Below are 60,948 nucleotides of genomic sequence, written 5' to 3'. Positions count from 1 at the left end.
GTATGGGCACTAACAACGGGCCTGCCCGACAGACATCTGACCTGAAATCGGCCAGATATCGAACGGGCAGGTTAAAAAAATTTTTGTCGGATCGGGGACCTCATTGGCTCGTTGATGAGGTCCCCGAACCGACCGCCTATAATTTGATGGTTTGGCCCCAGGGCCAAATGACAAAAATAACCTGAATTCGCCCGATATCGCCCACCCATAGGTGGGGATATCGGGAGAAGATTCTATCTTAACGTGTATGGCCACTTCTACACTGAACAGGGATTTACACATTTGGCCATGCCTCATATTATCACCCTGGGGCTGCTGATGTTCTGTAGCTCAGAGAAGCGCAGTGGCAAAATAACCCCCCCCCCAGATTATCATCCAACCCCTCAGCTACCTTGTAAAGTAATAGATTCTGGGACTTGAAGTACCTCCCATCTATGGTGGGTGGTGCCCAATTCTGTGGAAAGTAAAAGGGCTTTAAAAAGAATTCCCTTTATTATGGGGAGAGGGGGGGGGTAGTTAGAAATACCCTGCCAGCCTGTGGATGGGAGAGTCAAAGGTTCATGGAATCATCTATAGAATAAAATACATATATTTAGGTTTTTTTAAGCCCAACTGAATGAGCTTATGTCAAAAAGTGTTTTGTTTGCCTTTAAAAGAAAAGGAAGGGAGCCAGAATGTTACAGACATTGGGCAGTAAATAAAATCGCTAGGTTTATATGGCCTTCAAAGGCAATGTCCAGCTTTTTGTTAAACAAGTGCCTATGGGCCAAGTAAGTAATGGGCTTAACAACATTCCAACATTCCCAACCCTGGCTTAAGGGGGCCATACACAGGCAGATATCAGCTGCAGATCTGAGTCCTTTAGACCGATTGGGCAGCTTATCTGCCTGTGTATGGGGCCCACCGGCAGGCCTCCCCGATCCATATCTGGTCAAAAATTGGACATGTTTGATTTTCCCTTATCGGCTCACTGATGCAGTCCCTAGTCCGATGGCTCCTATACCTGTCTGGGCCCTAGAGCCAAACGATTGGATTAGCCCAATATCAACCACCTTAGGTGGACATATCAGGATAAGATCCACTCGTTTGGCAAGTATCTAAGTGTGTATGGCCACCAACTTCTTATAAATAAAATGACCAATTCCAGTTAGTCCCTATTGTCAAGATACTTTACTCCGTCATTAGGGAATTGTTGAACATGCGTTAAAAAAAGGTGAATTTCCCATTTAAGCAGTGATTGGCTACGCAGGGAAGCCATATTAAACCTATTTCCAGGGCAATCTAAATGAGCTGCGGCAACCAGTTACATAAGACCCAAAGTTCAGCAACAGAAAACCAGCCAATCCGGCGCCACCACTTACCAGAAATGAGCAGAAACAGAACTTTTTTTGTTTTTCTTTTTTTTATGTGAAGTGTCAAACGGATCGCTCAATTAGGAGCAACTGGTCGTTAGGAACAGACCGCCGATGAGTTGTACCGAGGGGGGGTAACACTGAGATGGGAGTCCAGACACAAGCCATAATGGGGAGTGAATTTTGCTTCCACACGGTTTCTTTACGATTTTTTTTTTTTTTATTTTTGTGGGTTTTTTTGTTTATGTGTATTTTTTTTTCTTGACGTCCGGATTTTTTTTTTTTTGTTTCCTTTCTAAGTGGGATCTTAAACAGAGTCTTCTGCCATTTAAACATACACAATATTAAGCGAGTTTCTTTGCTTTTAGAAGAAGGGGGGCTCGGGGGGGGGGGGGGGAGCAGGACGGGAGGCACAGAGAACAGAAGAAGGGACAATGATAAGTGCAGCTCTGATCCAAAAAAAAAAAAAAAAAAATCATAGCGGTTTGTTTACAATTTGTTAAATGTCTTTTATAATTTTTTTTTTTCTTTTTCTTTTCTTCTTCCCAAAAAATCTGTTACATGCATGCCCAAAAAAAAAAAAAAGAAGCCTCTGACCACCACACATGGTTAGAAAATTTTTGGATTATGTTTATCAGTCTAAAACATGGGAAAGGGGGCAGGGAGAAGGGGTTGGGGGCGGGACACAAAACAAAAAAAAAAACAAAAAAAAAGGTCAAAACATTTGCAAAGTGTGTCATTAAATGTTACCCCGGACAGATAAAATAGCGAAAAAAAAAAAAAAAAGAAGCACTCCTTGGGTTAAAAAAAAAAAAAGAAAATTGCGGTTTGTGTTGCACGCCGGTGGCGGAGTGGCTGGAAACTCTGAAATGTACGACCCTTTAGCCCAATGGTTTTGAAGGGTGAACGAATAAAAATAAAGGGCAGGTCCATTAGGGAACAGCAAAATACTGGGGGGAAAAAAAACAACCCAATGCGATAGGTAGGTAGGTCCCCCCTCTCGTAGCAACGCCTGGTTCTGAAGGGGGCCGCGGACGCTTAGCTGCCGTAAGATGTCGCTTTAGCTTCTCCCAATGAAGGGAAATACAATCTGTTCTTTCGGAACCAAGCGCTGACCATGATGGCCACCACCGCCGCAATCATGTGCTCAGTACTCGTCAAAGAATAATAAAGTTGAAAAGCTGTGACCTTCCGTCTGCCAGTCTGTCCCAGTGTGCGCTGTGCCAACGAGGAAGGGCCGGGCAGCTTAAGATGAACCGGAAAAATGGAGGAGCTGGGGGGGGGGGGGGCGAGGACGGAGGGGAAAGGGAAACAACAACAAAACAAAAAAAAAAATCAAATTTGTGTCGTCGATATTCTTTTCTTAGGACTTGTTAAGTGAAGAAGTTTCTAAGGCCACCTGTGTAATTCAGTGCTGATCTAGTAAAAGTCTCTTTCCACAGGGCCCGATCCAGGAGACAAAGTGTCTGCGTTTGGCACCTTTATGCTGCTGTTTTCTTTTAAACGTGTGTAACTTTCGAGAAACAGGAAAAAAAGAAACCAACGAAGAAGAGAAAAGAAAAAGAAATGTCGCCTCGGATCCTATTTTTGGTTTTCTTGTTCATTCGGCGCTGCCGTCGCCGCCTCCGCTTGGGTGTCGAGGCCGCCGGTCATCGCCAATACCTCCCGCTCGTCCGTCTTCCCCCTCTTTATATCCGGCTGCTCGCTCTGGTCTCCATTTTGTCTCTTGGTGGGGAGAGAGGCAGACGCAGACGCGTGAGTGGCCAGCATATGGAGGGGACTGGCGGCTGCTGTGGGACAGAGGACACAGGGAGGAGAGGTCAGTTACCCATACAGTTCAGCGCTAAGGCCTCCATACTATTATAAAATATATATATATACACATACATAAAGGACAGATAGAGGAAAGTAGCCCACAGTCTTTGCTAAATGCAGTTTTGGCACAGCAGGAACCACAGCAGATACAAAAAAAGGCCTACAAGGGCCAATAGCTGCCCCTCTAGACCAATCAGTAGCTGTGCATGACCTGCCCAATTTCCAGCCTATGGAGACCCATCCCAAGAGCAGTGCAACCAACATGCCGACAGGTCCCGGCCGTGGGATGGGTCTCCATAGGTTGGAAACCTGTGTTCAACTCAAGGGATAATTTGAGGAGCAAGGGAAGTATAGGATTCTGATTATTGCATTAAAGGGATTGTTCACCTTTGAGTCTCTGATGTAGAGTAATAATCCTCAATTTGCAACTGCTCTTCATTAATTATTTGTAGTTTTTTAGTTATTTCACTTTTTGTTCAGCAGCTCTGCAGTTTGGTGTTTTTAGTAGCTATGTGGTTGCTAGGGTCCCAATTACCTTAGCAACCAGGGAGTGGCAGCCAATAAATCTACTGCTCTGTGAGGCTCCAGTTTTATTGTTGTTGTTACTTTTTATTCCTTATCTTTCTATTCAGCCCCTCCCCTATTCATATACCAGTCTTTCATGCAAACCACTCACTGGTTGCTACAGTAATTTGGATTCTAGCAACCAAACAGCCGATAAAACTCCAAGCTGGGGGGGCCGCCCAACCAGTGGCTCTGGGGCAACATGTTGCTCCCCAACCCCTTGGGTGTTGCTCTCAGTGCCCCCAAACCAGGGAGTTATTTTTGAATTCCTGACTTAGGGGCAAGTTTTGGTTGAATAAAAACAAGATTTCCTACCAAATAAAGCCCCTGTAAGCTGATAGGGTGCATAGAGGCCCCTAATAGCCAATCACAGCCCTTATTTGGCTCCTCCATGAACTTTTATGGTGCTTGCTAGCAGAGAGTCACTGCGGGCTCAGCACACATGCAATGGGGCGGCCGAGTGTCTCTGGGAAGTGCCTTTTACTGACATTTAGCAATGACCGGACAGGAGAAGGCTTAGTACCCCCCCCCATCCCCCCATTGACAGAAGTAGAATAAGAAGCAGTCAGTATAGAGGTGCCTCAGTGGGACCACTAATGGGAAAGTATCACGGGCAGCCACGGCACAACCCTGATGCCATAAGGAGCCAACGCAGTGCGGCACAGAGAGCGCTAGTCACACCAGGAAATCAGTGGGGTGAGAGTGCACTGTAGCCCCCAGCAGGGGAATAGTAGCCCGTATCTATAACTGAAAGGCTACACCAGCACTAGCCCAGTAAGCTGGAATTGTGAGTTCTTTGGGCCAGCGTGGCATTACCAGGCTACACAGTGGCCTTACAGCATGGCTACATTCAGTAGGAGTCGTGTTTATTTGTCACCATTTAAAAAGGGGTGGTTCACCTTTAAAGTTTACTTTTAGATGTTGTAAAATGGCCATTTCTAAGCATCTTTTCAATTGGTCTTCATTATTTTTATAGTATAATTTGCAGCCTTTTCTATTGCTTTGCAGCTTTCACTGACTCCGGCAGCCAAAAACTATTTCTCCGAGGCTACAGTTTTATTGCTTATATTTCTATTCAAGTCCTCTCCTAGTCATATGCCAGAATCTCGTCCAAATCACTCTCGTTGCTAATGTAACGTGGACCCTAGCAACCAGATAGCTGCTGAGACACAAAACTGGAGAGCTGCTGAACAAAAAATAAAAACTACAAATCTACAAATAATAAAAAACGAAGACCAATTGCAAATTCTCAGAATATCACTCTCCACATCATACTAAAAGTTAACTCAAAGATGAACAACCCCATTAAGGAAGGCTTTGGAGCTGGTGCCAATTTAGCCCAATGCTGGGGCAATCTGATGGGGCAAGTTCAGATCCCGGAGGGTTTCATACTGCGCTGGCCCCCCACGGCACCGTCATGGCCACTCAGTGATACTTTCCCTGCCAACAGGAGTGCAGAAAGGTGCAGATTTGTACCTGGAAATATAAAGGAGTGGAGCAATTACAGCAGCTGATAATAAAATCATTAATTCAAGTGCATACGTTGTAGCCAAATCCCAAAATTCTGTCTTAAACTGCTTTGTGTATAATCACGTGAGTTCTGCGCGGGACCCATATTTATTCTGTGAATCCACTTTAGAACTGACATAGGGGGCTAAGGAAGCGATCAGGACGGATTTTGATTGGACTAACAGAAAAAAGGGATGTGGCTACAGGTCACACAATTAACAGTAAGCCCCCCACACACACAAGCAGAATCAAAGGCAACACACATCTGTCCCACCCACTATCCGGGTTCCATAACGGTGCCCATTAGAAGAAGGCGGCAGCAGAATGACAGAGGCCTATCAGTATCTATTGGGCTGGCCACAAACGGGCAGTCGCACAGAGAGGGGTTTATACAGTAACAAGGGGGCAAGATGCCTGAAGGGGACAGACCAGAGAGAAACAAAACAAGACAAAGATGTACAAGTCCTACCTCGGGTTCCATTTCCTCTCCACTGCCATGGGCTCTCAATCAGGGAGTAGCTGGAGTTAGCTGAAAAACATATTCAGCTGAAGATCTGGACAGAACTCTTTATTAAGGGGGCACGTTACTGCCCCAGGATACAGATTTTAAAGGAGCGTGGGGGGAGAAAGGGAAGGATAAATTTGATTGGATAGTAACGGTCTTACCATTGACTTACCGTCATGGATAACAACTTAAAATTTACACTACATCTTTTGGGGGTAGGGGCGGTCATATATATCGGGGGTCCGGGGGAGCAGAATATTAATACTCCAGACACAATTCTTACCAGTAAGTTCTGCAACTAGAATCTCCCTAAGGGACAGGGAGGAGCTGCCATGTTGTTTCTCTTGGAGAAATATTTGCCAATTACAGCACTTTCTCTGTATATTTGTATTTCTGCGTGTGTGGGAGCTGCCGTACTATTTCCCTTAGCCAGTACAGTGTTAAAGGAACTGTAACACCAAAAAATTAAATTGTATCACAGTACAAGTATAGGACCCATTATCCAGAATGCTCGGGACCAAGGGTATTCTGGATAAGGGCTCTTTCCGTAATTTGGATCTACTTAAGTCTACTATAAAATCAATAAAACCTTCGTTAAGCCCAATAGGATTGTTTTGCATCCAATAAGGATTATTTATATTTTAGTTGGGATCAAGTACAGGTACTGTTTTATTATTACAGAGAAAAGGGAATCATTTAACCATGAAATAAACCCAATAGGGCTGTTCTGCCCCAATAAGGGGTAATTATATCTTAGTTGGGATCAAGTACAGGTACTGTTTTATTATTACAGAGAAAAGGGAATCATTTAACCATTAAATAAACCCAATAGGGCTGTTCTGCCCCCAATAAGGGGTAATTATATCTTAGTTGGGATCAAGTACAGGTACTGTTTTATTATTACAGAGAAAAGGGAATCATTTAACCATTAAATAAACCCAATAGGGCTGTTCTGCCCCAATAAGGGGTAATTATATCTTAGTTGGGATCAAGTACAGGTACTGTTTTATTATTACAGAGAAAAGGGAATCATTTAACCATGAAATAAACCCAATAGGGCTGTTCTGCCCCAATAAGGGGTAATTATATCTTAGTTGGGATCAAGTACAGGTACTGTTTTATTATTACAGAGAAAAGGGAATCATTTAACCATGAAATAAACCCAATAGGGCTGTTCTGCCCCCAATAAGGGGTAATTATATCTTAGTTGGGATCAAGTACAGGTACTGTTTTATTTCTAAAGAGAAAAAGGAAATCAGTTTTAAAATTCTGAATTATTTGATTAAAATGGAGTCTATGGGAGACAGGCTTTCCATAATTCGGAGCTTTCTGGATAATGGGTTTCCGGATAAGGGATCCTATACCTGTAGTAAATATATTAAGTACTGACTTGTGTACTATTGCCCTGCACTGGTAAAAGTTGTGTATTTGCATCAGGAAGACTACTGTAGTAAATATAAATAAGCTGCTGTGTAGCCCCAGGGGCAGCCATTCAAGGAGAAAAGGCCCAGGTTATATAGCAGATAAACTCCGAAGAATACAATGGGAATCCCCACAGCTTATCTGTTATCTGCTGTGCCTTTTCTCTTTATTCCAGCTTTTCCCAGTGCAGGACAATAGTACATAACATTGATATTCTTTCATTTTTGGTGTTATTGTTCCTTAACCATTCCTCGCAGCATATTTGTCCCTATACAGAAAGGGTGTATTATTCAGGACTGGGAGCTGCCATATTGTTTAGCTCTTGCCATGGTCTCAAGTCAGCGCAAGCAACAGAGCAGCTCCTATATTTATAGGGATACTAATATACAGGAATGTTCTAGGCAGTTGAACGCAAACTCTCCTCCCCCTACGGAACCATTTTGGATCTCCCTAGCATTATGCACTTATGAAATAATGTGACGCTGAGTGGATGGGCTGTATATGAGGGTTAGTGGCAAGCTGGCACTGCCATACGCCTGACCAGCAGCTCTCTGGTCTTACCTGTGGTGACCTGCCCTTGGATGGCAGTGGTGATGGGTACAACGTGTGTCCCGTTCTGTGTTACTGCTTTGATTGGAAGCTGGTGTTGACCTAAAGGTGTCTGCTGGACTATAGTAACCGTCTGGAGGGGTGCCGACGATGAGGTCTGTATGATACGGCTGGCCGTGGTAAGTGCGGGGTGACCGATAGCAGGGATAGCTTCTACTTTCACTGTGAAATAAAACCAAGAAAGTAAGTGAGGCTGCAGCACATTGTATGGAACCCCTGCAAAAGTGTCATCTGGGGGGGGGGGTTGGCAACTGCCATCTCTGGCCACTTGACTTCCTCTCGGAGCTGGTCCTGATGCTAACAGTGCCGGAGATGGTAGCCGCCGACCCCACTGATCTACTCAGCATTTTATTGACAGGTAAAGGCAAAATGGGGCAGTACTGGAGGTTGTGGTTCTGTTATTTATCGCTGGGGAAGGATATGGAAGTGGGGGTGTTGTTGAATGCTCTGCCCGCCTACCTTTGACCTCTTTGTGGTCTCCGTTCTCTTGAGGCTCTAACTTTGGTTGGGCCATTACAGCAGCCTGAGCGACCATCGCTTGCCCTCCGACAGTGTAGGTGTTGATAGGGGTCAGGCCTGTGACATTTGTGACAGAGACGGCCGGAATCTGATGCACGACGTGTACAGTCTGCATGAGTGCCTGCTGCGACGTGGCAGTGGTCACTGGGGTGGCCACTGTGTAGGTGACGGGTTTAATGGTTTGGGGGAGCTGCCTTTGCACAGCAATGAGGACCTGTTGACTGGAAAGAGGGGACCCTGCAGCAAAGGAGAAATTGCAATCAGAAGTCCGTAGGGTACTGCAGTACAAGCACCGGCAAGCTATTCATGTATCCGACTCCTCACCTGGAGCGCTCTGTGCAAAGCGTGCCTCCTGGATCACTGCTAGCTTTGGCTGGATGGCGCTAGGCTCCGGCTCCATAGGGATAGGGGATCCTTCCCTGGACAAACTTTCTGGCGTCTGTAAACCACTGGAGTGAGCGGACAGAACTCCAGCATGATTTGGAGATGCTGGTGCGCTCCTGTGGCCAAAGCGGCAGATTGGAGAAAGTGCAACATTAAACCAAATGCATTCTTACCCGACAGCACAAGAACTCGCTCCCTGTGCTACCAACAGAGGGCAGCAGGGGGCGCTAAGCGCTTTCCTTACTGCTTACTCCTCACCGTGGCTGCCATCTCCCACACAGAGCTGTGTTGCCTTGGGAAGGCCATTACACGCAGGGTAACAGCTCTACAGCATAATATGTAACACAACCTTCTGCTGCCAGATCGGCTGTGCCATGAAACTTAGTGACTTCATGTGCGTGGGAGATTCAGCGAGACAGAACAGACTAAGCAGGGAGCTGCCAGACTATAGCAAAAAGCTTAATAATGTCCCATTCCATACATTAGTTTCACACATACAGTGGCTAACATCCAGGGCAATTGAGAGAGATTTATATACAAAAACACATTGCTTAAAGGCTGAGCAGCAACCCTTCCTAATAATATAAATGGCCCAGTTGGGAGGCTTAATCTCTTCCTTCTAACCCACAGCCCCAGTCCCTTCCCAGAGGCTATTATCCCCCCACTGCTACTATAGGCACCATCTCTCCCTACTATACCTGCTATCCCACAGCCCCAGTCCCTTCCCAGAGGCTATTATCCCCCCACTGCTACTATAGGCACCATCTCTCCCTACTATACCTGCTGTCCCACAGCCCCAGTCCCTTCCCAGAGGCTATTATCCCCCCCACTGCTACTATAGGCACCATCTCTCCCTACTATACCTGCTATCCCACAGCCCCAGTCCCTTCCCAGAGGCTATTATCCCCCACTGCTACTATAGGCACCATCTCTCCCTACTATACCTGCTATCCCACAGCCCCAGTCCCTTCCCAGAGGCTATTATCCCCCCACTGCTACTATAGGCACCATCTCTCCCTACTATACCTGCTATCCCACAGCCCCAGTCCCTTCCCAGAGGCTATTATCCCCCCCACTGCTACTATAGGCACCATCTCTCCCTACTATACCCGCTATCCCACAGCCCCAGTCCCTTCCCAGAGGCTATTATCCCCCCACTGCTACTATAGGCACCATCTCTCCCTACTATACCTGCTATCCCACAGCCCCAGTCCCTCCCAGAGGCTATTATCCCCCCACTGCTACTATAGGCACCATCTCTCCCTACTATACCTGCTATCCCACAGCCCCAGTCCCTTCCCAGAGGCTATTATCCCCCCCACTGCTAATATAGGCACCATCTCTCCCTACTATACCTGCTATCCCACAGCCCCAGTCCCTTCCCAGAGGCTATTATCCCCCCACTGCTACTATAGGCACCATCTCTCCCTACTATACCTGCTATCCCACAGCCCCAGTCCCTCCCAGGCTATCCCCCCCACTGCTACTAGCACCATCTCCCTTACCTGCTTCCCACAGCCCAGCCCTCCATGGCTATTATTGTAGAGCACTATGATCGGTTGTGGAATAACTACCAAGTTTAGAACCTTTCCGGAAGCTTATCTGCACTGCGTACAAAAACCAAACTCTCACATGCAATTGCTCCCAATTAGGAGCTGACAGATGATTACGAGTAACCATGGCTTCTCTATTACACGGCTGCTGTACTTTGCATTAATGAATATAGAATAAAGCGTGTCCCTTGACGTGTGCAGAGATGGGTTTAGCAGCACTGTAACCCGGCAGTAAGTATCGAGCACACAAATATGCAGGTTAATCACATAAAACTATAACTGCTGGCTGCTTACCTGGAGGAGAGCGGCCCAAGGGGAGTCCTGAAACAGGGCACGCCTCGAGGCCTTCTTTTCCTAAATGCCTGCTCTACGAGCTTGCTTTCTGAGGCTGGGTCTATCCTCCAGAACGAACCCTTGCCGGGCTCCTCTTGGGATCGTGGGACTTTGATAAAGTATCGGTTTAGAGAAAGATTGTGTCGGATGGAATTCTATGGGACAGAGAGAGGAAAGGTTCACACTGTGTTGTTACAGCCAACTGATGCCAAGCTATAATGCCTCCGTAGCATAACATGCACACATGGGGAGAGGAGACTCCAGGATAAGGGCAAACACATCCAGAGCTGAACGTAATCAGGGTCAATTATTAAGCCAGAGAGCTCAGCAAACAGAGATTTCCACCTTCCCGAGAGCAGCAGGCCGGTTCCCTTCATCCGGCTGAACATGAGCCCCACACTTACCTGCCAGCCTTTATCTGCTGTTCTGTAGTAGGGGTAGTTTTTTGTGATGTGAGTGTAGATCCCGTTTAATGTGAGCTGCTTGTCAGGAGCCATGGTAATTGCTTGGACTATTAACTGTGCATAGGAGTAAGGAGGTTTCGAATCGTCCTGTGGGAGACAAAAGAACCGGCAGTGGGCATTCAGTAAGCGGCACTTTGATTGCAAGTCATTTTTACATTTACTCTGGGCAGGGCAATGTGGGCAGCTGTGTCAGGCAACACTCTCACTAGGTCCGAGTAGGTTCTACAGCCTTGCCCAGTCAGGCCTATGGGAGAGGAGTGTCAGGCAACACCTTCTCACTAGGTCCCGAGGCCTATGGGAGAGGAGTTTCAGGCAACTCTCTCACTGGGTCCTAAGTAGGTTCTACAGCCTTGCCCAGTGAGGCCTATGGGACAGGAGTGTCAGGCAACTCTCTCACTGGGTCCGAGTAGGTTCTACAGCCTTGCCCAGTGAGGCCTATGGGACAGGAGTGTCAGGCAACTCTCTCACTGGGTCCGAGTAGGTTCTACAGCCTTGCCCAGTCAGGCCTATGGGACAGGAGTGTCAGGCAACTCTCTCACTGGGTCCGAGTAGGTTCTACAGCCTTGCCCAGTCAGGCCTATGGGACAGGAGTGTCAGGCAACTCTATCAAGAGGTCTGAGTAGGTTCTACAGCCTTGCCTAGTAAGGCCTATGGGACAGGAGTGTCAGGCAACTCTCACTGGGTCTGAGTAGGTTCTACAGCCTTGCCTAGTAAGGCCTATGGGACAGGAGTGTCAGGCAACTCTCTCACTGGGTCCGAGTAGGTTCTACAGCCTTGCCCAGTGAGGCCTATGGGACAGGAGTGTCAGGCAACTCTCTCACTGGGTCTGAGTAGGTTCTACAGCCTTGCCCAGTCAGGCCTATGGGACAGGAGTGTCAGGCAACTCTCTCACTGGGTCCGAGTAGGATCTACAGCCTTGCCCAGTCAGGCCTATAGGACAAGAGAGCGGTTTTATTCTGTTTACAGCAATGGGGATGCACAAACACAGGAGCCTGGTGGGACTGGTTACTTGCAAGGTGAATCACAAGAAGCCAATCTTCAAATCTTTCCTGCACCACATAGACCTGGCTATGTCCTCCAAAGCTACAGCCCACTCTCTCACCCCATGTCCTTACCCAATGGGGACTATGGCTGGACTAATACAATTTCTGTTTGAAGTTCACCAATAAACTTTTGCCATTTTCTCCTCTTCCTCAGTCTTCCTCTTTACTTGTGCCATCTCCACCCTTTTCTCCTTCTAAGAATGCCATATTGATTTGATTCATTCATCTCCCACGTGCCATTCTCCCTTCTGCTTTAGCTGCCACTCTCACCTCTGCACCCCATTCTCCCATGTTCTCCTTAAGTGGGACATATTAGCAAAACAACAAAAAAACACTGCTAACATTTTTAGGAGCGAAGGCACAAAGGACGTGTAGTTGCCCCAGATGAAGCAGCCAAAGCTAATCGTAGACTATTTGACTGCTGAGAGCTACAGCACTGTTATGGGTGCACTGCTCACAAATAAGCTGTACCCCAGAAATGCAGTCCCATATTGTGCCCACGGCTTACAAAGATAGGAGGGAGAGAGACGGAGCGAAAGAAGAGGGGGAGAGACGGAGCGAAAGAAGAGGGAGAGAGACGGAGCGAAAGAAGAGGGAGAGAGACGGAGCGAAAGAAGAGGGAGAGAGACGGAGCGAAAGAAGAGGGAGAGAGACGGAGCGAAAGAAGAGGGAGAGAGACGGAGCGAAAGAAGAGGGAGAGAATGAAGAAAGTGAGTGAGGAGAGAGACTGCAAGTAGAGAGAGAAAGGAAGCGCGAGAGAGAGAGAGAGAAAGGAAGAGAGAGAGAGAGGTCACATTACCTTGGGGCTGTCTCCCCCTGAAGCATCTTTGTCATTTTCCGACTGGGCAGCCTCTGCTATAAGGTCAGGGGGGATAACACGGCCCAGTTTGAACCCAGATGAGCCTGCTCCGCGTGGGCTGGAGGGGCATGAGTTTGCAGCACTGTATGGGGAAAGAACGAGACGTGTGAGTGTGTGAATTCTCTCTCTGGGCAGAGAGAAGTCGTGACACCCACAAAATTCCTTCCATCCAGGGGGCCCAGCTACTACAGAGAGGGTCCCCCCGCCCCTGCTCCATACCTTATGGTTCCTGTGGGAGAGGGCAATGGGCTGATCAGGTGCGCCATGTTGTCTGGAATGTTTATGGTCAGGGGAGAGATCTGCGGCTGCACAGGTTTCACAGGGGATTCTGGGGCCTCCAGCTTCTGCTTCTTGTCACTGGCCAGAGCAGTAAATGTGATTTTGATGTTTGTGCTGGGAAAGCGGAAGGTGCACCTGTGAGAGAGAAAGAGACAGTCAGAGTGGGGTACAGAATTGCTGTAGGTTACACCCCCACCCCCCCGGCAGGCAATATAAGCGAAAGCTCTGTGTACCAGCAGCAGTACCCTGCCTTCCTCAAATGGGGGTCACTGACCCCGGCAGCCAAACCCTATTGCTCTGTGAGGCTCCAGTTTTATTGTTATTGTTACTTTTTATTCCTTATCTTTCTATTCAGCCCCTCCCCTATTCATATACCAGTTCCCATCCAAACCACTCCCTGGTTACTAAGGTAATTTGGACCCTAGCAACCAGATAGCTGTTACAACTCTGCCAAAACTGGAGTGTGGCAGCTGGAAGATGCTCTAATAGGGCTATCATGCCTTTCCCATTGTAGGGGGAGGAAGTGGCGAGGGCAAGGTGCCAGCAGAGATGTTGTACCATGTGCCTAAATCTTTGGCTCAGCTGTCGGCCGCCATCACAGCAGGGGAAGTGAGAGTGGAACATCCCAGAAGCTGTGGAATCATCACAACCTACAATGATCCGGATTAGGATGTGGGGGTGCCCATCAAATGATCCTATATATGAGCCGTGACACTTTCCTAGCAGGGGTGCTCCTCAAGGTGCCAGTGACTACACCACCCCCATATTACACCCTGTACCAACCCAGCCTTCAGCAGCCTGACAGACCTGACTCGCAGGAGGAGACTGACTCCTGAAACAATATAAACACAAAGCAGCAGAGTGACAGACCTGTCTAGCTGGAGGAGACGGACTCCTGAAATAATGTAACACAAGGCAGCAGAGTGACAGACCTGTCTAGCTGGAGGAGACTGACTCCTGAAATAATGTAACACAAGGCAGCAGAGTGACAGACCTGTCTAGCTGGAGGAGACTGACTCCTGAAATAATGTAACACAAGGCAGCAGAGTGACAGACCTGTCTAGCTGGAGGAGACGGACTCCTGAAACAATGTAACACAAAGCAGCAGAGTGACAGACCTGTCTAGCTGGAGGAGACGGACTCCTGAAATAATGTAACACAAGGCAGCAGAGTGACAGACCTGTCTAGCTGGAGGAGACGGACTCCTGAAACAATGTAACACAAGGCAGCAGAGTGACAGACCCGTCTAGCTGGAGGAGACGGACTCCTGAAATAATGTAACACAAGGCAGCAGAGTGACAGACCCGTCTAGCTGGAGGAGACGGACTCCTGAAATAATGTAACACAAGGCAGCAGAGTGACAGACCTGTCTAGCTGGAGGAGACTGACTCCTGAAACAATATAACACAAGGCAGCAGAGTGACAGACCTGTCTAGCTGGAGGAGACTGACCCCTGAAACAATGTAACACAAGGCAGCAGAGTGACAGACCTGTCTAGCTGGAGGAGACTGACTCCTGAAATAATGTAACACAAGGCAGCAGAGTGACAGACCTGTCTAGCTGGAGGAGACCGACTCCTGAAATAATGTAACACAAGGCAGCAGAGTGACAGACCTGTCTAGCTGGAGGAGACTGACCCTGAAACAATGTAACACAAGGCAGCAGAGTGACAGACCTGTCTAGCTGGAGGAGACTGACTCCTGAAATAATGTAACACAAGGCAGCAGAGTGACAGACCTGTCTAGCTGGAGGAGACTGACTCCTGAAATAATGTAACACAAGGCAGCAGAGTGACAGACCTGTCTAGCTGGAGGAGACTGACCCCTGAAACAATGTAACACAAGGCAGCAGAGTGACAGACCTGTCTAGCTGGAGGAGACTGACTCCTGAAATTATGTAACACAAGGCAGCAGAGTGACAGACCAGACTCGCTGGAGGAGACTGACTCCTGAAACAATGTAACACAAAGCAGCAGAGTGACAGACCTGTCTAGCTGGAGGAGACTGACTCCTGAAATAATGTAACACAAGGCAGCAGAGTGACAGACCAGACTCGCTGGAGGAGACTGACTCCTGAAACAATGTAACACAAAGCAGCAGAGTGACAGACCAGACTCGCTGGAGGAGACTGACCCCTGAAACAATGTAACACAAGGCAGCAGAGTGACAGACCTGTCTAGCTGGAGGAGACTGACCCCTGAAACAATGTAACACAAAGCAGCAGAGTGACAGACCAGACTCTCTGGAGGAGAACAACCTTTGCAACACTGTTTAAAGAGTAACAACCAGGGGTTCAGCAAAGGCTGCTTTCAATAGCAATTACACTTACATTTACAACCTTTGAAGCAATAAACATTTTCAATAAATTCCCATTGGAAAGTTGCTAGGAATTGTGTTTTCATTTATTAGGCAAAAACTTATTTTTGGAGTTGACAAGTTTTGTTTTGTTACCCCCTGGAAACCCAGCGATGGAGGATCTGCGGGGAAAATGAAACAAACCCAGCTCTCTCTATACCATCCCCTCCCCACTATTTGCTGGGCCCCCACCCCAGTGTAACCCGGTGCCTAGGGTGCAGGCAGCTTTGTTGTGTGCACTGCTCTTGTCCCAATAAGGCTGCTGAGCTATTTTAGCTGGTAGATAAGATATCCCCGGCCAGCTCCCCTCTGCCCGTGTTGGTCCAGTGCCCCCGGCTATTTTCATATCTGGGAGCGGCTTGCTGCCAGGGCGGAGGAGGCACTGACAGTATAAAACTGCTATAATCTCGGCTTCCCTGCTATAACCCCACACAGGGAGCAGCTGGGGGGTTACGTGAGGACCCGCCTGGGACACACCTGGGTACCTAGGGGTTCATAGGCCCCTGCCATTGGTACAGCCACACTGGCACAGGCTGGGGGGGGGGCACAGTGCTGCTGCCTGTTATGTGTGTCTATAATATGATGTAATGAGGACAGGAAGGTTATTACATCACAGTTGTGACATCACAAAAACAGGGGCAATTCGGAGCCACTGTTGCACCACTCTTTAGAAGTCATCTGATTGGCCAGTTGACCAGATGGACAGGGTTCTACTGGACTTGGATTATTAGCCCAAACCAGAGCCACTATCAGGAACCATAAGGCCCAATACTATTTAGTACTGGTTACTTATTAACATTAACTATTGGTCACCTGGGGCCCACAGGCAAAAAGCCCTGGCAAGAAGTAAAATGGGGCCCCAATGAAAATAAAAAGTTCCCTGTGAACCCCCGTACTGCGTGGCACCACCCCATTATGGCCTTAATCTGTCCAAACCCCGCCTACTCCCAGTAAGGAACCCCCTACCTTTAAAATAAAAAAAAATAAGCAAATAAGCCATAAGGCTGTAGCTCCCCCAGTTATGAACAATAAGGCTGTAGCTCCCCCAGCAGAAAACTGTAAGGCTATAGATTCCCCAGTTATGAACAATAAGGCTGTAGCTCCCCCAGGTATAGATGATAGAGCTGTAGCTCCCCCATCAATAAACTATAAAGCTGTAGCTCCCCCAGCAATAAACTATAAGGCTGTAGCTCCCCCAGCAATAAACTATAAAGCTGTAGCTCCCCCAGCAATAAACTATAAGGCTGTAGCTCCCCCAGGTATAGATGATAAAGCTGTAGCTCCCCCAGCAATAAACTATAAGGCTGTAGCTCCCCCATCAATAAACTATAAAGCTGTAGCTCCCCCAGCAATAAACTATAAGGCTGTAGCACCCCCAGGTATAGATGATAAAGCTGTAGCTCCCCCATCAATAAACAATAAGGCTGTAGCTCCCCCAGTTATGAACAATAAGGCTGTAGCTCCCCCAGCAGATAACTGTAAGGCTGTAGCTCCCCCAGCAGATAACTGTAAGGCTGTAGCTCCCCCAGCAGAAAACTGTAAGGCTGTAGCTCCCCCAGCAGATAACTGTAAGGCTGTAGCTCCCCCAGCAGATAACTGTAAGGCTGTAGCTCCCCCAGCAGATAACTGTAAGGCTGTAGCTCCCCCAGCAGAAAACTGTAAGGCTGTAGCTCCCCCAGCAGAAAACTGTAAGGCTGTAGCTCCCCCAGCAGATAACGTGAGCACGTGTATAATAAATCGTACTTATTTTAGCGGGGCAGAGGGATTGCTGTGAGTGCCGGATCCTCGCTGTGGCTGGGCCCTGGGACTACTTTACATGCAAGCGGCATGGTGGCAAAGCTACAGAATGCTGCGAGGCGAGGGCAAGCGGCACACAGAACCTTCCTGCCAGGGAAATCTCTCTGTGGGGAATCGGCACAGATTTATCTGTCTCTAAAACCTTCTGCTGCTGCTGCACGGCCGCCTTAATCCCACCGTGGAAAAAACCAGCCGCGAACCCGGGTCCTGCGACACGGCCTCCATATTTAACCCTTCTGCCTAAGCACTAAGGCTTACACTGTGCCCTATCCCCGTGCACTGATCCCAGGGGATCCACCACTAAACATTTGTAAATACAACAATCTATTATTGCTCTGCCCCTTCCTGCACTGCTGGTTCTGACTACCATACATAGTGTGGCAGCAACTGATAAACTGACAGCTAAAGCCTGCAAGCCTGATCTCTGCTACATTGTTTCATGAGTCTGAATCAAACGTACACCAAGGGTCAGTTATCCAGCCCAGACATAGCCCTTAGACTGGGGGTGAATGGGGTGCAGGCCCTTACTGGAACATGCACTGGAGTTCTACTTCTACTCTGTGTTTGTTTAGGTTCAGCACCATAAACTCCGCCTCAAGCAGTGGGTGGGGCTAGAACACATTTGGTTGGGTTCAGCACCATAAACTCCGCCTCAATCAATGGGTGGGGCTAGAACACATTTGATTAGGTTTAACACCATAAACTCCGCCTCCAGCAGTGGGTGGGGCTAGAACACATTTGCTTAGGTTTAACACCATAAACTCCGCCTCAAGTAGTGGGTGGGGCTAGAACACATTTGCTTAGGTTTAACGCCATAAACTCCGCCTCAAGCAGTGGGTGGGGCTAGAACACATTGGGTTAGGTTTAGCGCCATAAACTCCGCCTCAAGCAGTGGGTGGGGCTAGAACACATTGGGTTAGGTTTAACACCATAGACTCCGCCTCAAGCAGTGGGTGGGGCTAGAACACATTGGGTTAGGTTTAACACCATAGACTCCGCCTCAAGCAGTGGGTGGGGCTAGAACACATTGGGTTAGGTTTAACACCATAAACTCCGCCTCAAGCAGTGGGTGGAGCTAGAACACATTGGGTTAGGTTTAGCGCCATAAACTCCGCCTCAAGCAGTGGGTGGGGCTAGAAAACATCTGATTAGGTTTAACACCATAGACTCCGCCTCAAGCCGTGGGTGGGGCTAGAACACATTTGCTTAGGTTTAGCACCATAAACTCCGCCTCAAGCAGTGGGTGGGGCTAGAACACATTTGCTTAGGTTTAGCACCATAAACTCCGCCTCAAGCAGTGGGTGGGGCTAGAACACATTTGATTAGGGTTTAACACCATAAACTCTGCCTCAAGCAGTGGGTGGGGCTAGAAGGTAGGTGAGGGCCTCAATAGCAAGGTAAGCAGATACACAGTGCCTCAAGAAACCAGATAATATCAGGGCTCATAAAAGACCAACTGAAAATCTGCTTAGAATAGGGCCAGAAACACCATAATAACAGTTTATGTAAAAGGCGTGCCCCTGCTTTAGCCTCCCCCCAGGTACCAGTGCCAGAAAGGGAAAGTTCCGCATTATCTAACATACTGCAATAATTCCTCCCCAAATGGAGCTTTCTAAGAACAGCCAAGATAATCCTGAGAGAGGGAGCTTGGCAGCCGGAGAATTCTATGGCTGAATGGGCCGAGGGCAGGACACAAGCACCGCTGCCCGGGCGGGGAGACAGAGGGGGGAAGAATAATTAAAGGGGGAGAGAGAATGTGATTCCCCCCGCATTGCCTGGTTACTGCCCCTGGGAAAGGAGAAGGGGCTCCCGGCTCACACAATGCCAGTTATGTTTCCCCAGACTGGAATCTGCCGCTGGAATGTGCCGGAATATAAATAAGGGGGATTAGGAAAGGCTCCCACACTCACCCCGGCACCCTAACCAGCACCCACTGGGCTCTCACTGCAACTTATGTTTAGCTGCAAGGATATTAAAGGGGAAATAGAATAGCTATCAAATGCAATAAATATTAGTTTGTGCTTAGTAAAGCTATTGTCCATTAGAGGCCACAGTACATTCATTTGCCTGTACTAAGAACAATTAAGCAGGAACAGCCTGAGTTAGCCATAGCTTTATGGTATCTCTCTGTACAGGCTATGTCTGCACAGGTATTCCCCTATACTAAATACAGGCTATGAGCAAACTCAGGGGGCCGTTCCTGCTGAATTGTTCTTTAGTATAGGGGAATCCCTGTGCAGACATAGCCTGTACAGAGAGATACCATAAAACTATGGCAGCATAGGGATCCCCCTGTACTAAGCACAATTCAGCAGGAACAGCCCCCTAAGTTTGCCCATAGCCTGTACTGAGAGATACCATAAAACTAAGGCACATAGGGATTCCCCTGTACTAAGCACAATTCAGCAGGAACAGCCCCCTAAGTTTGCTCATAGCCTGTACAGAGAGATACCATAAAACTATGGCACATAGGGATTCCCCTGTACTAAGCACAATTCAGCAGGAACAGCCCCCTAAGTTTGCTCATAGTCTGTACAGAGAGATACCATAAAACTATGGCACATATGGATTCCCCTGTACTAAGCACAATTCAGCAGGAACAGCCCCCTAAGTTTGCTCATAGCCTGTACAGAGAGATACCATAAAACTAAAGCACATAGGGATTCCCCTGTACTAAGCACAATTCAGCAGGAACAGCCCCCTAAGTTTGCTCATAGCCTGTACAGAGAGATACCATAAAACTATGGCACATAGGGATTCCCCTGTACTAAGCACAATTCAGCAGGAACAGCCCCCTAAGTTTGCTCATAGCCTGTACAGAGAGATCCACCACAATGGATTTTCCTATACTAAGCACAATTCAGCAGGAACAGCCTGCCAAGTCTGCATCTAATGCAACATACACGATGATCAAGTAAAACCTTTAAGGCTTAGTCAATGTAAATGTAGGAAACAACAAATACTCCCCTAATATCAGAGGAATCAGTGGGTTTTGCTGCTCAGAACAAACCAAGGGCCTTTGCCAGGATTAATCAGAGGAAATAGGCAATTAAACACTTCCTCTGATGCCGGATTAAACCACGAGTTGCTCATGTTAATCCCATGCCGCTCATTACATATTTCTCGGCTCCTCCCCCGAATGGCTCCGTCCCACAATATCACATATAAACATATAAATCAGGGTGTATTTCACGGCTTGTGGGATGAGCAGGAAGTAGGGGCTCTCCCCCTGACACCCCCGTGGGTAAGGCCTCAGGAAGTGCCTGTGGGGCTGCTGCACACTGTGCAACATACAGGAATAGCCCTACACTAACAGGGCAATGCCTTTGCTTTATATTCCCAGGGCCGGAAATGTTTACTTCCTCCCAAACCACATAACAGTGAGTAGGCGGTTACTGCACCAACAGGAAGTGCTTAGTGGTCACACAGCCCCCCCCCCCATTCCCCTATAACTCACACTATAAACATCATCCCAGAGACTTCTGTAAACACCTCAGCATCCAGTATTGCTATGTTTAAAGGGCAACTAAAGCCTAAGCCTGCATCCAGCCAATTACATCCTGATGAATCTCAGTGGCCATAGAAATGAGTGGGACCCCTCAGCTGAGCTGATTTCATAGGGGGAAAACTGGGTGGTGACTACTGGCACAGAAACAAGGACTACCCCATAGTGCCACCATACCTACTATATCCCCACTGCTACTATAGGCACCATCTCTCCCTACTATACCTGCTATCCCACAGCCCCAGTCCCTTCCCAGAGGCTATTATCCCCCCTCTGCTACTATAGGCACCATCTCTCCCTACTATACCTGCTATCCCACAGCCCCAGTCCCTTCCCAGAGGCTATTATCCCCCACTGCTACTATAGGCACCATCTCTCCCTACTATACCTGTTATCCCACAGCCCCAGTCCCTTCCCAGAGGCTATTATCCCCCCACTGCTACTATAGGCACCATCTCTCCCTACTATACCTGCTATCCCTCAGCCCCAGTCCCTTCCCAGAGGCTATTATCCCCCCACTGCTACTATAGGCACCATCTCTCCCTACTATACCTGCTATCCCACAGCCCCAGTCCCTTCCCAGAGGCTATTATCCCCCCACTGCTACTATAGGCACCATCTCTCCCTACTATACCTGCTATCCCTCAGCCCCAGTCCGCTTCCCAGAGGCTATTATCCCCACTGCTACTATAGGCACCATCTCTCCCTACTATACCTGCTATCCCACAGCCCCAGTCCCTTCCCAGAGGCTATTATCCCCCACTGCTACTATAGGCACCATCTCTCCCTACTATACCTGCTAACCCACAGCCCCAGTCCCTTCCCAGAGGCTATTATCCCCCCACTGCTACTATTAGGCACCATCTCTCCCTACTATACCTGCTATCCCACAGCCCCAGTCCCTTCCCAGAGGCTATTATCCCTCCACTGCTACTATAGGCACCATCTCTCCCTACTATACCTGCTATCCCACAGCCCAGTCCCTTCCCAGAGGCTATTATCCCCCCACTGCTACTATAGGCACCATCTCTCCCTACTATACCTGCTGTCCCACAGCCCCAGTCCCTTCCCAGAGGCTATTATCCTCCCACTGCTACTATAGGCACCATCTCTCCCTACTATACCTGCTATCCCACAGCCCCAGTCCCTTCCCAGAGGCTATTATCCCCCCCACTGCTACTATAGGCACCATCTCTCCCTACTATACCTGCTATCCCACAGCCCCAGTCCCTTCCCAGAGGCTATTATCCCCCCACTGCTACTATAGGCACCATCTCTCCCTACTATACCTGCTATCCCACAGCCCCAGTCCCTTCCCAGAGGCTATTATCCCACTGCTACTATAGGCACCATCTCTCCCTACTATACCTGCTATCCCACAGCCCCAGTCCCTTCCCAGAGGCTATTATCCCCCCACTGCTACTATAGGCACCATCTCTCCCTACTATACCTGCTATCCCACAGCCCCAGTCCCTTCCCAGAGGCTATTATCCCCCCACTGCTACTATAGGCACCATCTCTCCCTACTATACCTGCTATCCCACAGCCCCAGTCCCTTCCCAGAGGCTATTATCCCCCCACTGCTACTATAGGCACCATCTCTCCCTACTATACCTGCTATCCCACAGCCCCAGTCCCTTCCCAGAGGCTATTATCCCTACCCTGGGCAGAAGCCATTAGCACAGGGGCAGTTCATATCAGTACATAAGGGGCACTGAGTTGCCAGAGAAAGGGAAGGCGAGTGTGAAGGCAACACAAACATTTCAGGCAGGGAGTCTTTGCACATCTGTTGCTTTTATTGACCTTGCTTATTTCAGCTAAAAAAAGAGTAATCTTATCTAATTATCTGTAACGCATGGCAAACTGATCTGCTCCCCCCCCCAAGCGATGACGCCAAACCCTTCCTCCAATCAAAGCACTTGGTACAACAGATGATCGGGTAGGACAGACCCCCAATGTTAACTCAGCACACACAGGGGCAAGCAAAGCACGGGCCATAACTGGATCCAATGAGAGAAGCCGCACACCCCCCCACAGCAGTAGAACATTCCAACATGGAGAGATGTGTAAACAAACAAGTCTCTGGCACTAAATGGGGTGAAACTATGTGAGTTATGTGGCCAAACCTGAGCCCAGACTCACAGTGAGCAGCCCCATGGCAGCTGTTGCCCAATTTATACACATCCCATATTTACAGAAGCTTTAAGGGAATCAAAGGGAATATAAACCCAAATACACAATTTTCGCCTAATGATAAAAGCTGGGAGTTTTTACTAAAAAAAAAAAAAATCAGCGTCCGTCCCTTTCTGTTCTCTAGATCTGAATCATGAAATGACTTAACATGAAGTCAGGTCTCCTTTAGGATTGTCATTTTTCTGCTACATTGTTTCCAAAGTCAGAACCGCCAGTGCAGAGAACACAAAGAGGCACTTTAATAGCAGTTGCATTTATTAAAGCAGAGTAAAGGTGGCCATACACGTTATGATCCGCTCGCATGGCGATGTTGCCAAGCGAGCGGATCTTCCCCCGATATTCCCACCTACGGGTGGACGATATCAGGCAAATTTAGGCTAATTCGGTAGTTTGGCCCTGGGGCCAAACGATCAAATTATCATGACGGCAATGGGGCAGTCAGTTCGGGGACTGCATCAATAAGCCGATGCGGTCCCCGACCCAACTAAAGGTTCCCTTGGACCGATTATCGTCCCATGTAGGGGCAGAAATGAGGGGCCTGGCCGATCGATATCTGGCCTGAAATTGGGCAGATATCGATCGGCCAGGTTAAAAATTCAGTCAGTTCAGTCCCCGAACCAACCACCCCATTGCCGCCATTAGAATTCGATCGTTTGGCCCCAGAGACAAACGATCGAATTCGCCTACATGTTACTCGATATCGCCCACCCGTAGCTGGGGATATTGGGTGAAAATCTGCTCGCTTGGCAACATTGCCAAGCGAGCGGATCTGCCCGTGTATGCGCAGCTTAAATGTTTTAACCTGTCCGAACAATATCTGGTCAATTTCAGGCCAGATATGGGTCGGGCAGGCCCGTCGTTAGTGCCCATACACGGGCCGATAAGTTGCCGAATCTGTCTAAGGGGCCGATATCGGCAGCTAGAATCGCTCGTGTATGGGCACCTTAAGTATGGAATGACTCTATATGGGAGAGTTGCTTAGAATGGCATTATCTTTCACAAGGAAATAATAGTTTTAGGGTTCAGATCCGCCTTGGGGTGGCGCACAGCAGCGGTGACAAAGCAGCTGGATACCCAGGCGGCACTAAGGAGAGAAAATGAGGAGGATGAGGGGCTGTAGCAAAGAGAAAAGGAAGGAGTCGGCGTGCCACAAAGCAATCTGCCCGTTACTGTAGAAACCAGGCTGGGGGCAATTCATAGCAGCACCCTCTCTGCTCCCTATGGGAGGGTGAACAGCGCAAGCACAAAGAGAGCTGGGAAACGGAAAAGCACAAGAATGAGAGGGGGGGGGGGGGGAGAGAAAGTGTAGTCATACAGAACCCCCGCCACATCTGCTGCTGCTGCAGGCTGAGACGGTACGAAAGCACATCGTGTAATGCTTGTGGAATTCCAAGCTCCCCCAGCCGTCTCAGCACAAAGCTGGCAAGGGGGAGACTGCCCGCAATGCAACCGCTACTAAGGGGGTGAGTGCCGGGCAACTATATATTGAAGTACAGGAGCCTGCCCAGGGCATCCCATACACCCCTATAGAAGCCAAAGGTGAGACCTCAGCAGTCTGGAAGCCTTGCAGGGGCTCCAGGTAGTGTTCTCTTTATGCAACCGCAACTTACTGTGCCCGCCACTAAGGGGGTAAGTGCCGGGAAACTATATACTAAAGTACAGGAGCCTGCCCAGGGCATCCCATATACCCCTATAGAACCCAAAGTTGAGACTGCAGCAGTCTTGAAGCCTTGCAGGGGCATCAGGTTAGTGTTCTCTTTATGTCTGGCACATACGGACTCAGGGTTCCTCCATTCTTTGAAATTTACCTCGTCTGAGCAATCATGGCGGCTCCCACTGATCAATAAAGTGTAGATTCGAGCTCCCTGAGCAAGTGAATCTCAGTGTGGCCAATCATAAAGGGAAGAGATATCTGTGTGCTGATGAACTCCTCTATACCAAGCACCATCTAGGGGCCAGCAATATTGCCCCGTGCATGGCCAGCAGGTCGACAATTTCAGCTAGTGCTTTACATACAGGAATCCCATTCCATGTTCTGAATATTAGAGCAAGAACTTTAGGTGCCCATACACGGGCCAATAGTAGCTGCCAATATGGGTCCCTTAGACAGATTCGGCAGCTAATCGGCCCGTGTAGGGGAACTACCGACGGGCCTGCCCGACCCATATCCGGCCTGAAATCGGGCAGACCTCGATCGGCCAGGTTAGAAAATCTAGTCAGATCAGGGACCGCATTGGCTCGTTGATGCGAGACCGACTTTGCCTATAGCTGTCATTATAATTCGATCGTTTGGCCCAAGAGCAAAACGATCTAATTACCCTGGAATCTCCCGATATCGCCCACCCGTGGGTGGGGGATATCGGGAGAGGATCCGTTCGCTTGGCGCCAAGCGAGCAGATCTGCCAGTGTATGGGAACCTTTTCGCCCCCTTTACGGGTGCAATGACAGTGCGCCCCCCCGTGATCATTCTGCACAGCAGCCCCTCTCACTCAAGTCCATGGGGAGATGTTCCCTTTCCTGGTTTGTACCACTGAGCTAATTCCATTTCCATTAATTGAACAAATTGGGTCAGGGAAAGATATAATTGGGCCGCTAATGCAGTCAGAGCTGAAATAGCAAAAGGCACATTATCACCAAAAAAAATTGGGATTTGTGGGATTCTGCCAATGTGCCAAGGTCAAAAGCAGATCATAATACTGCTGGGCTAGTAAGAACTGAGAGAGGGCTACTGTCCAATGAGTTAAAAAATAGTATGGGACATGTTATCCAGAATGCTCAAGGGACCTAGGGTTTTTAAAGGGAACCTGTCAGTGATTCCCTTTTCTCTGTAATAATAAAACAGTACCTGTACTTGATCCCAACTAAGATATAATTACCCCTTATTGGGGGCAGAACAGCCCTATTGGGTTTATTTAATGGTTAAATGATTCCCTTTTCTCTGTAATAATAAAACAGTACCTGTACTTGATCCCAACTAAGATATAATTACCCCTTATTGGGGCAGAACAGCCCTATTGGGTTTATTTCATGGTTAAATGATTCCCTTTTCTCTGTAATAATAAAACAGTACCTGTACTTGATCCCAACTAAGATATAATTACCCCTTATTGGGGGCAGAACAGCCCTATTGGGTTTATTTCATGGTTAAATGATTCCCTTTTCTCTGTAATAATAAAGCAGTACCTGTACTTGATCCCAACTAAGATATAATTACCCCTTATTGGGGGCAGAACAGCCCTATTGGGTTTATTTCATGGTTAAATGATTCCCTTTTCTATGTAATAATAAAACAGTACCTGTACTTGATCCCAACTAAGATATAATTACCCCTTATTGGGGGCAGAACAGCCCTATTGGGTTTATTTCATGGTTAAATGATTCCCTTTTCTCTGTAATAATAAAACAGTACCTGTACTTGATCCCAACTAAGATATAATTACCCCTTATTGGGGGCAGAACAGCCCTATTGGGATAAACCCCAGGTCCACAGCATTCTGGATAACAGGTCCCCTACCTGTATTTCTACCTACTCCGATCAGAATGTTCTAGAACTAGACACTTCAGGGTGCATATATATGCATAATAATATATGTACACAAACACACACATTCATAACACGCAGCTATAAAAGCACAAACCCTGTTAAACAAGATTAATGGCCCTGTCTGTAACAGATTAAATACCATTTGCAGCCTTGTACAGTCCCTGATGTGGTCAATTTGTCATTTTAACTTACAGTAGCGCTGCAGGGGGCTTATGTTTAACATAAACAGCTCTTATGTCTCCCAGTCTGTCGTCATCCCTTCACTTTATCTTACATTACTCTGGGTTTCAACTTATTTAACTAATCAATGTCACTAAACTACTGCTTGTTTTTGTTTCTCTGTTTTTCAATTTAAAGAACTGTAACCAAATGTTCTGTTATACAGATAGCTAGAATCTCAGCCATAAAGCAGGGCAGGACTGCTGCTTACAATGGGGGGATCAGATAGGATCTGTGCCACTGTGACAGAATGCTCTGTTATACAGATAGCTAGAATCTCAGCCATAAAGCAGGGCAGGACTGCTGCTTACAATGGGGGGGATCAGATAGGATCTGTGCCACTGTGACAGAATGCTCTGTTATACAGATAGCTAGAATCTCAGCCATAAAGCAGGACAGGACTGCTGCTTACAATGGGGGGATCAGATAGGATCTGTGCCACTGTGACAGAATGCTCTGTTATACAGATAGCTAGAATCTCAGCCATAAAGCAGGGCAGGACTGCTGCTTACAATGGGGGGATCAGATAGGATCTGTGCCACTGTGACAGAATGCTCTGTTATACAGATAGCTAGAATCTCAGCCATAAAGCAGGACAGGACTGCTGCTTTTTGAGAAAACTGAAGGCCACCAAGTTTGATATCTGGGAGAGGAAAGTGAAAGCAGACTTACATCACAAGGCAAATATAATTAACCTCCTTTTCTTGTGTGAAAAGTTTTGAGCCCCATACAAGTGTGGGGGCAGCTAGGTGGCAGTTGCACAGAAGCCCCTGTACACACAGCCCATACCCAGATGGCACCTTGAGATGTTTGCAGATAAGGAGCAACTCATTAAACAGGTGGATCTGCACTTCACGTTGCAGTTCAACATTTGCTGTACCCAGGCAATACCCCGGCACTGACCGTGCCCGCACTATAAAGAACCTTATTTAGTAGGAATGGGCGTGATTTCACTTACTGCAGCGTGGGAATAAAAACACAAACAGAGCAGTAACCAGCGAGGAGAATAAACAGGGAAGTGCCCGGAGCTTTATGTCTGGCTCCGCCCCCCGGAGAGGCAAGAAGGAACCTGCGCGGCAAGTACCCCTCATAAACACCCGGCCGTGCCAGGGAGCATTCCTGCCCAGGGTGCCCTTGCCTGCACTTGCCCAGCATGGAACCTGCCTACCCGGAATAATATCTACACTGCACAATGGGCTACTATAGCGAGATGGGCACGGGAACTGGGGCCAAAGCTCCCCAGCATATCAATATATAACAGCCACTACCCCAGTGAGCTTACAATCTAAGGTCCCTATCCCATTCCCATCAGTCCCTGCCCCAGTGAGCTTACAATCTAAGGTCCCTATCACATTCCCATCAGTCCCTGCCCCAGTGAGCTTACAATCTAAGGTCCCTATCCCATTCCCATCAGTCCCTGCCCCAGTGGAGCTTACAATCTAAGGTCCCTATCCCATTCCCATCAGTCCCTGCCCCAGTGAGCTTACAATCTAAGGTCCCTATCCCATTCCCATCAGTCCCTGCCCCAGTGAGCTTACAATCTAAGGTCCCTATCCCATTCCCATCAGCCCCTGCCCCAGTGAGCTTACAATCTAAGGTCCCTATCCCATTCCCATCAGTCCCTGCCCCAGTGAGCTTACAATCTAAGGTCCCTATCCCATTCCCATCAGTCCCTGCCCCAGTGAGCTTACAATCTAAGGTCCCTATCCCATTCCCATCAGCCCCTGCCCCAGTGAGCTTACAATCTAAGGTCCCTATCCCATTCCCATCAGCCCCTGCCCCAGTGAGTTTACAGTCTAAGGTCCCTATCCCATTCCCATCAGCCCCTGCCCCAGTGAGCTTAAAATCTAAGGTCTCTATAACCTTTGAGGGGTGGGCTATACAAACGTCATACAGATTAAACATCACATTATATTTGTTTCTAGGCCCCACATCACTGCAATTAAGGATTTATAACAGTGCGATGTATTGCAAGTTGTGTTCCTTAACCAATGAGAGGCCCAGGATGTTTGGCAGAGCGTGTGATGCCGAAAGGTTATTCACTGAACAAGCCTAATGCATTTGGCCGCTATGGAGTCTCAGCGCTGTGTGTGCTCTGCCCGACACTGCAGGATAAACAACTGCCCCGCACATCTGTCTCTCACACGTGTTCCATAGCCTGGCAGCCCATACAGCACTCACCCCAAATCCCCCCCTAACTGGCCTTCAGGCTGGGCCCCCTTAGCCCATAACAAGGTTACAGATATATAGAAACATTGGGGTAACAGTCACCCTGCTATAGTTCCAGGGGTACCCAGGGCACAAATAAGCACTCACCCCAAATCCCCCCCTAACTGGCCTTCAGGCTGGGCCCCCTTAGCCCATAACAAGGTTACAGATATATAGAAACATTGGGGTAACAGTCACCCCGCTATAGTTCCAGGGGTACCCAGGGCACAAATAAGCACTCACCCAAATCCCCCCTAACTGGCCTTCAGGCTGGGCCCCCTTAGCCCATAACAAGGTTACAGATATATAGAAACATTGGGGTAACAGTCACCCCGCTTTAGTTCCAGGGGTACCCAGGGCACAAATAAGCACTCACCCCAAATCCCCCCCTAAACTGGCCTTCAGGCTGGGCCCCCTTAGCCCATAACAAGGTTACAGATTATATAGAAACATTGGGGTAACAGTCACCCCGCTATAGTTCCAGGGGTACCCAGGGCACAAATAAGCACTCACCCCAAATCCCCCCCTAACTGGCCTTCAGGCTGGGCCCCCTTAGCCCATAACAAGGTTACAGATATATAGAAACATTGGGGTAACAGTCACCCCGCTATAGTTCCAGGGGTACTCAGGGCAGTATATAATCCAGGCTGACCTTCCCAGTACATTGGGGCCCCTCACAAGCCACGGGCGCTGGGGACACGTGAGTAGAGAGAGAGAGAGAGAGAGAGAGAGAGAGAGAGAGAGAGAGCGCAGTTGAGCAGTTGGAGAGAGCGCTATGCAGGGCTATAAGTTAATGTGACAGTATGGGAACACATGGTTCCTCGCTCTCTTTAGTGTTTACATCACCGAGTGTTGTTGAGACTGTAATCTGAGCAGCGCAGCGAGGGTTACACACATTCCTGCACGTTACAGGCAGCTGTGGGGCAACAGGGAAACGAGAACGTTGCTTCCCTTACACTGCAGAACCCAGCCATTCAGTGCTATAGTCTGTAATATACATGAGATCAAGAGGAAAAGATTGGTGCAGTGCAACAGTGCCCACAAGCAACACACACAATGGCACATTCCTCCCATATGTATAAATACAAATATACAGAGAAGGAATGTTCTGGGCACACAATAAGCTGTACCCCCATACTGTACTGTCTAAGGGAAACACTATGGCACCCCCTACCCATATGTATAAATACAAATATACAGAGAAGGAATGTTCTGGGCACACAATAAGCTGTACCCCCATACTGTACTGTCTAAGGGAAACACTATGGCATCCCCTACCCATATGTATAAATACAAATATACAGAGAGGGAATGTTCTGGGCACACAATAAGCTGTACCCCCATACTGTACTGTCTAAGGGAAACACTATGGCACCTCCTACCCATATGTATAAATACAAATATACAGAGAAGGAATGTTCTGGGCACACAATAAGCTCCACCCCCATACTGAGAGCAAGCAGGGTGGTGTGTGCTGCTGCAACTCCCAGGCCCTTTTTGGGTCTGGGGGGGTATTTGGGAAAGGTTTTTTGCTTCCAGTACTTTTCCCTTTCCCTGGAATTTAATAATGAGGGGAAAGATGAGTGACCCATCGGGTAGGAGAGTGGAGACCGCCTTGGGTTCTAGCAGGAGGGCTGCAGGAGCGGCGGCCATAACAGACAGCGCTGCCTGCACAGAAAGCTATTCTGATTGAAAGAAAGAAGCGACCGGCACGTTAAGGCCTCACCTAGGAAAGTTCAAAACTAGCTCACCTGGCTGTGTGGGGGAGTCTTGCCCGGGGAATCCAGGGCCGGCGTGCCTGCGGGAAGCTGCGGGACGGAGGCCTGGGAGGAACAGGAAGCAGGGCGCCATGACCTCTGGGACCGGTGTAGCAGGAAGAGGCAGCATGGAGGTGCCGGGGAGCAGCGGGGGAGAGCCCTGTCGCTATGGAAGTTGCTGAAAGTGCACTTGAGTGGAGGAGCCCAACATGGCCGCCGCCACAGGTACCTGCCACTAACTCACTGGGCTGTCAGGGCCGAGCATTGCAGCCGGGACTGTGTGCGCTCAGCCTGAGGGGGAAGGGGGAGAGAGGCCGCAGCCTGAGGGAATCACTGAACTTTATGCACAAAATGTCTGTGGTTGGAGAGAAAGGAGGGAGATTTAAAGCTACGGATTGAGCTTTTGGCTGCTGATCTGGGACTGTGTAACGGGGGAAGGAGATCTGAGATAATAAGGGAATGGCTTTTATTAATAAAGAACTAGAGGAGACCGAGCAGGAGAGTGGCAGCACCATGGGGGCATCGGGGCCCGGCAGAACTGTGTGGGAATAGAGAGAGCTTCCAGCAAATGGAGCAGCCACATAAGCCCAAACCAGCAATGACTTTTCCTTTTCCCAGGATGCTCAGCAGGCTGTAGTTTCACAGATTGTAACAGAGATTGCCCCATGTGACCTGCAGCCAACATACAGACTCCTCTCTGGAGTGGGAATGGGGTGAATGGCAATGAGTTTGGGGTGAGTGCAGTGGGAATGGGGTGAATGGCAGTGAGTTTGCGGGTGAGTGGCAGTGGAATGGGGTGAATGGCAGTGAGTTTGGGTGAATGGTAGTGGGAATGGGGGTGATTGGCAGTTGAGTTTGGGGGTGAATGGCAGTGGGTTTGGGCGGTGAATGCAGTTGGGTTTGGGGTGAATGGCAGTGGGTTTTGGGGTGAATGGCATGGGAATGGGGGTGAGTGGCAGTGGGAATGGGGTGGATGCAGTGGAATGTGGTGAGTGGCAGTGGGAATGGGGTGAAGTGGCAGTGGGAATGGGTAAATGAGACTGTTGGTTTAAGAGGTGGGGAAGTAAAGGAGATGGATTTCCCGGGAGGGGGAGAGGGGGGTACATGGGGGGGCTGGCGGAACAGGGGGCAATGTATCTTACAGTGATGCTGTTACTAATAGTGATTACCAGGGGGCAGAGAGGGCTTTTGGTTGCCCCATGACTGAGGTGCAGAGCCAGGCAAGAGGAGGAACGTAGTGAAGATTAAGTGGGTGCAGGGGAGAGAGGGGTTCCCGGGCAGGAGATACGTAGCCAGGAGGGCTGATCAAGGAGACCCTGGGTTTCACCCCAGATGATGTTTATGCCCTAGTCACTGTCACTGATACGGAGTTTGACTTGAGCTTTAAGTTGCCCCAGGGCTGGATGAATTTTGGAAGGGGTATGAGAGAGAGAGGGGCTCGGCCGTGTGGAACGGATTTGAGGTTATTCCGGTTTCAAAGCCGGAGGTTAAAATGTGACAATTATTTTTAAAAGCGAGTCCATAAATGAGGAGGATGTGATGTTTTGGCTAAGCGGCAGTGCCAGGTACTCTCCCCTTTAAAGAGAATCTATGATGAAGAGGGTTTTTGGATAGGGGGGTGGAAGGTCCAGGTGAGACTGCACTCTCATCTCCATGTGCAGAAACATCTCCCCCAACTCTCTGTTTCTAGGGGAGGACAGGGGGGTGTGTTTCTATGTGGGCCAGCCCCGGGTCTGCTTTAAATGCGGGCTCCAATAGGCATCTGGCCGGCAAAGTAGTCCGTACAAGAAATGTGCCTTTTTGTGGGGAGGTGGGACACCCAAGGCAAGGACTGTGTCACCATTAGGTGCAATCTTTGCCTGAAACTGGCACGCACACCGGGATTGCCCCCGACGCCTGCATAACGTCCAGGAAACAGTGCCCAAACCTGCTGGCGGAACTGGGGGAGGGTATGGGGGGTGAGGAGGGACCGAGACTCAGGGAGCAGCGCAAAGGGGGACTGAGGGAGGGAACAGATTTGGGGAACGGAGGAAGTACTTCTGGGGAAGGGGTGGAGCTCACTGAGAGGGAGGAGCAAGGGGCGGAGAAACAGGATTGGCGGGGGTTGGTGGAAACTCAAAGAAAGTAAATAAGAGAAAGGCTTGTGCCTCAAAGAGATGGCGGTTAGAAACAGAAACAGATTTGATTTGTTAGGGAAATCCTGGGCTGCAGTTATGGAGGAGGAAGAGGAGGTTTCGGTGAGACTGGGAAAGGAAAGGAGGAGGAAGAGGAGGTTTCGGTGAGGACTGGGAAAGGAAAGGGAGGAGGAGGAGGTTTCGGTGAGACTGGGAAAGGAAAGGGAGGAGGAAGAGGAGGTTTCGGTGAGACTGGAAAGGAAAGGAGGAGGAAGAGGAAGGTTTCGGTGAGACTGGGAAAGGAAAGGGAGGAGGAAAGGAAGGAAAAAAGGAAAAGTGTTTTCAGTGAAGAGGTTTTCAAGAGGGAGGAAAATAAAAAGAAAGGCCAAAACCAAGAGGATGAGTGGGGGTCTCTGGGGGAGGATGACATTGTGGAGGGACCAGAGGAAAGTAGCAGGAGCCCCAAGTTTCCAGGTCAAAAGAACCGGTGAGGAGCAAGTAAATGGCAAATGTAAAAATCAAAAGACTTGAGATGGATTTTAAGAGAACAAGTGAAATGAGTAACTAAATGTAAATGGAACTCTGTGCTAAATGTAACCGTTTCTTTCTGATTTTAAAGCTTTTTGTGTTTGTTTAATGTTATTGTAATGTGAAGTTATTTTGCCTTTTGTAATGTTTTTATTCAATAAAATCCCTACCCATATGTATAAATACAAATATACAGAGAAGGAATGTTCTGGGCACACAATAAGCTGTACCCCCATACTGTACTGTCGAAGGCAGGGCTGTCAAACTGGCATCCCCACCTGTCTGGCTGCTTTGACTGCTTACCTTTGTGTAAGCTTAGATGCTATCAGTAAACAGATTAACTGACCCCCTGCATTGCTCACACCTCAGATTCAGGCTGTAATCTCTTTAATTGTTTAAACATGTTATCCCCTGTACTTTTCACCCCCTGCATTGCTCACACTTGTCTGCCCTATGCTGCCTGTGTGTGCCATACTCTGCCTGCCCTATGCTGCCTGTGTGCGCCATACTCTGCCTGCCCTATGCTGCCTGTGTGCGCCATACTCTGCCTGCCCTATGCTGCCTGTGTGCGCCATACTCTGCCTGCCCTATGCTGCCTGTGTGCGCCATACTCTGCCTGCCCTATGCTGCCTGTGTGCGCCATACTCTGCCTGCCCTATGCTGCCTGTGTGCGCCATACTCTGCCTGCCCTATGCTGCCTGTGTGTGCCATACTCTGCCTGCCCTATGCTGCCTGTGTGTGCCATACTCTGCCTGCCCTATGCTGCCTGTGTGGGGGGTGAACCTGGCAGGGGTTTGTTCTGGGAGTTTGTTAGCATTTGGAAGTCATTATTTGGTCCCTAAGGTGTGCAATTATATGCTGGGGGTTGCTGTGCTATCCACAAGGGAGGAGGGGGCATTTGGATTTAAGGGTAACTCTTAATATAACATAATATAATCCTTTCACATATGAATGAAGGGCGATATGCCTACACCAATCATTTTGTTTTTTGCTGCGCTAACACCATTAATGCGAGTATGGTCCTAAAAGCTCTTGTGATAACATGGGTGTGGTTTGAAGTAGGTGCGGTTTAAAAGAGGGAGTAGTCAAAACTGGCTTCCATTATCGGCCCTCCATCATGTAGGCCAGGAAAACTCCAGCCCTCAGTACCACAGAAGTTGGACAGCACTGGTAAAGGGAAACACTATGGCACCCCCTACCCATATGTATAAATACAAATATACAGAGAGGGAATGTTCTGGGCACACAATAAGCTGTACCCCCATACTGTACTGTCTAAGGGAAACACTATGGCACCCCCTACCCATATGTATAAATACAAATATACAGAGAAGGAATGTTCTGGGCACACAATAAGCTGTACCCCCATACTGTACTGTCTAAGGGAAACACTATGGCACCCCCTACCCATATCTATAAATACAAATATACAAAGAGGGAATGTTCTGGGCACACAATAAGCTGTACCCCCATACTGTACTGTCTAAGGGAAACACTATGGCACCTCCTACCCATATGTATAAATACAAATATACAGAGAGGGAATGTTCTGGGCACACAATAAGCTGTACCCCCATACTGTACTGTCTAAGGGAAACACTATGGCACCCCCTACCCATATGTATAAATACAAATATACAGAGAAGGAATGTTCTGGGCACACAATAAGCTGTACCCCCATACTGTACTGTCTAAGGGAAACACTATGGCACCCCCTACCCATATGTATAAATACAAATATACAGAGAAGGAATGTTCTGGGCACACAATAAGCTGTACCCCCATACTGTACTGTCTAAGGGAAACACTATGACACCTCCTACCCATATGTATAAATACAAATATACAGAGAAGGAATGTTCTGGAGAAACACCAGTCTGAGCAATGTTTACTGGCTGGAATATTGCAACTGTAGTGCCCAGAGCATGGCGAGTCTGTGCTACACGTGCGTGCCAGCCCCAGAGCTGCCCATCTCCCTGCGCTGCTTTCTAGCAATGTGAGTGCTGGCAGAGGAGGGGGCGACCAAATGGCGAGCGAGTGAAATCCTATTCGTTAGCACGAGTCTGTGCGGGAGCCATTTTCTCGGAGGAAGAGTGGGAAGGGGGGGGGGCTACACAGCCAGCGAGGGTTTCAATCCGGGTACAACCCCTTTAGATTTGAGAATAACAAAACAGAAAACACTTTCATTTCTAAAAACTGAGGGGCAGGGCCTGCTATTCCGTGAAGTCACGCCCACTTTCTGTGAAGCACTTCCCTCCCCCCCTTGTGCATCAGCGTGCGAGCGTCACGGCCAGCACAGCACTACTAACCCCTCTGCCCCCTCCCCGCTTAAAGGGCAAGTAACACAGGCAAAGGCCTTTGCTCTGGGCACCACTGTTTGTTTGCTGTTTATCATTAATAACGTGCTGAAATGAAGGAAAAATATCCTTTAACCATTAAATAACCCAATAGGGCTGTTCTGCCCCAATAAGGGGTAATTATATCTTAGTTGGGATCAAGTACAGGTACTGTTTTATTATTACAGAGAAAAGGGAATCATTTAACCATGAAATAAACCCAATAGGGCTGTTCTGCCCCCAATAAGGGGTAATTATATCTTAGTTGGGATCAAGTACAGGTACTGTTTTATTATTACAGAGAAAAGGGAATCATTTAACCATGAAATAAACCCAATAGGGCTGTTCTGCCCCCAATAAGGGGTAATTATATCTTAGTTGGGATCAAGTACAGGTACTGTTTTATTATTACAGAGAAAAGGGAATCATTTAACCATGAAATAAACCCAATAGGGCTGTTCTGCCCCCAATAAGGGGTAATTATATCTTAGTTGGGATCAAGTACAAGTACTGTTTTATTATTACAGAGAAAAGGGAATCATTTAACCATTAAATAAACCCAATAGGGCTGTTCTGCCCCCAATAAGGGGTAATTATATCTTAGTTGGGATCAAGTACAGGTACTGTTTTATTATTACAGAGAAAAGGGAATCATTTAACCATGAAATAAACCCAATAGGGCTGTTCTGCCCCAATAAGGGGTAATTATATCTTAGTTGGGATCAAGTACAGGTACTGTTTTATTATTACAGAGAAAAGGGAAGCATTTAACCATTAAATAAACCCAATAGGGCTGTTCTGCCCCAATAAGGGGTAATTATATCTTAGTTGGGATCAAGTACAGGTACTGTTTTATTATTACAGAGAAAAGGAAATATGTTTTAAAAATTAGCATTATTTACTTATAATGGAGTCTATGGGAGATGGCCTTTCCGTAATTCAGAACTTTCTGTATAACGGGTCTCCGGATAAGGGATCCCATACCTGTATTTATATGTATAAATATATACATATATATATTTATTTATTTTTTATATACACACATACACACACACACACATATATATATATATATATATATATAAATAATAGCTACACATTTTTTGTTATTTATAATTTGTATATGTATATATGTTTTGTTATTATTTAGCCACTTTTCCTATTTAACCTTCGTTATTGCATTTCAATAAGTGCCTGGTTGTCAGGCAAAGTAAACCTAGCAATCTGATTTTCTGTTTATATGCAGATGGGAGAACATAATGTCAGAATATTTTCCCACTTAACCCCCAGACATCCATATCAGACCATATTAGAGGCTGCTTGGTGGGAGTTGCAGTTCAGGAACAGTCGGTGGGGGGGCCCCAGGTTTGAGCACACTGGCTTCTATAAATGCTGCCTCCAATGGCAGTTAGCAGGGCTTATTCTGGGTAGGTGCTGGGCGTCTCTCCCCTACGCAGACTGATAGAGAGATAAGGCCACGCAGGGAGGCCACATGAGAAGGGAAAGCCACAGCAGGAAGGAAAGGCCCACGGTTAGTAATTAACTCCCCGCCGCGATTTACGACACAGCACAGAACATCCCCAGAACTGCTCTGGCTTTCCAATAATATTCTTCGAAACTGAGCACAAAATGTTCTCTGCGGAGCCGGCCCCACTGCCGTAACCTCCCTTAGATAAACAGCGGCGCTGCTCCGTCATCTTCCTTGTTCTGCAGCCAAAGCGCCCAGTGTGAGGTTTGTAGTTGCACTCACCTATGGCCCCCAGCGGGCTCTCTGCAAGCACTCAGGCACACAAGCACCCAACAGGCGCCCATACACAGGTACACACACACACTTATAGGTGCCCATACCCAGGCACATGAGCACCCTATAGGTGCCCATACACAGGCACCCAAGCACCCTATAGGCGCCCATACACAGGCACACATGCACCCTATAGGCGCCCATACACAGGCACACATGCACCCTATAGGCGCCCATACACAGGCACACATGCACCCTATAGGTGCCCATACACAGGCACATGAGCACCCTATAGGCACCCATACACAGGCACATATGCACCCTATAGGTGCCCATACACAGGCACATGAGCACCCTATAGGCACATTTCAGCCGCCAATTTGGCTCCTTCAGACTGATTCAGCAGCTTATCTGCTTGTGTATGGGCCACCCGACCAATACCTGGCCTCAAATTGGGTTTATTTCATGGTTAAATGATTCCCTTTTCTCTGTAATAATAAAACAGTACCTGTACTTGATCCCAACTAAGATATAATTACCCCTTATTGGGGCAGAACAGCCCTATTGGGTTTATTTCATGGTTAAATGATTCCCTTTTCTCTGTAATAATAAAACAGTACCTGTACTTGATCCCAACTAAGATATAATTACCCCTTATTGGGGCAGAACAGCCCTATTGGGTTTATTTCATGGTTAAATGATTCCCTTTTCTCTGTAATAATAAAACAGTACCTGTACTTGATCCCAACTAAGATATAATTACCCCTTATTGGGGCAGAACAGCCCTATTGGGTTTATTTCATGGTTAAATGATTCCCTTTTCTCTTACTGCATGTATGCCTTATGCGCCAGAAGAAAACGGAAATTAACTTTTAATATGATGTAGCCAGTGCTATTCTAAGGCAATTTGCAATAGGTCTTCATTTTTCATTATTTGCAGATTATGAATTATTTGGCTTTATGTTCAGCAGCTCTCCAGTTTGGATTTTCAGAAGCTATGCGGTTGCTAGGGTCCCAATTCAACCTAGCAACCAGGCAGTGGTTTTATTGAGAGACACAGATATATTAACACAGAAGGGGCCCAAATAGAAGGATAAATAAAAAGACAATTGCAATAAATTTGCAGCCTAACAGGGCAATAGATTTTTGGCTGACTGGAAAGAGTTGAGGAAGGCAAAGAATTACAAATAAAGACCAATTGAAAAGTTGCTAAGATTAGGCCTTTCTATAACATACTTAACATGAAGCACCCAATTAAATTGACTGCTCAGTACACTGGCCCATGGGCCCAGCATTATTATTAGGGCAGCCAATTGCATTACCGACCTGGGGGTGGGGGGGTTTGGCCAGTTCTAGGCCTATGCATGTTCCCTATCCCTGCCAACAGGATACAGGACTGAACTGCATGCACAGAAGTCTTTATTCAGCCCTAGTAACTATCTCCCCACATCACTGTATGTAAGCTAGCCAATCAGGACCCTGCAATTACACTTAATTCTAATTTATTGTTAGAGAAGTGCACGCCCCAATCACGTAATCCCCCACCAATAGGAAGCTGTGTGTATCTCTGAGCCAGGCCTATCCTTCAGCGCACACACAGGCTGCCTTCATGTCTGACAATAACACTCCCTGCTCCGTCTGGCCGAGACAACCGCGGCCCCAGCCAAGCAAAACCACAGGCTGCCAAGAGAAGTGCAGGCCGGGACCAGCGCGCTGCTTGCAAACACAGCGGAACCCAACAGGCCAACCAGAACCAATGGAAGCGCTCCTTTATAACCCATTTATTAGCAACGGGGGTCACAGTCTCAGGGGGACAATGGCACGGGGGGGGGGGGGGTGTCACATCAACTAAACCCAAAAATAAGCTTCTGCCCAATCAAAGAAAAATATAATTCACGTCCGTCCCTAAGTAACAATGTAGCACCAACCTCCTTCTGTGTATACTGGGAAATCTTTTGCTCTGCAACATTTTATCTTTGGGTTTATATCCCCTTTAAAGGGGCAGTTAACCTTTGAGTTACCTTTGGGTATGAGAAAGAGTGATATTCTGAGCCAATGTGCAATTTGTCTTTATTTGTAGTCTTTATTTAAATTTGGAATTTCTGTTCAGCAGTTTGGAGTTTTAGAAGTTATCTGGTTGCTAGGGTGCAACTTACCTTAGCAACCAGGGAGTTGTTTTGAATGAGAGGCTAATGTATAAATAGGAGAGGGACCTGAATAATAAAATAAGTTATAAAAATGAACAATAACAATAAAATTGTAGCCTCAAAGAGCAAGATTTTTTTTTGATTGCCGGGGTCAGTGACCCCCCCATATGAATGTTGCAAAGACATCTTAGAAAGTAGCAAATAATTCAAAAACTATATAAAACTATAATTCAAAACATCAGCCCCCCCCCCCCCCCCCTTACTTACACTAAGATCTGAGCGGTCCTTCTAAGCAATTTTTCTATAGGTCTTCAGTATTCATTTATCATCATTTTTTAATTATTTGTCTCTTTGTTGCTTTCAAATGGGGGTCACTGACCCCGGCAGCGAAAACCCTATTGCTCTGTGAGGCTCCAGTTTTATTGTTACTATTACTTTTTATTCCTTATCTTTCCATTTAGTCCCTTCCCTATTCATATACCCGTCTCTCATTCAAGTTACTATGGTAACTTGAACCCTAGCAACCAGGTAGCCGCTGTAATTCCAAACTGCAGATTTGCCGAACAAAAGGTGAAATAATTAGAAAAACACTAATAATAAAAAAAAGAAGACCAATAGCAAACTGTCTCAGAACATTACTCCCGACATCATACTAAAGGTTAACTCAAAGGAGACCAACCCGTTGCAAGGTTTGAATCCCCAGCCAAACAATAAGTACCCAGGAGCAGCTGCTACTCGGCAGAAGGAATGTGGATTAAGGAGACAGTGGGCGCAGTAAGGGTTAAGCTGCTCCCTATGGGGAAACAGTATGTACAGTGCAAAGACAAATATTTATACGCCAGTACCATGGCATTTCCTTATTTGCGCTGCTCCATTCACCCCACGGGGGAAGAAAACATCCTCGCTTTACTGGAACGGAGCAGAGTCCACTTAACACCTTTACCAGCTAAAGGGGAGGGGCTTGGAATCTAGCGCAAACCAAAAGTGTCTCTGGGGGGTATTTCAGCTAATTGAGTCCCATGTGGCTCTTCCCATTAGTCCCCAGGATGGAAGTGTCGCTGGATCCTGGCCCAGTACCTTCTATTTACATGGGGAAATAAATCCCTAAACACTTGGGCATGTGTAACTGGGGGCTACGGCCAGATGGGGGACCTACTGAGTGCATCATCCCTACCTTATGGCTTACACCACTGAGTATGTACAGCAGCATTGCCCTTCAAACATTTGGGGGGCTGAGTTTGGCTAATAGAAGGATGGGGGGAGTAGCGGAACAGTTGGGGGGCTGAGTTTGGCTAATAGAAGGATGAGGGGGGAGTAGCGGAACAGTTGGGGGGCTGAGTTTGGCTAATAGAAGGATGGGGGGGAGTAGCGGAACAGTTGGGGGGCTAAGTTTGGCTAATAGAAGGATGGGGGGAGTAGCGGAACATTTGGGGGGCTGAGTTTTGGCTAATAGAAGGATAGGGGGAGTAGTGGAACAGTTGGGGGGATGAGTTTGGCTAATAGAAGGATAGGGGGAGTAGTGGAACAGTTGGGGGGCTGAGTTTGGCTAATAGAAGGATGGGGGGAGTAGCGGAACAGTTGGGGGGCTGAGTGTGGCTAATAGAAGGATGGGTTGGAGTAGCGGAACAGTTGGGGGGCTGAGTGTGGCTAATAGAAGGATGGGGGGGAGTAGCGGAACAGTTGGGGGGCAGAGTTTGGTTAATAGAAGGATAGGGGGAATAGCGGAACAGTTGGGGGGCTGAGTTTGGCTAATAGAAGGATGAGGGGGAGTAGCGGAAACAGTTGGGGGGCTGAGTTTGGCTAATAGAAGGATTGAGGGGAGTAGCGGAACAGTTGGGGGCTGAGTTTGGCTAATAGAAGGATGAGGGGGAGTAAGCGGAACAGTTGGGGGGCTGAGTTTGGCTAATAGAAGGATGAGGGGAAGTAGGCGGAACAGTTGGGGGGCTGAGTTTGGCTAATAGAAGGATGAGGGGGGAGTAGCGGAACAGTTGGGGGCTGAGTTTGGCTAATAGAAGTATGGGGGGAGTAGCGGAACAGTTGGGGGGCTGAGTTTGGCAAATAGAAGGATGATGGGGGGAAGTAGCGGAACAGTTGGGGGCTGAGTTTGGCTAATAGAAGGATGGGGGGAGTAGCGGAACAGTTGGGGGGCTGAGTTTGGCAAATAGAAGGATGAGGGGGGGAGTAGCGGAACAGTTGGGGGGCAGAGTTTGGCTAATAGAAGGATGGGGGGAGTAGCGGAACAGTTGGGGGGCTGAGTGTGGCTAATAAAAGTATGGTGGGGGTAGGGGCACTGATTGGCTATTGGGTAGCCCCTATGGGGACTGGCAGCCTACAGGAGGATCTGTTTGGCAGTACAGCTGTTTTTTATGTAACCAAAACTTGCCCCGAAGTCAGGAATTCAAAAATAAGCCCCTGCTCTGAGGCCGCTGGGAGCAACACCCAAGGGGTTGGGGAGCCTCATGTTGCCCCCGAGGCACTGGTTGGGGGTCACTATAATAAAGGTTGCAGTACAGGGTGCTGGGTGTTTCAGAACTCACCGGGCCCCAATGTTTGGAGAGTGCTTAGCGGCACCATATACTGCCCCCCCAGCCCATAGCGCGCTGCCCGCTGGGATCCGGTACCAGGCAAACACGGCAATGTTCTGTTGCTACACGGACCTACAGATAAGCAGTCAGTACAAACACAGCGCCGGCCCTATTGTTCCCCGGGAAGGAGACCCAAACACAGCTGTTGTGTAAATAAACTTCAGCAAATATCTGACTCAGCCCAAAGGCTTAACTCCCAGCATGCACCCACGGCACCGCCATCCCCGGCACTCTCACAGCCCCCCATGTCCTCACAGCCCCCACACTCACAGCCCCCCGGCACACTCACAGCCCCCCCGTGTCCTCAACACTAGCATCATTGCAACTGGTCTTCATTATTTCAGTTTTCTAATTATTTGCCTTTCACTTCTACATTTCTCCAGCTTTCAAATGGGGGTCACTGACCCCGACAGCCAAAAAGCTATTGCTCCGAGTTTACCAATTATAATTACGATTGTTACTTTTTTTTCCCCTCTCCAAATCATATTCCAGTCTTTCATTTAATCCACTGCCTGGTTGCTAGGGAAAATAAGACCCTAGCAACCAGATAGCTGCTGAAATTCCAAACCGGAGAGCTGCTGAACAAAAAGCAAAATAAGTGAAAAAATGACGACCAATTGCAAATTGTCTCAGAATATCACTGTCTACATCATATTTAACCCATTGTAGCTACTAAAAAGCACTCGCTACAGTCAAGGGGCATAATAATGAGTGCAAGGCTCGCAGCAGGAGTGAGTTGGCTGCAGCAGGGAAAAGATTAGACCAATAAACCAGTAATAGTATTCGGGGTGCAAATGTAGTTCTTTAGTTGCCCCATTAACCCCTGACAAGGCACTAAATGAATACAGAAGGTAGGAGGGCACTTATATTCGGCGCTGGGGCACAGACGTTAGGAGAAAAAGCCACTGAAAGTCTCGCAGGCAGCAAACGGGCCTCGTGTTCTGAGTCAGACGCAACTGTATAAAAATCACTGTTTTCATCATAAAAAGCAACAAAAGAATAATAATTAGAAGGGCCGGGGTGTAGCGTTCCAGTACCCGAGCAGAATGCCACCAGTAATCATTTGCCAGTTGCCCTTTGCCTGAGTAAACAAACAGCGGGCAGCCTGGGCGCTCACAGACTGGACTCTCTCGGGCACGGCTGAGATCACATGACAGGAATAATAGCAGCTATAAACATCTAATGGGCACGTGTTTTATTGCCCAATCGCTTGGCTAAATGGCCGCGCAGCCCCCCGTGCCCCCTGCGAGTACAAGAAGCACGTGCAAGTGATAGTACATCCCATTCTGTAAATCCTGCCTCCTGAGCCACAGGGGGTTAACTCAGCCCGTGGCACAAGAACCCCCCCCCCCTCCGGTGCCGCTACTTTTCTTCGATACCACAAGCCCCACGCCAGCAATGGCAGACATTGGCCGAGCAAAAGGTACCAGAACCAGACGAGACCCAATGGGTTAGAAACCAAATTCACGCACAAGCACTTTCTGGCTTTGCCGAAAACCTTCAAATAACTTTTTGCCATGGAAACGCGTTCAAAAATAGTCCGACAATACTGCTGAATCCGTCTTAAGCAAATAGGATCCGTGTGAGCCGAGAATATCCAGGCGGCCATAGCCAGGATTAACCCCTTGTGAGCAACACCGGGCCCTGCAGAGCTGCCCCCACAGGGCCCAACATTGCCAAGCGTGTATCATTGACAGGACAGTCTCCAAGGAGACGGGTAGCTAATAAAAGAGTTTGCCCCCCCTCAGGGCAAATTAACCTGCGCTGACAGAACTCGTTGTTTAATAATTAATTCACTTATAAAACTTTCACACTGTTTGACATCCAAACGAGGGGACATAACAACAACAGGAAGGCACAGGGGGAAGGAAACCCAAAAACTTGTTGCCCCACAGGCATTTACTGAAATGTCCGAAGGGTTTATAGTTATTTATTAAACTCTCTCCTCATAGGTCTGTTAAGCAGCTGGCTTCTACTACATTATCTCCTGAGTCAGAACCAGCACTGCAGGTTGTATGTGAACAGCCAGACACTGCTTTTGGTTCCACTGTGAGATTAGAATGTAAACACTACATTTCCCATAAGCCTCAGCCAAGCCTGGCGTTACTAGCCAGGAGCCTCAGGGCAATACAAACACTGCTGAGCGCTACTATCTGCACAAAGTAGGGCTATTCTACTGCCTTATTGCCCTTCAGTTACTCTCAAGCCAAACTACCGGCACACGTTGCACGGCAACAAAACTGAAGGGCTGGCCGACATTGCTACGGGGGCTAATTCACTGGCACCGGCGTGGCTACCAGCAACAATCAATGAGCAGTTTGTTTTGCACAGTTTACTTAGGAGATGGAAAATTAAAGGAGAACTAAGCCTCTCCTTTCCCTAACTACACAAAGACCCTCCCAGACCAGTCCTGTCTACCCCATAGCTAAGCAGCGGGGCTGGGGGCTGCCACACAGATTGGGCAAGCTCATTGGGCGCCTTTACTAGCAGTGTCATTGGTTCATTTGCGGGGAGAGAGGGGGCCCCATGGTTAAAGGGTGGGTTTAGTTCCCCTTTAAGTTAATAAACCAGTGTTACTAACTGCTATCTTATACTTAAACTTCACTTTAAGCTTCTTAGGGTAAAGACACACGGAGCTACTTAGTAGCAGCTACTAAACACCAGAAAATCCCCTGCCATAGACAATACTGAGACTTGCCTCTGCTAAACACACGACAATTATCAGTAAATAATCAGCATTGTCTATTTCAGTAGCCGCAGCAAATAGCTGCAACTAGTAGCTCCGTGTGGCTTCACCCATACAGCAGGGGGGAATGTAATGGAAATTGCAGAAATAAAAAATTGCATAATTACAAAATATTCAGTTTTAAAGAACATTTACCAAAAAACAACTTCTGGGCAAACCTGGTCAAATAAAAATCAGCTTTATACCAACTACTTTTACTCACAGGCCCCTATATAGAGCCCCCCCAGTGTAGCCTCAGCCAGGGGGTGTGTTTGTTACAGTTGAACACCAAAGCCGCAGTGTTTTTGTTCCCGTGGCTGATCCAGTCAGTAAATCTGCCCTTAACACGTCTCTAATCCTTCTCATTAACATAGCAACGGGGCCAAACCCAAACACCATCGCCAACGGCCCCTGCTATCAAGGGAAAAACACCGCCCCTGGGGCACGGAGAGAAAACACGGCGACCTTTCATCAGCAGCGTACAAAGTGTCAAGGACTCCCCAAACTTGCTGCAGTTTGTGTGTGTGTGAGAATGGCACTGGGGCCCCTCCCCCTCGGCAGGCTGCTATCTGATTGTAGCGTCGTAACCAAAACACAGCAATGCTAAATATGGGCAGCATGCAGCCTCACACACCTCTCTCCCCCCCACCCCTCGGGGCAGGGAGCACTTTATACTCTGCAGCAGCACGGAATGAGCCAGTACCTTACAGGGGCAAATGGGAAGCAGGTACCCCCCCAACGGGGCTGAAGCCGTTTCCATGCAACTTATTGCGACATCACAATCGCTGATCATTTCTAAACAGTAATATGGCAGCTCTCACCTTTATGTAGAAACTGCAATACACGGGGGGGGGCACATTAAGGGAAAATAAATGCAGGGTAAATACTATTCAGGGCACATATAAAGGGGAGATGAGGACTGGCAAAGAAGACAATAGAACTTGAGCATTCTGAGGGGCCCAAACTATCTGTTGAGGGGCCACCGGTTATACAGTCCTGATAGATGATAGATAGATAGATAGATAGATAGATAGATAGGATAGATGGGAGAGATGGGATAGATGGGAGAGATAGATGATTATGTATATATAGATAGATAAATAGATAGATGAGATAGATAGCTGATATAGATAGATAGGTAGCTGATATAGATAGATAGATAGATAGATAGATAGATAGATAGATAGATAGATAGCTGATATAGATAGATAGATAGGTAGCTGATATAGATAGATAGATAGATAGGTAGCTGATATAGATAGATAGATGATATAGATAGATAAATAGATAGATGAGATAGATAGCTGATATAGATAGATCTCATACTGAGGGTACTCAGCAGTGACAATTCCGTTACACTAACAAGAATAAAAGATTAATCAAGATACAAAGTTAATAAGATTGATACAAAGTGAATAGTTGCCCCAATTACTGGTTCTGGAACCAATAACTACATGACTGGTGTCCCTGTGGTACCTTTATTCCATATCACTATGAGATGATAGATATAGATATATATACACGTGTGTGTGTCCCTGTACGGAGCAGCCCCGGCGCTATTCTGATACGCTATGTACATACAGGCAGATCCTGGGAGGAAGTGAGAGCGGTGCATTGTGGGAGAGGAGACAGTAAACACAGCATGGCCCATGATTCCGTAGCCCTGTAGCCATGTGACGCACACAGTGAGGGGGGGAGCGAGGGAAGGGTGCCAGGGTGCCAACACTTTGTTTTGGTGGCTTGGGACTTATTTACAGAACATTTGTATAAAGTGCAGTGCCACCCACTTACCCCCCCCAGTGCCCCTAAGTAGGGCAATGCCCTTGTCACCCCACTTGCCCCTCAGCCTAACAGCATCACTGAATAAGCCCTACAGAGCCAGAATACCCATAAGCCCTACTGGGGCCACATCCCCATTACCTTTATAGAACAAATTGGCATTGTACAGTTCCTGCGTACCCCCTTCTATGTGCCCCCACCCACCTGTGCCACACACCTTAGATCATTAACATCCCAATAAGTACCCCCTGCCCCAGCTGACTAACCCCTTTAGTGCATATATATATAATATCCCCAGCTGCCCCATAACTATATATTACCCCTGAGGGAACCAATAACAGGTTATTGCCCCCCCCCCATAGCAAGTTACAGCCCAAGGCGGCCGGGGCTCCAATAGGAGGGATACAAGTAATGGGTCTCCCAGGGAATCCCGCCTTCAGCCCTCCGGTTGTTTACTAACAGCTCCCAGCCAATGGCTGTCAGAGGGGCGCAGAGTGATTAATGCCAAACACTGGGGGGGCACATAAAAAAAACTTCAAACTTTTTCCCCACATGCAGCCAGCCCCTCTGTCCTGTGCTATTTGCCCCAAGCATTAATTACCCCCCCCAGTACAGACCCCCCATGTATCTGGGGGGGGGGGTACCAATCCCCATGGGGTGCCAGACATGTGCCCAGTGGGGCCCAAACACATGTGCGATATACTCAGCCACTTGTGAGAGTGCTGGGGGGGGGGGCAATAGGGAGAATGTTAGGGGGGGGCAGTACCCCCACATTATACCCCACTGGGCAGTTCATTTTACCCCCCCCCCCGCAATGACGCAAGCAGGCCCCTCCCCCTGTGCTTACAAACAGCCCCCCCATGTGACTCACACTCGGGGCAGCTGCAGCGGGGGGGCCCCTCTCCTCTGGAACACCCCATCCACGAACACCCCGTTCTTGCCCAGGCAGCGCAGGTAGAAGTCGGCGGTGTCTGCCTCGTCCCCCTCGGCGCTGCCGCCAGTGAAGATCTCCAGGTGGCGGCGGGAGATGAAGCTGGAGTGGCCCATGCTCACATCCACACAGCCCTGCGACGAGTTGCGGCCTATGGTCACCGAGCGCTTCTTCATCAAATACTCGAATTCGCGGCCCTCCAGCCGGGCCACGACCGGCACCGCAACCCCGCTCACCGCGACCGCCATCTTGCGTGCGGGGGGGAGGGAGGGGACCGGAGGTGACGGGAGCTCCGGCGGCGGCTCCGACCCCGCAAAGCCAGCGAGAGAAAAGGGGAAAAAAGGGGGGAGGCCAGGCGCAACCGAACCTGCAGAGTGAGTGGCAGCCAATAGGAGGGGCCGCCAGAGGGAAGATGTCAGGGAGAGAAGCTGGAGGGGGCGTGACTTTCAAGTTGGGTTGAGAGGCGCCGAGAAGTGACAAGGGCGGAGGGGGCGTGGTGGAAAGAAGGTTGCGTTGTGACGGCGGAGGGCGGGGCTTGAACTGGCTTAGAAGGGTTATGGTTGCCGAGGAGAGCGGGGCCTGCAATGTGGGCGGGGACTGAGAGAGAGGCGGGGCGGAGACCGAGAGAGAGGCGGGGCGGAGTTAGAGAGCGGCATGGCGGCCGCGGGGTGTATCCCAATCCTGAAGGACAGAAAAAGAGTAAACAACAATAACAAACGTGTTCCATCCAGTGGGCTGAAAGGGCTCTATCCTCTCAGAACTCTGGGCCCGGCCGCAGGGAATGCCGGGAAAATCCCAGGGAGGGGCTATTAGGTGACCGCCCATCAATGAATGTAATAAACTTACCTCACACTTTGTGTAACAGCAATAGTCTCCTGTGTTACTGTGTGTGTGTGTGTGTTACTGTGTGTGTGTTACTGTGTTACTGTGTTTGTGTGTTACTGTGTGTGTTACTGTGTGTGTTACTGTGTGTTACTGAGTGTGTGTGTGTGTGTGTTACTGTGTGTGTTACTGTGTGTGTGTGTTACTGTGTGTGTTACTGTGTGTGTACTGTGTGTGTGTGTTACTGTGTGTGTGTTACTGTGTGTGTTACTGTGTGTGTGTGTACTGAGTGTGTGTGTGTGTTACTGTGTGTGTGTGTGTTACTGTGTGTGTGTGTGTTACTGTGTGTGTGTGTGTTACTGTGTGTGTGTTACTGTGTGTGTGTGTGTGTTACTGGGTGTGTGTGTGTTACTGTGTGTGTTACTGTGTGTGTGTGTGTTACTGGTGTGTGTGTTACTGTGTGTGTGTTACTGTGTGTGTGTGTGTTACTGTGTGTGTGTGTTACTGTGTGTGTGTGTGTGTTACGTGTGTGTGTGTGTTACTGTGTGTGTGTGTTACTGTGGTGTGTACTGTGTGTGTGTGTGTTACTGGGTGTGTGTGTGTTACTGTGTGTGTTTACTGTGTGTGTTACTGTGTGTGTGTGTGTTACTGGGTGTGTGTGTTACTGTGTGTGTGTGTTACTGTGTGTGTGTGTGTGTGTACTGGGTGTGTGTGTGTGTTACTGTGTGTGTGTGTGTGTGTGTGTACTGTGTGGTGTGTGTTACTGTGTGTGTGTTACTGTGTGTGTGTGTGTCTGTGTGTGTGTGTGTTACTGTGTGACTGGGTGTGTGTGTGTGTGTGTGTGTTACTGTGTGTGTGTGTGTTACTGTGTGTGTGTGTGTGTGTGTTACTGTTGTGTGTGTGTGTGTGTGTGTGTGTTACTGTGTGTGACTGTGTGTGTGTTACTGTGTGTTGTGTGTGTGTGTTACTGTGTGTTACTGTGTGTGTGTTGTGTGTGTGTGTTACTGGTGTGTGTGTGTTACTGTGTGTGTGTGTGTACTGTGTGTGTGTGTTACTGGGTGTGTGTGTGTTACTGTGTGTGTGTGTGTTACTGGGTGTGTGTGTGTTACTGTGTGTGTGTGTTACTGTGTGTGTGTTACTGTGTTAGTGTGTTACTGACTGTGTGTGTGTGTGTTACTGACTGTGTGTGTGTACTGTGTACTGTGTGTGTGTGTGTTACTGGGTGTGTGTGTGTGTACTGGGTGTGTGTGTTACTGGGTGTGTGTTACTGGGTGTGTGTGTTACTGGGTGTGTGTGTGTTACTGTGTGTGTGTGTGTGTGTGTACTGTGTGTTGTGTGTTACTGGGTGTGTGTGTGTTACTGGGTGTGTGTGTGTGTGTTACTGTGTGTTACTGAGTGTGTGTGTGTTACTGTGTGTGTGTGTTACTGGTGTGTGTGTGTGTTACTGGTGTGTGTGTGTGTGTGTGTTACTGTGTGTGTGTGTGTGTGTGTTACTGTGTGTGTGTGTTACTGTGTGTGTGTGTGTACTGTGTGTGTGTGTGTGTGTACTGGGTGTGTGTACTGGGTGTGTGTGTGTGTGTGTGTGTTACTGTGTGTGTGTGTTACTGGTGTGTGTGTTTACTGGGTGTGTGTGGTGTGTGTACTGGGTGTGTGTGTGTTACTGGGTGTGTGTGTTACTGTGTGTGTGTTACTGTGTTGTGTGTTACTGTGTGTGTGTGTGTTACTGGGTGTGTGTGTTACTGGGTGTGTGTGTGTGTGTGTGTGTGTGTGTGTTACTGTGTGTGTGTGTGTGTACTGTGTGTGTGTGTGTGTGTGTGTACTGTGTGTGTGTGTGTGTGTACTGTGTGTGTGTACTGTTGTGTGTGTTTACTGTGTGTGTGTTACTGTGTGTGTGTGTGTTACTGTGTGTGTGTTACTGGTGTGTGTGTGTACTGTGTGTTACTGTGTGTGTGTGTGTTACTGTGTGTGTGTTACTGAGTGTGTGTGTGTTACTGTGTGTGTGTGTGTTACTGTGTGTGTGTGTTACTGGGTGTGTGTGTGTGTGTGTGTTACTGGGTGTGTGTGTGTTTACTGTGTGTGTGTGTGTTACTGTGTGTGTGTGTGTGTGTGTGTGTTACTGTGTTAGTGTGTTACTGTGTTTGTGTGTTACTGTGTGTGTGTGTGTTACTGGTGTGTGTGTGTGTGTGTTACTGTGTGTGTGTACTGTGTGTGTGTGTTACTGTGTGTGTGTGTTACTGGGTGTGTGTGTTACTGAGTGTGTGTGTTACTGTGTGTGTGTGTGTGTTACTGGTGTGTGTGTGTGTGTGTGGTGTGTTACTGGTGTGTGTGTGTTACTGGGTGTGTGTTACTGGGTGTGTGTGTTACTGGGTGTGTGTGTGTTACTGTGTGTGTGGTGTGTTACTGGGTGTGTGTGTGTTACTGGTGTGTGTGTGTTACTGGGTGTGTGTGTGTGTTACTGTGTTTACTGGTGTGTGTGTGTTACTGTGTGTGTGTGTTACTGGGTGTGTGTGTGTTGTTACTGGGTGTGTGTGTGTTACTGTGTGTGTGTGTGTGTTACTGAGTGTGTGTGTTACTGTGTGTGTGTTACTGTGTGTGTGTGTGTTACTGGGTGTGTGTGTGTGTGTGTTACTGTGTGTGTGTGTTACTGTGTGTGTGTGTGTTACTGTGTGTGTGTTACTGTGTGTGTGTGTTACTGTGTGTGTGTTACTGGGTGTGTGTGTTACTGGGTGTGTGTGTGTGTTACTGTGTGGTGTGTGTGTGTACTGAGTGTGTGTGTGTTACTGTGTGTGTGTTACTGTGTGTGTGTTACTGTGTGTGTGTGTGTGTGTGTGTGTGTGTTACTGTGTGTGTGTTACTGGGTGTGTGTGTGTTACTGTGTGTTACTGTGTGTTACTGAGTGTGTGTGTGTGTTACTGTGTGTGTGTTACTGAGTGTGTGTGTGTTACTGTGTGTGTGTGTGTTACTGTGTGTGTGTGTTACTGGGTGTGTGTGTGTTACTGTGTGTGTGTGTGTTACTGTGTGTGTGTGTGTTACTGGGTGTGTGTGTGTTTTACTGTGTGTGTGTGTGTGTTACTGTGTGTGTGTGTGTGTTACTGTGTTAGTGTGTTACTGTGTTAGTGTGTTACTGTGTGTGTGGTGTTACTGGTGTGTTACTGTGTGTGTGTGTGTTACTGTGTGTGTGTTACTGTGTGTGTGTTACTGTGTGTGTGTGTGTGTGTTACTGTGTGTGTGTTACTGTGTTAGTGTGTGTTACTGTGTGTGTGTGTGTGTTACTGTGTTAGTGTGTGTTACTGTGTGTGTGTGTGTTACTGTGTTAGTGTGTGTTACTGTGTGTGTGTGTTACTGTGTGTGTTACTGTGTGTGTGTGTGTGAGAGCTCACAACCCCGCTGTGTAGCACTGTGTTCATGGAATCTCTCCATCTAGGCTGTGAGAGTTACAGTTCAACAAGAACATGTGGCAAGTCAGAAGTATCTGTGCGGCCCCTTTGGTTGTTACTGGGGGTAATGGAGCCTGGGCCTCAGGGGATGCTGGGAGTTGTAGTATAACAACAGCTATGATTGGGCAGCAGGGCTCTCTGCACTATTCATTGGGAAAATGTTCATTTTGGCTCCAGGAGAGGCTTTATTGCTGCCCCGGGTTATTTGCCCACCGCAGCCGCCGCCTCAGGGCAACTTACCCAACTGTGCCTCATGGCAGCACAAACTGCCACCTTAGGGCTTTGGCCAATGGAGGGATTGGTCCCAGGTCACATGTGGGGTAGGAGGCCACTCCCAGCAGCCGAAATAGCTCAGTTGGGAGAGCGTTAGACTGAAGATCTAAAGGTCCCTGGTTCGATCCCGGGTTTCGGCAGAAGCTTTTGTCACTGACTGTTCTGTAATATCCTAGTGTGGGGGGTACAGCCCGAGCCCTAACGGCCACCCCCAATAGCTATACGGTATCACTCATGTATTATACGGGGTAATGTACCCCCTACTGTAAATGATAAGGATATTAGCAGTCACTGAGGGGTTCTGTGCCCCCCATATAAAGGCACAAGGCTGCAGGCTGAGTTATACAGGGAACTCTGAGTATCACTCATGTATTATACGGGGTAATGTACCCCCTACTGTAAATGATAAGGATATTAGCAGTCACTGAGGGGTTCTGTGCCCCCCATTTAAAGGCACAAGGCTGCAGGCTGAGTTATACAGGGAACTCTGAGTATCACTCATGTATTATACGGGGTAATGTACCCCCTACTGTAAATGATAAGGATATTAGCAGTCACTGAGGGGTTCTGTGCCCCCCATATAAAGGCACAAGGCTGCAGGCTGAGTTATACAGGGAACTCTGAGTATCACTCATGTATTATACGGGATAATGTACCCCCTACTGTAAATGATAAGGATATTAGCAGTCACTGAGGGGTTCTGTGCCCCCCATATAAAGGCACAAGGCTGCAGGCTGAGTTATACAGGGAACTCTGAGTATCACTCATGTATTATAAGGGATACTGTACCCCCTACTGTAAATGATAAGGATATTAGCAGTCACTGAGGGGTTCTGTGCCCCCCATATAAAGGCACAAGGCTGCAGGCTGAGTTATACAGGGAACTCTGAGTATCACTCATGTATTATAAGGGATAATGTACCCCCTACTGTAAATGATAAGGATATTAGCAGTCACTGAGGGGTTCTGTGCCCCCCATATAAAGGCACAAGGCTGCAGGCTGAGTTATACAGGGAACTCTGAGTATCACTCATGTATTATACGGGTAATGTACCCCCTACTGTAAATGATAAGGATATTAGCAGTCACTGAGGGGTTCTGTGCCCCCCATATAAAGGCACAAGGCTGCAGGCTGAGTTATACAGGGAACTCTGAGTATCACTCATGTATTATAAGGGATAATGTACCCCCTACTGTAAATGATAAGGATATTAGCAGTCACTGAGGGGTTCTGTGCCCCCCATATAAAGGCACAAGGCTGCAGGCTGAGTTATACAGGGAACTCTGAGTATCACTCATGTATTATAAGGGATAATGTACCCCCTACTGTAAATGATAAGGATATTAGCAGTCACTGAGGGGTCTTTACTAATAAAAACATTAGGCCTACATTTGTGGTTTTCAGACGGTCACAGATGTGTAATATCCTTATATTCTATACAATACTCCCTATATATATATACTTAGCGACTCCCAAATCGATTGCGCTTCTTCCAAATTTCAAGCCACTTGAAAAAGAAACAGAGAAACCAAAACATCCTGAATGTGTTCCCCTGTGAGAAACCGCTTTGTCTCCTGAAGGTGATGTCAGTGGAAAATGTTGCCCTATTACTACTCTGTGCGGTAATAAAGTCCAGCAGCGGCAGCGGGTTATTATTTACTGGAGTGCTGTGCCCTCTAGTGGCAGGATGGGGTTCCTGCAGAATTGTCAGAAATAAAGCTCATCCATTGATCTCCTACAGCAGGTTAAAGTTAGGTTAACTTTTATTATATATTATTATTATAACATATATATTATATTAACTTTTATTATATATTATTATAGAATGACAAATTCTAAGCAATGTTTCAATTGGTCTTCATTATATTTTTATTATTATAGTTTTTGAATTATTTGCCTTTTTCTAATTCATTGTAGCTTTCAATGGGGGTCACTGACCCCGGCAGCCAGAAAACTACTGCTTTGTGAGGTTACCGTTTCATTGTTATTATTCTTATATCCCCCCCCCCCCCAGATCTTGCAGTTACTGCAGTTTGTGATGTTCTTTATTAGACTCATTCCATGCAATAGTTTAGTTATGGAAAGAATGGTATTGACATTGGTTACAGCACTGCTGCCTGGAGATGCCAGTGATAGATTTAACACTAATGAGTGGGGTAGATGAGAACGTTTGCCTGAGTCAGGTGACATTCGGCTAAACCTCTGACCATGGCAGATAGGCATGAACAAGAGTTGGACCGAACCACTGGAACCCCAAAGGGAGGGGGGGCATCATGGCTTCCTGAGAACACATTTACAAAGGAAAAACACAAGGTATGTGGCCCTTACCTGCCTGGTGCCAACAGGTGAGCGTAGAAATGAGGTGCCCAGTGTGTAACTCCTGCCTAAGCCTATGTGAGCACATAACCAAGGCGTTCGACTCTGTCAATTGGCAATATCTGTGGCAGGTGTTGGAGAAAATAGGATGCGGCCCCATGTTTATCTCTGTTGTATAAGAAGCCTGTAGCGCAAGTCCGGGTCAACAACACGCTATCTGAAGTATTTGAGTTAAAAAGAGGTACCAGGCAGGGATGCCCCTTGTCACCCCTTATATTTGCACTGGCCATTGAACCTCTAGCAGAAAAAATAAAGCAAACTCCCATGGTGAAAGGCATTAAGATTGGTAATGTAGAGGAGAAAGTGGCACTGTATGACGTACTACTCTCTCACTACAAACCGCACAAGAAATACTGGAGACATTTGGGAGGCCTATGGATAAACAAAACTAAATCCATACTTTTCCCACTGGGGAGTTCAGTGGCAGGAGATAACCCCCCCGCGCTTTCACTAGTATCCAGATTCCGCTACCTTGGCATCATAGGCACAACAGACCCATCACTGTACGAGGATCTAGAACCCACCCTAGTTCCAACCTGTAACTCCCCATTGGAACAAACTACCGCTGACGCTACGGGGAAGAATAAACCTCTTTAGAATGCTCTACCTGCCCATATTCCTATCCCCACTGTGGAACTCGCCGGTGTATATAACTAACCAGTTCTTTAAAAAGCGAAACAGTGAACTCATTTCTTTCATCTGGGCCAACAAAGCCCCAAGAATAACATGGCTTACACTCACGGCCTCAAAAGAAAAAGGGGGGCTTGCTCTACCCCACTTACAAAATGACTACTTTGCAGCCCAACTATCCCCATAACTGGTTTAACCCCGACCGCAGCAACTCATTGACTGCACTGCATGTGGCAATTATGGGCTCCGTAGGGGCCTTACGCAACTTGCCATACAGACGCCAGGCTGACCTTCCCCCTTTGCCCGAGGTACTTACCACTCCTAGGAAAGTCTGGGTAAAGCTACAAATGAAGGTCCGTACCCCTCTTTCTCAATAATCAGGCAAAGTGCCCCTATGGAGAAACTCAAACCTACCACATATGAGACCACAGTTAGGAATCAGACACATAGATGTTCTACTGGTGGAAAACTGTTTTGCATCATTAGAACAACTGAAAGTCAAACTCAATGGGCCAAATATTCTGTTTTTTCGTTATCTCCAACTTAGACATGCCTTTCATTCCCAGTTTGGGACCTACCAACTCTCACCCACACTACTGTCATGGGAAGCTAGACTCTGGGCTTCAGACCCCACCCAACTGTATAGCATAATCCAGGCCTCACACCCGGCTCCATTTGATAAGGCCAAACGTAAATTATAGGCAGATAGGGGGGGGGGGTTCTTTTTTCCCATAAAAACAATCAACGCACTAGAAGCCCCCCCTTTAGATTAGAGGAACGGAGCTTCCATTTGAAGCAGCGTTGGGGGTTCCTCACGGTGAGGGCAGTGAGGGGGTTGGGGAATGCCCTGCCGGGGGATATTGGGTTGGGGGTTCCTCACGGTGAGGGCAGTGAGGTTGGGAAATGCCCTGCCGGGGGATGTTGGGTAGGGGGTTCCTCACGGGGAGGGCAGTGAGGGGTTGGGGAATGCCCTGCCGGGGGATGTTGGGTAGGGGGTTCCTCACGGTGAGGGCAGTGAGGGGGTTGGGAATGCCCTGCCGGGGATGTTGGGTAGGGGGTTCCTCACGGTGAGGGCAGTGAGGTTGGGGAATGCCCTGCCGGGGGATGTTGGGTAGGGGGTTCCTCACGGTGAGGGCAGTGAGGTTGGGGAATGCCCTGCCGGGGGATGTTGGGTAGGGGGTTCCTCATGGTGAGGGCAGTGAGGGGTTGGGGAATGCCCTGCCGGGGGATGTTGGGTAGGGGGTTCCTCACGGTGAGGGCAGTGAGGGGGTTGGGGAATGCCCTGCCGGGGATGTTGGGTAGGGGGTTCCTCACGGTGAGGGCAGTGAGGGGTTGGGGAATGCCCTGCCGGGGGATGTGGGGTTGGGGGTTCCTCACGGGGAGGGCAGTGAGGTTGGGGAATGCCCTGCCTGGGGATGTTGGGTAGGGGGTTCCTCACGGGGAGGGCAGTGAGGGGGTTGGGGAATGCCCTGCCGGGGGGTGTTGGGTAGGGGGTTCCTCACGGGGAGGGCAGTGAGGGGGTTGGGGAATGCCCTGCCGGGGGATGTTGGGTAGGGGTTCCTCACGGGAGGGCAGTGAGGGGGTTGGGGAATGCCCTGCTGGGGGATGTTGGGTAGGGGTTCCTCACAGTGAGGGCAGTGGGTTGGGGAATGCCCTGCCGGGGGATGTTGGGTAGGGGGTTCCTCACGGTGAGGGCAGTGAGGGGGTTGGGGAATGCCCTGCCGGGGGATGGTTGGGTAGGGGTTCCTCACGGTGAGGGCAGTGAGGGGGTTGGGAATGCCCTGCCGGGGGATGTTGGGTAGGGGGTTCCTCACGGTAGGGCAGTGAGGTTGGGAATGCCCTGCCTGGGATGTTGGGTAGGGGGTTCCTCACGGGAGGGCAGTGAGGGGGTTGGGGAATGCCCTGCCGGGGGGTGTTGGGTAGGGGGTTCCTCACGGGGAGGGCAGTGAGGGGGTTGGGGAATTCCCTGCCGGGGGGTGTTGGGTAGGGGGTTCCTCACGGGGAGGGCAGTGAGGGGTTGGGGGAATGCCCTGCTGGGGGATGTTGGGTAGGGGTTCCTCACAGTGAGGGCAGTGGGGTTGGGGAATGCCCTGCCGGGGGTGTTGGGTAGGGGGTTCCTCACGGTGAGGGCAGTGAGGGGGTTGGGGAATGCCCTGCCGGGGGATGTTGGGTTGGGGGTTCCTCACGGGGAGGGCAGTGAGGTTGGGGAATGCCCTGCCGGAGGATGTTGGGTAGGGGGTTCCTCACGGGGAGGGCAGTGAGGTTGGGGAATGCCCTTCCTAGTGATGGGGTAATGGCAGATTCTGTTAATGCCTATAAGAGGGGCCTGGATGAGTTTTTGAACAAGCAGAATATCCAAGGCTATTGTGATACTAATACCTACAGTTAGTATTAATGTTTGTATATATAGTTATGTATGTGAGTGTATAGATTGGTAGGTGTGGGTTGTGGGTGCTGGGTTTACTCAGATGGGTTGAACTTGATGGACAATGATCTTTTTTCAACCCTATGTAACTATGTAACTATGTAAATGGCTGGCCAATGTCCCATCCCCAGACGAGGATCAATGGGACGAAAGAACTGATAACTTATACGACTTCCTAACATCACTCAGAGATAGAATGATCCAATATACATTACCCCCCTGGAACTCAAGGCCGTGGGGAAATTAGAAAGATCCAAATGCGTGAAATGTAATATGGCAGAAGTTTCCTCCACTTGATCTGGGGCTGCCCCAAAGTACTGACATATTGGCTATACTCACTCTCACTATATAGAGGAACACCCGTCCCTTCCCGGCATCCGGTCCCCCGAAGTATGTTTGTTAGGAATAATAGATGAGTTAATACCCCTTCAAAAATCGAGATCATTACTGCGCCCCCTTGTGTTCTACGCAAAGAAGGCAGTAATAATGAAGTGGATGAGCCCCATTCCTCCCACAATCCAACAATGGATAGAACTAATAAATGGGGCCCTCCCGCTGATCAGACTGACATACAATGCCCGGGGGGCACCTGGGAAATTAGAGAATATAGGGGAACCCTGGCTGGGTGCCAACCCCAGTATCTCTCTACCGGGCGATTAGGCCACACATACCCCTGGCGTACCCTGACATGGAGTTCTATTGTAAAACTGTCACCAAGTGTATAACGTAAATGATACCTAATGACGAGTAAGTGCCAAGTTACTATTTTATCTGTTTTTCCTTTGTTTTATTTTTGTTTGTTTGAAAATGCAAAATAAAAACCTTCTGAAAAAAAGTCTATGTGAGCAGCATCACAGTGTGGGTCAGCCGGGACCCCAGTAATACAGCTCTTAGGGCCACCCCTTCCTCCTCTATGGGGGGGGGGGTCGGCTGTACGGTAGCTATGGCGCTGGCTATAGTTACTATCTGCCCCGCAGTCAGGGGGTCGGCTGTAGGTATAGGGTCGGCTGTACGTAGTATTGCTATCTGCCCCGCAGTCCAGGGGTACGGTAGCTATCAGTACTCAGGGGGTCGCTGTGTAGCTATGGCGCTGGCTATAGTTACTATCTGCCCCGCAGTCAGGGCTATGGGCTGGCTGGCTCAGCGGCTGTACGGTAGCTATGGCGCTGGCTATAGTTACTATCTGCCCCGCAGTCAGGGGGTCGGCTGTACGGTAGCTATGGCGCTGGCTATAGTTACTATCTGCCCCGCAGTCAGGGGGTCGGCTGTACGGTAGCTTATGGCGGCTGGGGGCTTTTAAGTTTAACTATCTGCCCCCGCAAAATTCAGGGGAGTCCGGCTGTACGGTAGCTATGGCGCTGGCTATAGTTACTATCTGCCCCGCAGTCAGGGGGTCGGCTGTACGGTAGCTATGGCGCTGGCTATAGTTACTATCTGCCCCGCAGTCAGGGGGTCGGCTGTACGGTAGCTATGGCGCTGGCTATAGTTACTATCTGCCCCGCAGTCAGGGGTCGGCTGTACGGTAGCTATGGCGCTGGCTATAGTTACTATCTGCCCCGCAGTCAGGGGGTCGGCTGTACGGTAGCTATGGCGCTGGCTATAGTTACTATCTGCCCCGCAGTCAGGGGGTCGGCTGTACGGTAGCTATGTTGCTGGCTATAGTTACTATCTGCCCAGCAGTCAGGGGGTCGGCTGTACGGTAGCTATGGCGCTGGCTATAGTTACTATCTGCCCCGCAGTCAGGGGGTCGGCTGTACGGTAGCTATGGCGCTGGCTATAGTTACTATCTGCCCCGCAGTCAGAGGGGTCGGCTGTACGGTAGCTATGGCGCTGGGGCTATAGTTTTACTATCTGCCCCACAGTCAGGGGGGTCGGCTTACGGTAGCTATGGCGCTGGCTATAGTACTATCTGCCCCGCAGTCCAGGGGGGGTCGGCTGTACGGTAGCTATGGCGCTGGCTATAGTTACTATCTGCCCCCCACAGTCAGGGGGTCGGCTGTACGGTAGCTATGGCGCTGGCTATAGTTACTATCTGCCCCGCAGTCAGGGGGTCGGCTGTACGGTAGCTATGGGGCTGGCTATAGTTACTATCATGCTGTGGATCCCATCAGTGTGCATAGACCTGTGCCCAGCAACGGTAACTGAGGCCACTAACACTGACTGTAATGCACCACTAGGGGGAGGCATCTGTCTATCTTGCTATTATCTATCTATCTATCTATCATCTATATCTCTATCATCTATCTATTTCTATCTATCATCTATCTATCTTTCATCTATCCATCTGTCTATCTTGCTATTATCTATCTATCTATCTATCTATCTATATCTCTATCATCTATCTTGCTATTATCTATTTATCTATCTATCTATCTATCATCTATCTATCATCTATCTATCTATCATCTATCAATCAATCAATCTATCTATCTATCTATCTATCTATCTATCTATCTATCTATATCTCTATCATCTATCTGTCTATCTTGCTATTATCTATTTATCTATCTATCTATCTATTATCTATCTGTCATCTATCTATCTATCTATCTATCTATCATCTATATCTCTATCATCTATCTATTTCTATCTATCATCTATCTATCTTTCATCTATCTATCTGTCTATCTTGCTATTATCTATCTATCATCTATCTATCTATCTATCTATATCTCTATCATCTATCTGTCTATCTTGATATTATCTATCTATCTATCATCTATCTATCTATCTATCTATCTATCTATCTATCATCTATCATCTATCAATCTATCTATCTATCTATCTATCTATCTATCTATCTATATCTCTATCATCTATCAGTCTATCTTGCTATTATCTATTTATCTATCTATCTATCTATTATCTATCTATCATCTATCTATCTATCTATCTATCTATCTATCTATCTATCTATCTATCTATCTATCTATCTATCTATCTATCGTCTGTCTGCCTGTCTATATCTATCTATCATCTATCAATCATTATATGTCTTTTTGACATGTTTCTGTTTGTCAGCCCTTGTGCCTGTTTGCACATCTATACACAGTAGAACTACAGCTCCCAGCATTCCCTGCCAGCCAGCTGATAGTGGGAGTCCTGTAGGAGTTACAGAGACAGGAGATGTTTGAGGCAGAGAATCCATGACAGTAACAGTAATTGGCACTAATTGGATCAGAATGGGATCCGGCCGGAAGTTAATTGGTCTGATCATTGCTTAGTAATTACCCCAAATCTGCCCCCATTACCCCCCCCCCCTGGCTCCCCACTGTACAGTCCGCTTTCATGTTTTTCCATGGTTTAAAGGG

At 48.3% G+C, this 60,948-nt stretch overlaps 1 protein-coding gene and 1 non-coding gene across 3 annotated transcripts; one reads left to right on the top strand and one right to left on the bottom strand.

The window, feature by feature from the left end:
* Window positions 1–1,160: 1,160 nt before the first annotated feature.
* On the bottom strand, window positions 1,161–48,085 carry foxk2 (forkhead box K2). 2 transcript variants are annotated; one of them, NM_001142162.1, is given in 10 exon segments: window positions 1,887–3,142; window positions 5,710–5,769; window positions 7,729–7,938; window positions 8,236–8,532; window positions 8,620–8,795; window positions 10,527–10,720; window positions 10,970–11,116; window positions 12,872–13,013; window positions 13,151–13,345; window positions 47,614–48,085. In NM_001142162.1, coding segments are annotated over 10 exon segments (1,938 nt in total). In that variant the 5' UTR covers window positions 47,922–48,085; the 3' UTR covers window positions 1,887–2,933.
* Window positions 48,086–52,272: 4,187 nt separating this feature from the next.
* trnaf-gaa lies at window positions 52,273–52,345 on the top strand. The gene has a single exon. It is a non-coding gene; the product is annotated as a tRNA-Phe (tRNA).
* Window positions 52,346–60,948: the final 8,603 nt, after the last annotated feature.

This window comes from Xenopus tropicalis, chromosome 10, assembly GCF_000004195.4.
Source record: "Xenopus tropicalis strain Nigerian chromosome 10, UCB_Xtro_10.0, whole genome shotgun sequence".
Taxonomy (NCBI): Eukaryota; Metazoa; Chordata; class Amphibia; order Anura; family Pipidae; genus Xenopus; species Xenopus tropicalis.
Note: the sequence above shows the minus strand (reverse complement) of the source record. Positions and strands in the feature narration are given on the sequence as shown.

What these genes read in the sequence shown, in the direction of transcription:
- foxk2 (XM_031894003.1), bottom strand. Translation starts at nt 47,921, where the DNA reads ATGGCGGTCGCGGTGAGCGGGGTTGCGGTGCCGGTCGTGGCCCGGCTG. An exon ending in TCTCCCACAGGAACCATAAG is followed by an intron (nt 13,014 to 13,150) that starts GTATGGAGCAGG and finishes TTCCCCATACAG; the next exon opens with TGCTGCAAACTCATGCCCCT. An exon ending in CCAAGGGCAGGTCACCACAG is followed by an intron (nt 3,143 to 7,728) that starts GTAAGACCAGAG and finishes TCTGTCCCACAG; the next exon opens with CAGCCGCCAGTCCCCTCCAT.